Here is a 72,089-nt window from a genome sequence, read left to right as displayed (position 1 = left end):
ATTAAATGGCAATAGCAAGTTTGTCTGTTGGGATATTTCTTGACGGACTCACATTATGTTTCTAAACCTAAGTCCCCCCTCTCTATAAGTTACGAAGATTAAGAAAAACAGTCAGCATGACAACCAGTATCGACACACAAAATAATACGCCGAAGTTGTGCAATTCTATACAGAACGTAAAACCGTTTTGAAGACAATGGATTCTCTGTCAATTTTTTCCTGCACAAAGAACTTTTTAGCAACGGTATAGTGCAGTGATGTGACACAAAACTTTGGTGCGTGAGGCACGGCTGTGGGCTTACCTCTCCTGCTGTTGCCGCAGGAGCCCCTGGCAGTTTTCTGAGGACTCTGCCGCAGCACAGCCGGCTGTGGCCCCGAGCTGGGCTTTTAAAGAGCTGCAGTGCGCGTGCCTTTCACTTTCCTTCGCTAACATAAATATTTCAGTCATCTACATCCTCTAGTGGAACACCAATGCTATTTTACGAGACGGAAGAATCCAGCAGTCTCCGAAAAAAAGAGAGCACTTGGTCGCTTCCTTCTCATAAGTAATGAGCCACACAGTCGAATTTGGTTGACAATTATCGATGCCCTAGACGCTCCAAAATTCCTGCCGTTGTTCATCTGAGACTTAATTACTCCCCTCGACGCGTTGTAAATATTTCATTTCCATTATCATGCGCCAGGCAATCAACTTATTTCAGTAAAAGCTCCGTTACCCGATGAAAATTACTTAACTAAGCTTGAAAAACATTGGCGTAGGAAATCAATTTCCCTTCATGATCTTCTTCTCTACTTCCGACTTCCCGCCGAGAAAATAACAGTTACCAAATGGCATGATCAAACTGTCAGTCACGCATTTGCTTTCCTAAATATCTGTGACAGACCTCCAGTTTAACTGTCGTGAGTTCAGAATTCGAGACACAGGCCATTCCGAGGCACGTCAACATCCATGACGAATGTTCAGAAATAAAATGAATGTGAAATATTATGGGACTTAACTGCTAAGGTCATCAGTCCCTAAGCTTACACACCACTTAACCTAAATTATCCTAAGTACAAACACACACATCCATGCCCGAAGGAGAACTCGAACCTCCGCCGGTACCTGCAGCACAGTCCATGACTGCTGCGCCTAAGACCGCTCGGCTAATGCCGCGAGGCACAGCATGACGAATGATGCGAAATGAAACCCTAACTGCAACAACTGTGTGACTGAGCTTCACACTCTATGATCTGTCAGTCCTTTACGTGCAGAGAAAGAACAACCACACTGCACCGGAATCAGCAGAAACGTCACTAAACGAGGTGAACGGAAACGTTTTTCAACTTGTAAAAACGGTTTTTAGCAACTTATTCTTCTCACTGTGTGGCAGATACAGACTACAAGCGGGACACCAATGTTTATAGGTTTGAAATTGATGCGTCAAAGCTGTCACTCCACGAATTACTCATTTTTCTTGGGAACAAATAACTATCATTGACACAGATGAAGCGGCAAAAACGATAATATGTCTCTTACGGTATTGATTAAACTCGTAATTCACGCACAGAATGAGATGATGTTGTGGTTAACATAACTGACTCGCTTTGCTGAGAATCGGAGTCCCTTCCCATTCATTCAGTTCATTTCCATTCATTCAGTTCCAAATTTAGCGACGTTTTTCTGAATCACATAAGGCTAATGCGGACAGTATTCCTTTGAGGACATCGGCGAGTTCTTCATATCCTTCTCCTTTTTGGACTCGTACACACTCTCTATTGACATAGACGTCGATGGAACGGTGAACTATTTTGGTGAGAAAAATATTAGAAGGGCTAAGTGACTGGATGTTGTGAGGTCGCAAATACTTTTCAGCTTCAGTTATCAATTATATTTTTTACTTGACTTACCCCACGTATTCTACCACAGATTCGTTGAATACATATATTGAACATACCTCCTCCTCCTCTTCTCTGTGTCCACCCCTTCCTCTATATGTCTGTCTACCTCATCCTCCCAATTAAATCTATGACCTCCTACCCACTCTTTCTACTTGCCTTATGGATCTCCCCTTACCCCCCCCCCCCCCACCCTCTCTCGCTCATCCCACATCCTGCGTCCATCCCTTCCTATATCCAATTCAACCTCTCCACCTACATTGGCACTTGCAGCTCCTGTAGTACATTTCAACAAAGCTCCCACAACACATTTTTCATGCAGGGCAGCCTACATATTAGGGCTCTCGAAAAGTTTTTCTTGCTTTGATTTGTAGGTTTCACTGCATAGCAGGTTCATCTGGCAGGTAAATGCTGTTCCTGCATAACACACTTGTTATGAAGGTCAGCCTATACAATAGGCGATGAAAAAACAAGGTTTTACAGGCAACTCCGACATTTGGAGCTGGGTGAGGAAAGCTGGGTGAGACAAGCTTCTTTTGTAGAGATATCAGCAGTGAGAAACACTATCTAACGAAAGATGAGCGGTGTATCTTACATTAAATGTCGATGGACTAATGCTGATACTTGAAATACACGCAACTTTAACAATGAAGACAATGTACAATGGAAATCAGCAAACCTACAACTAGTTCAATACTAATTATAACAATAAATAACATGGCTGGGTAAATACTCAAGACTCTATTTTCTAAGTAATGTATCGATGAAGGATGAGAGAAGGCATTCAAAAGCTACGACTAATTTTTCAGATAAGAACTAAGAGTAGCAAGAAATAATAAATTAGAATACCACAGGAAATATCTATACAATGCTGGAATCTAATGAAGGAGAGACTTGTTAACCAAATTCAAGTACACTAGGTCAGCAGAGAAAAAATATAAGAAAAGTTATTCAGGTTAATAAAACTGAATAGTACAAGAGCATGTACTTGGGGGGGGGGGGGGGGTGGGAATTTTTATCATAGATAGTTCCACATTTACAGTGTCACAATGTGACTTTGCAGTGACTCTGTAACATAGAACCTTCCACAACTGGAACATTACCATGTGATCTTCCAATGTCACTTCCATTAGAACAGTATTAAATTGGAACAGTCAAGCCTTCAATAATTAGAGCACCTACAACACGAACTGCAGCTAGACCATATGTGACACCACAAAAAATAGTTTCATCGAGCATCACTGATGTCAAATTGTTGGATGGTGTTCATGTCAGGCAGTCTCGGTGGCCAAGTCATTCGCTCGAATTGTCCAGCTCTTCGAATCAATAGCGAAGAATTGTGCTCCAGTGACGTGGCACTTTGTCATCCATAGAAATTCATTCGCTGTTTGGGAACATAAAGTCTTTCAAAGGCTGCAAATGGTCTCCACATAGCCGAACATAACTGGGACTCACTCCATCCGAGTAAGAACAGCCCACAACGTTAAGCAGCCACCACCAGCTTGAAGAATATGTTGTTAACTATTGGCGTCCATGGCTTTGTGAGGTCTGTGATACTCTTTTACCAACTGAAATCTGGCTTCATCTGACCAGGCCACGGTTTTATAGTCACCTGAGGACCAGCCGATATGTTCATGAACCCAGGACAGGAGCTTCAGGCGATGACATGCTGCACTCGCCTTGGTCACTGCTGCCGTCGCCCAGCACGCCAGATTTCACCGCACTGTCTTAACGGCTACGTTCGTCCCACATCCCACATTTACTTCTGTGGTTATTTCAAGACCATGTTACTTATCTTTTAGAAATAACGACTTTATGCAAATGACGCTGCTCTCGGCCAGTAATTGACGACCGTCGCCCACTAGGTTGTCTGTGGTAAGAGGTAATACCTGAAATTTTGTATTGTCGCCATTTTCTTGAAACTGCGAATATGAAATTCCCTAACCATATCCGAAATGTAATGTTCCATAGGTCTAGCTCCAAGTAGAATTCTGCGTACTAAGTCAGCTAATTCCCATCGTGTGGTCACAAACACGTCGGAAACCGTTTGACATGAATTACCTGAGTACAAATGACAACTCTGCTAATGACTGCACTCTTATACCTTGTGTACGCGTTACTACAGCCATCTGTATATGTGTATCCAAAGACTTCTGTCACCGAAGAGTACATGAAGTGTGGTGTATTGTAAGTGAAAGTGCGAAGATTGTAGACTGCTTACCAGAATTATAATACTCATCGCAATTACCTGAAGGGGAGGCTATTTCATGGCGTCGTTGAAGTTGTTCAGTTATTAATACACGACGTCGGCATACTGTACAAGCTTCTTGAACTTAATCTCACTATTTTTCCCCACGCTGATGATCAGGTGCCTGCCGATGAATCATTCTCTATTATCGTAATACAAAACGGATTCTTCAGAGAGTAGTGCAGTCGCACTAGCATGTTTCATAGACCTCGGCTGCTGACTCAGATGCCCAAAAGAATTTGCTTCGACTCTGTTGGAGTATGCACATAACAGTGTTGAGTACGTTTTGTTGATTTTGGGTTTGTGCTGGGGGATTTGTAGACTTGGGCTTAATATAACATTTAATTTATTGAACATGAAATTCATATTGATAAAGTGACAATGAAGCTGAACTTAAATTCCACCCTGAAAACTTTTTGGAAACAGGACTGAAATGAGAGAATACAATTAAAATGCCTTCAGTGTAATAAACAGAACCAAAGTCAAAAATTTTACCCAGAAAACAGAATCATGCAACAACACTAACAATTACAGACAGGAAACGCTATACACACATGTAACATGCGCAATTAACCGTAAATACTAAAACAACTATCAGACGTAATTTACATAGCACATAACTAAATATTGGTCTACTACTACTACTACTACCACTCTGTTCTGCCATCACCAACTAGCTACTACGAAAGCTACGACAAATCCACTACTAAGCTTATTGCGCATATATCTCAATAAACTGATATACAATAAAACATACTAACTTGTCATTCGCTCAGAGCAAATAATAAACTAACTTTCTTTGCACAAACAGCATCACCAAATCAGTCATGCTCACAGATTAATAAAAAATTCATCGCATTCTGTATAACTCAATTTTATCACGCTCACGGTATTCAATTCAGCAAAATCAATGGCTCTCCTTTTAGAGAACATATCTGCCCACACTACGCGTCAACGAACAAAAACCACAACTTGTCAGACAATAACCACTGCCTGCGCATCCTAATATCGCTTGTTAATCAGCACAATCAAAGAACTGCTTGTATTCGGACCTGAACTCTACGGTGAATTGTTTAACAACCAGAATGCAACCGTCTGCTACATATGCATGCAGCTAATGCTCGTGCTGTCATGCAGGAGCACATTTCTCCTCTTCCACTAGACTCACCATCCTCTCGTCTCGGAAAAGACACTAGCTGCTCCATTAGGTAGGGAACATCACTCTCTGACCATTAGTGACATCCCAGTGACAGTTCTGCCGCATACCAACTTGTAGAGGCTTATGTGGCATTGCTTCGTTCCTCGCCATCCAAAACTATTCCATCCGCCTGCCACTGCTCCTTCTGGCTCATGGCTCCAGCTGAAGGCTGCACGGCAAACTCCTATGAAACTTCGCGCTCTCCGCACCCTACTCTTATTGTTGATGATGCGCCATAGGCTATCTGACAGTGAAGTCGCAGCACTGGGTTCCGAGAGATGTACGACGTTTGAAGCGGAGCACGAGACAGCTCTCTCCCTCCTTGTGCTGTTCCATGAAAGCTCGTAGAGGCACCAGGAGCGCCACAAATGCCGCCCACCTCACCTTTGCCCAAGTGCTAGCACGACAGCAGTGCCAAGGCGGCAGTCTGGGTGAATCAGGAAAGTATATGCGCCTCGAATAATAAATTCATGGCAAGTCAGTTTAGTGTCCATACCAGCTACAAAATTATTGACATCCCTACAAACATAGTACCAAGCAAGATATCCTTCTGATACAAGTCACTTCTACCCTGTTTCCTGAAATAGTATTATGACAGTTGTGTGTTATATCCCCTTGTTCAGAGACATAAGAGGTACAGTAGTTTCATTTTCCAGTATATTGCCTTCTTTTACATAAGTTTCGGGAATATGTAAGTATACACCTTTCAGTATGGCTGTGGTCGGACAATGTGTTGTCCTCAACAGAAGGACTCTCAAAACAGTTTTGTTCACCAATTTTTCGAAATAAAATATATCGTCTCAATATATATTGGAGATTCTTTCCTTGCAAGCAAGTTTTACCACATGAAGTCGGGTTTCATTTATTAATTCTGAAGCTGTTTTTCAATAAATTAGCAATGCCAAGCTGGCGGTGAAGTAACGAAGGAAATTCTCGAAAGAGTTATATCTGTAATTCCATTCATGTCCTAATATTAGCCTCTAATAATACAGGTTTTCTGCTGTGTACATTTTAAATTTCAAGAATTCGCATGGAGTCTCTTTCGGATCTATGGTGTCTGCTACTTTGGCCAAGTTCACATTGATGTAAATCAGTGGCCAATTGCAGCTAAATGTCATTAATTCCTTTGTATCTTGAAACGTGTTAGCTGCACTATCAAATGGTGTCTTTCTTTAGGATATGTCCGCAAGGACAGTCGCCACATATATAATTAAGACGATGCTAACCAATAATACCCTGAGTGCAGATGCACACCACAATCGACCTCTTGGGAATGGGTGATAATGGGCAAGGAGCATTACACTAATAGCGTTTGGGTAAGTTGAGAATTTGGGGCTAACAGGAAGCATGTTTGGGTAGGGAGTCTGTGCAATTGTGATGACCACTGTCCTGATGGCTTTGTGATCAGAGGATCTGCATAGACAGCACAATACCCAGGTTTGAATACCAGTCCGGCACAAATTTTCAACCCCCATTGATATACATGAAAGCCCACTAGCAGCTAAATGTCACTAATTGCTTTATGTGTTGAATCCTAATGGCTGCTGGATTAAAATGGTGTCTGTTCTTCCGGACACGTCCAAACGAACCGACATGACACATATAATTAAGACAAGACTGGCCAGCGATCCCTTCACTGCAGATGCACACAACATTCGAACTCTAGAGAAAATCGGCGAGAATGCGTGACTAAAGAGGATAATGGGCACAGGCAAAACGTTAAGAGTGTGTGGATAAGTTGAGAATTTGGGTGTCATGGGAAGCGTGGTATGGTAGTCTGTACAGCTGCGACGACCACCGTGTCCAGATGGTTTAGTGGTCAGAGCATCCGCCGAGACAGCCAGATACCTGGGTCGAATCCCGTCCCAGCACAAATTTTCAACTTTCCTCATTGATATAAATGAATGTCGACCAGCAGCTAAATATCATTAATTTCTATTTGTCTTATATTTATTAATGATTTATAGCGATTTGGGAATCGAAAGATGGCACGAACTTCAGGATACGAAGTTAGAGCAGTTTCGCCCATTTCTATCAAAGAGGTAAGAAGTAAACCTAATTGTGATTGAAAAATTCTGTTCAACGACATTCCAACAAAATGGACGACACTTTCCGTCACAGAAAACTGGATTTACACGGTTAAATAATAATTATGTTCTAAACTACATAGAATCGGAAGCGTGATGGAAGTAAGATTTGTCTGTTTCGGAAAAGTCTTATTTGGCAGCAAATGAACAATAAGCACGCTGTGTGAGGAGACTACGAACCATGACAAGCAAACTATTAGATCATAAATATCAAACCATTCACCAAAACAATGGTAGTAACAACATACGTTAACACCATTGCACAACTTACTATCACTTTTCTCTTTATTTTGTGTCGTATACATCGTCTGTAATTGTGAACTAGAAGTTCACAGTCGATTAACTGAATGCTTTGGTTTTTAAGTGAAAATGTGAATATCATATGGGTTGCACTGTCTGTCACTCTCACTCCAGAAGTAGGAACTTTTGGGTAACTGCTATCAGTGTACTTCAAACTTTGTTGACATCCATACATGTGATATGTGACAGAGACAGAGGAATTTAGATAACTTACGCAGATCATGGATACTACAACAAACAGCAATACATTCAGTTTAACTACAGCCTTAAAGCTTATGGAAACAACAGTGGAACTTGCCTCACCCTTGTTTGCGCAAGGCAACATTTGCTTTTCACACTACATCAGTTTGCTCAAACAGAATTTCATTTATTTTGTTTTCTTTCTCTCTCTCTCTCTGTCTCTCTCCCTCTCCCTCCCTCTCTCTCTCTCTCTCTCTCTCTCTCTCTCCCTCTCTCTCTCTCTCTCTCTCTCTCTCTCTCTCTCTCTCTCTCTCTCTTTCTCCCTCCTTATTTTAACTCACAGGCATTTCAGTGTCACCTCAGATTTAAAAAATAATTAATCCCATTTTTGTTTTGACTGTGTATTTGCTATCACATCGTTCGGTGGCGAAATGTCTGGAATACTTGTCAATTTGACACAATTGTCTACACCATTCTAAAGTTATATCCATGATAACCAATACCTAAAACTAGAAACAAGTACCTGACCATTTAAGAGAGATTGATATCTGGTTTCTGATCTGCCACTTATCGAAGTAAGTCTGAAAAACTGGAAGTATGTTGGGCCAAGCACTGTGTTCATGCAACATTTCATCAATCTAAATTGACACACAACAACCAACAGCAGAACTGTTCCCACTGAAACGAAAGGAATTAACTGTGGCTACTGTAGTATTTTCGTCCAAAGTTTCTCTGTAATTAAACAGATGAAAAGAATAGCATGAAATGTGTTGACAAGGGCTCACGACATGTCTTCAGTGACCATACTGAGACAAGTGGCTAGTTAATAAAAACGGTGCAAGGATTAAGGTATTAAAGTTAGCTGTAATCAATGTGTACACACACACACACACACACACACACACACACACATACACACACACACACACACATACACAAATACAACTCAAGTATTCGCACAATGAAATACTAAAGTCATGCTTGCAGTCAAGTGTAAAACATTTGATACAATTTGAAGTTCAAGGAAACAAAATACTACAAAATATTTATATGACTGGCCAATCAATGAGCTTATAAAGGATGATTCAATGGACAGTCAGAAAAAAGGTTAAATGTCAATTATTGACTTCAGTTTTCACTGGCGATTATCATGTCTATAAGAGACAGAAGTTAAAAAATTGTGATGTTTATGATTAAAAAACGTAACATGTAGACAGTTAAACGTGGAAGATTGTTCGTAATAATGTACTATGGTATGCTCCTTTTGTTCTCCATGTTTGGCTACTCTTATCACTTTGCTATTAGAATGCTTAAACTGATTACAAATTAAGTACCTGTTTCATGGGTTTCCAGAAGATAAAAACAATCTCCTGAAATTGATTTACTGCTAAATAACAGAGAATAACCACTGCTCTGATTCTAGTATGCAGCATAGAGACCCAGCAAAGTCTGTAGGTTGTAGATACCACAAATGGCACAACACAAATATCACAAAGATAATGAGGCAAATAATAGGGAATTTACAAATTCCAGCTAATAACTACTAAGCTGAATTCCAATTACTCACAAACAGTTCTTGGGTAATTTCACTTGTATGTTGTTACAGGTTGTTATTTGTAACCAATGTATTCTTTTACTATATCAAAATTCTATCATTTGTAAATGCTACAGCATACTTTGATGCACATAGTTCCAAGAGCATTCCAGTCAGCTACTCAGGATGCAGTATTGTTTTTTAAGGTTGGCCCATGTCATATAGGAGACACACAGTCTCCTCCATAAACAAATTAAATGTCAGTATCACACATCAGTGGAATGTCTTCTTGATAATTGTTTAGTATTGAATATATTATTGGTATATACTCCCAGACTCCCACCTCCAACTACAGCATACTTTAAAGTATAAAAGTGAAGATTTAAGTTACTCAATGTATTGGTTTAATTTTAAAGCTTTTATTAATCTCAGAAAGCACAATAGACTATTTATAATAAGTGAAGCCTTTGTATGATGAATAAGCAGTACCGTAATGCTATTAATAAAAATGGTTCATTATTGAATTAGTGACTTGATAAGTACTTCACTTATCTGTCTAACTGTGAAAGTTTATACTACTCCCTACGCACATATGTAATTCCTTACTTCAGTACTATTAAATGATATTTCTCAATAACAACACCAACCATTTTACTACTTCTGTATGTAATTTTAGTTTCGTTCTGTAATAATCAACGTAGATTACTCCAGTTTCCATCTCTAGTTCTTCTAATTCTCCCCAACAAACAGTCAATTTTTATAATGCAGTAAAACTTTGATGTCTGGTATGATTTTTCAAAGAGCAATAGTCTTACGCCATGCTATAAATATCTCTGGTCAAGTTATGTTCTGTCAACATACAGCGCTGTGTGGTATTCTATTACTACCATCCATTACTACCATCTACAGCAACTATCTCATTCTGTTTAGTCTTCTAGCCAAATACAATCAGCCAAGTCAGTTAGATAGAGTGGCATGGAGACCTGCATCAAACCAGTCTTTGGACTGAAGACCACAACAACTACATCAACAAAGCACTTCCCACCTGACTATCCTTTTGAGACATGTTCCTGGGTGTAGAAGTAAAATGTATGACCAAATTTTAGCATATTTTCCTATACTGATAAACACTCTACAGTACAAAGGTACTTCCTGCTTCAGTACATAAGTTAATGAGTAGCATTATTAAATTTAGAAACATAGTTAAAACGTACCTATATTCAACTAAAGCAAACTGCTAGTTGACATAAGAGTTTACATTTTCATAGGAAACAGTTATTCAAAATTCACTTATATATATCTGCAGGAAACTGTTCCCTTGTTGTAAACTGTCTACAACCAATAAACGAAGACTTCAGTTTTAATAATCTATACATAAATTTGATGGTCGTTGGTTCAAACATCAAATTATATTACACATTACCTGACAAATTTTCTAAGTCCAAAAGTAATATCATTTCCCCAATTTTGTAAATCTTCTGAACATGTGAACAAGAGGCGATGTTCCTCCCAAGAATCAGAGTGAAACCAAGACCAAACTTACTGCGTCTACCTAAAACATCTACTTCCTATAGTATCCACAACATGAGTTCACTTACTTCATCCTCCACAGCTATCTCAGTAGTCATTGGCTGATTGTGTCACTCCCTTACTTCCAGCCACGCTATGATCAGTGAAAATACCTACAGTGTGCAGAAATTGCAATTATTCTCAAGCCAATTGAAAAGTGCAATTTGGTATGCACTAAGACACTGATGAAGCTCTGTTTTTTTTAGTCCTAACACACATAAATTTGTTTTTAAAGTTTGTTCCGGTTCACAAGTGAATTTTTGTTTTCACTATTGTCTTTATAAAACAATTAATGATTTAAATCAAACTCAAGCTGCATTGTGTTTTGAACTCTTGCAGTGAAACTATGTTGGTATGCACGATTTACGATGTATTTCCTGGAGTGTTACAAGTAAAATGTATTTAGGCACTAGAAAAACAAGCACTGCTTCCCAATCATTAAATATTTAGGCAAAATTAATTCCGATCTGTGTAATCCTTGGAAATTGTGCCAGGATAGAAATTTCGGCTCCTCATTGCCTCTTCACACAGTCTGGCATTATACTCAAAAGTATTATAAATCATACAGAATATGAATGGAAGACAACTCAACATGTTCTTGACCGATTAACTTCAAATTTTTACATAGTATTTTGACAGAGTATTTTAACTCCAGAGAGTGATAGGCTAAATATTTTCAAAATAACAATGCATAAGTTCTCCTTTAACAGAGAGTGTGAGAAGGAAAAGTTGTGCTCTGAAAGTAATCTGACCTACTTCGTTCTTCACAGATGATTCTAATAAATACTTCTATATGAGGAAGACTGAAATTATGACTCATTTCCTTGTGGCACGAATACCACTATGCAATCTAAATCGTTTCTAACCTTTCAATTCAATCTTTTTCTAAATCAAAAGTCTGCCAAATAAAGTCACTGAAACCCCTATCTCCCAAAAGCAGCAGCTCTATAGGACTCTCATATTCTATATAATACTGATCGCATCTGATTTACCCATTTAGTTTCAGCTATTATAATTAAAATCAGCTGTGAGAAAGAAAACAAAGCAACACACTTTCGTAGCACAATACATCATTCTCTTTATTGAGGTAGATAGCCTATGCTTTAGCTTATGTCCATCTGTATGTTTTTAGTGTTGTGTAAAAATTCGAAGTATATATATATATATATATATATATATATATATATATATATATATATATATATATATATATATATGTGTGTGTGTGTGTGTGTGTGTGTGTGTGTGTGTGCGTGTGTGGGTGGATGGGTGGGGGGTCGGGTGGTTGGGTATACGTATGTATTAAAAAATGTAGCTCATATTTGCCTGAATGTTTATTAAAATGGTATGTGGAAATTTGAAGTAAATTGGTCAAGTCGAGAATTTAGGAAACAATATTCAACAACTATGTCATTTCTATGTTAGTTTTTTTATTTGTCATCAGTCTACTGACTGGTTTGATGCGGCCCGCCACGAATTCCTTTCCTGTGCTAACCTCGTCATCTCACAGTAGCACTTGCAACCTACATACTCAATTATTTGCTTGACGTATTCCAATCTCTGTCTTCCTCTACTTTTTTTGCCCTCTACAGCTCCCTCTAGTACCATGGAAGTCATTCCCTCATGTCTTAGCAGATGTCCTATCATCCTGTCCCTTCCCCTTATAAGTGTTTTCCACATATTCCTTTCCTCTCCGATTCTGCGTAGAACCTCCTCATTCCTTACCTTATCAGTCCACCTAATTTTCAACATTCGTCTATAGCACCACATCTCAAATGCTTCGATTCTCTTCTGTTCCCACAGTCCATGCTTCACTACCATACAATGCTGTACTCCAGACGTACATCCTCAGAAATTTCTTTCTCAAATTAAGGCCGGTATTTGATATTAGTAGACTTCTCTTGGCCAGAAATGCCTTTTTTGCCATAGCGAGTCTGCTTTTGATGTCCTCCTTGCTCCGTCCGTCATTACTTATTTTACTGCCTAGGTAGCAGAATTCCTTAACTTCATTGATTTCGTTACCATCAATCCTGATGTTAAGTTTTTCGCTGTTCTCATTTCTACTACTTCTCATTACCTTCGTCTTTCTCCGATTTACTCTCAAACCATACTGTGTACTCATTAGACTGTTCGTTCCGTTCAGCAGATCATTTAATTCTTCTTCACTTTCACTCAGGATAGAAATGTCATCAGCAAATCGTATCATTGATATCCTTTCACCTTGTATGTTAATTTCACTCCTGAACCTTTCTTTTATTTCCATCATTGCTTCCTCGATGTACAGATTGAAGAGTAGGGGCGAAAGGCTACAGCCTTGTCGTACTCCCTTCTTAATACGAGCACTTCATTCCTGATCGCCCACTCTTATTATTCCCTCTTGTTTGTTGTACATACTGTATATGACCCGTCTCTCCCTATAGCTTACCCTACTTTTTTCGGAATCTTGAACAGCTTGCAAGTCAGATGGTACGTCGCCAGACTCATATATTCTACACACCAACGTGAATAGTCGTTTTGTTGCCACTTCCCCTAATGATTTTAGAAATTCTGATGGAATGTTATCTATCCCTTCTGCCTTATTTGACCGTAAGTCCTCCAAAGCTCTTTTAAATTCCGATTCTAATACTGGTTCCCCTACCTCTTCTAAATCGACTCCTGTTTCTTCTTCTATCACATCAGACGAATCTTCACCCTCGTAGAGGCTTTCAATGTATTCTTTCCACCTATCTGCTCTCTCCTCTGCATTTAACAGTGGAATTCCCGTTGCACTCTTAATGTTACCACCGTTGCTTTTAATGTCACCAAAGGTTGTTTTGAACTTCCTGTATGCTGAGTCTGTCCTTCCGACAATCATACCTTTTTCGACGTCTTCACATTTTTCCTGCAGCCATTTCGTCTTATCTTCCCTGCACTTTCTATTTACTTCATTCCTCAGCGACTATATTTCTTCTGTTACCCATGGTTTCTTCGCAGCTACCTTCTTTGTACCTATGTTTCCCTTCCCAACTTCTGTGATGGCCCTTTTTAGAGACGTCCATTCCTCTTCAACTGTGTTGCCTTCTGCGCTATTCCTTATTGCTGTATCTCTAGCGTTAGAGAACTTCAAACGTATCTCGTCATTCCTTAGAACTTCAGTATCCCACTTCTTAGCGTATTGATTCTTCCTGACTAATGCCTTGAACTTGAGCCTACGCTTCATCACTACTATATTGTGATCTGAGTCAATATCTGCTCCTGGGTACGCCTTACAATCCAGCATCTGATTTCGGAATCTCTGTCTGACCATGATACTTTTCCAAGTATACCTCCTCCTCTTGTGATTCTTGAACAGGGTATTCACTATTACTAGCTGAATCTTGTTACAGAACTCAATTAGTCTTTCTCCTCTTTCATTACTTGTCCCAAGCCCATATTCTCCTGTAACCTTTTCTTCTACTCCTTCCCCTACAACTGCATTCCAGTCGCCCATGACTATTAGATTTTCGTCCCCCTTTACATACTGCATTGCCCTTTCAATATCCTCATACACTTTCTCTATCTGTTCATCTTCAGCTTGCGACGTCGGCACGTATACCTGAACTATCGTTGTCGGTGTTGGTCTGCTGTCGATTCTGATTAGAACAACCTGGTCACTGTACTGTTCACAGTAACATACCCTCTGCCCTACCTTCCTATTCATAACGAATCCTACACCTGTTATACCATTTTATGCTGCTGTTGATATTACCCGATACTCATCTGACCAGAAATCCTTGTCTTCCTTCCACTTCACTTCACTGACCCCTACTATATCTAGATTGAGCCTTTGCATATCACTTTTCAGATTTTCTAGTTTCCCTACCACGTTCAAACTTCTGACATTCCACGCCCCGACTCTTAGAACATTATCCTTTCGTTGATTATTTTAGAGTAGACAAATAATTTGAACATAGAAATCACTGTCCAACCAAATATGATGATCATCTATTAGGAATGCAGTTGTCCTGCCTGCAAGCTATGGTAAGTAAGTGCTATTTTCTCATTAATTAATCATATACATTGTCTCTCAGAGACAGTGTGTTAGTATCCAAAGTTAACTATGAGTGTTTGATATATAATACCACTCCATCATGTGGCACTGCTTCGAAAGAACTCTCTTTGATGCCTGAGCTTGAAATACTTATGTTTCGAGTTGGAGTCCAGAAGAAAACGTCCTGGCATATTGATGTGTGCATGTGGCCTCATCAGCTTTAGTGTCATAGTCAGCATCATGATGTTGGCCCTAGTTGCCCTGTACCTCAATTCACACACCACAGCTATCTTCCATCTTCTCATAAACATGACATATGCAGCATCAGTTCTTTCAGTCTGCGACCACTTAGAAACACCCCGACTGGTGGCTTTTTCGCATTGTTCGGTAATCCCTTGCGTGGTTCATGTTCTTCTAGGAATTTAGTATGGTACCTCTTTAGACAATTTTTAATTACCAACAGTGCATCGCATTCTGAAATCGCCTTTTGACCTTTCCGTAAATAGCATATTTCATCTTGGATGGAGTGAAGCATTCCCTACTGTTTACGTGTGTGTGGTGTAAATCAGTCGAACATGTCTATTGTTGTATCCCATAATTGTATTGTGTAACATAAATTACGTAAAATCTGTGAAAAAATTTAAAATCTTTTCATTGTAGAGATGTTACCTCCTCCCCCCCGCCCCCCCCCCCCACCTCACCACCACATTATTAATCACACAATAACAACAAGGCATGTATTACGACAACGAACGAACATCTTCTAAATATATTATTTACCACTGCAGAACCACTTTTACTTCTCATCCCTCATTTATCTTTGTGCGTAGCATTCTTAATTTCGAATCAATATTTTTTTTTGACAGGAAGGAAAAATATTAAAATTACAATGTCCCAACAAATATTAAAATTCAAGCAAGCTCTATTATGTCTCTTCATAAAATTTCAAAACGATGAAACCAAATGCGATTTTCTCAAAAACTCAGATGTTAAAAATTTATTTCTCTTATTTTAGATCGTTCCTCGCTATTGGTCCTGTGGTAGCGTTCTCGTTTCCTGCGCACGGGGTCTCAGGTTCGATTCTCGGGTCAGGGATTTACCCTTCCTCGATATGACTGGATGTTGTGTCGTCTTCATCATCATTCATCCCCATTACGGTCGGAGGAAGGCAAACCACCTCCGCTAGGATCTGGCCTAGTCAGTGGTGCGGGTCTCCCGCAAATTCTCCTACGCTTCTCGGAGTATGGGACCTCATCATCTTCATCATCATCAGTTTTGAGTGAGTTAAGGATTTATAAACAATGTATTCCTCTTAATGTGAAGTGATGCAATTTGGCGTGTGTTAAGAAATGAAAAATATACACCACTTCAATTTGGAATGATTGAAGCCAAAATTCCATGTCGTAATTGGAACTCTTCGGATTCAGTAGATTTTTCGACATTACTACTTATGTAACTAAAAACGTTTGTCTTTGTACTTCAGAATTTTAATCATACTTATTTTTTATGACAGTGGGAAAAACCATTCATATTTATCTCACCAGGAAGTCATTTTCTTTTACTATCTTGCCGTAGTATTACACTTGCAAACTATGGTTCAGTAACTGTCTTTACGTAGACAATTTTTACTAACATAGTGGAGAAATTCCTGTATAGTCACTGCTGTTTCTTAATCATCTTCTCTTTAGCCTGTCCAACTGTCCTATGTAGCTGTTATGTTCTTCTTCATGCAATCTTACTCTTCATTGATGCTTAGCAGCTGGAACGAATGCGTTAATCTCTGTGTTTATCTTTAAGAAGTGAATAATACTCCCTGTGATTCAAGTGACTGTGAAACAGATCAAAGGCGGAAAATTGTTATTTTTAATGTTTGGAATAATATATCAAGTCCTAAAGGGAATTTTCTCACCGTCCCGTAATTTTACGATCAGTGTTTCTGTAACATCGCTCAACGATAATCGGTTGTAGGAATACCAAAAAAGCTCTGTTGCATATCATCAAACCATTTCTCTCCGTCGGTGTTTAATTACACACCCAGTGCTTCAATTGGTTTGAGTAGCTCTTGTTTTTATCTCACCTGTATTTGATTAAATCCTGATATGACTCACTCACTATAACCAGTATCCAAATAACGGTCATTTTACCTTGAGGATATTCTACTCTGTACGAATGTGAAGTCTATTTCATAAACTGTGCAATATAACATACTGCTTGATCAATTCTTCCAATGTTCGTATGTTTTCCGTGGTAGTCCTTTGCTTCCCTCTTTCCACCTATTTACTTCATTAACAGTCTGAAATGACTCCACCACTTACTTTACTTGTATCTTACAAGGAATCTCCATCTACTTTATCTTTTTATTTTCTGCTAGTTGATTTGCTTCCTTAAATTCCATAGTGACATCTATCCATTGCAATTCGTTATATTCTCTTATTCCTTCAAGACGATATCATTTTTCTCCGTGTCTCTATTTCCTTTTATCTCTTTCGCCATATTTTCCTCTTTCCCTCTTCCCTTTCTCCTCTTTCAATTATTTCAGTCGTTCTGTTTTTCCTCAGTATATATCTTCTCATTTTCTCATTCTAACCTACAATATAGTTATTTAAATACTTACATGAGACGATATTTGATTAACATCTTTCTCATTTTATAAACATCATTTCCTAAAATATGTACGTATGGCTTCGCGGAAATATATACTGATAAGATTCTCTCGAGCTTGTAGCCGCGTCAAGCTGTTTTCATCACTTGATGCAACTGAAAGCTCAAAAAAATTTTGTCAGTCATTTTCTTTTCTTTTTCCGACTTTCTCTACGTTCCCTGCAAGATCATTGTTTGAAACCATAGTTGTTATTTAATTACTTCCCAGTTAATTAACAATTCTCATCATGTTATGTTACGTTATGTTAACCGGTTACCTAGAAACGACGGAGAGGCTCCGTCCCCTCCGCAGCCGCATTGGTCCGTAACCCCACGACGAGGACCGCAGTCCACTTCACCCCTCCGCTGCCCCACACCGAACCCAGGGTTATTGTGCGGTTCGTAGCCCGGTGGACCCCCCCAGGGAACTTCACACACCAGACTAGTGTAACCCCTATGTTTGTGTAGTAGAGTAATGGTGGTGTACGAGTACGTGGAGAACTTGTTTGCAGAGCAATCGCCGACATAGTGTAGCTGAGGTGGAATAAAGGGAACCAGCCCGCATTCGCTGAGGCAAATAGAAAACCGACTAAGAACCATCCACAGACTGGCCGGTTCACCGGGCCTCGACACAAATCCGCAAGTGCTGATTCGTTCCGGGGACCGGCGCTCCTTCCCGCCCGGAAAGCAGTGCTTTAGATCGCACGGCCAACCGGGCGGCCATTCTCATCATATTTAATTTTTTTTCGGTTTAAATGTCTGTTGACTCTATACCCTCTTCATCTAATAACTACGTACAGACTTCTGCAGACGATGAGCCAAAGTAGAAGAGTCAGGAGGACATGCAGTATGGTTACTTACAATGCAGTTTTGTGTAGCATAGTGGTGTTGTGATGCCGCCATGTCTTGGCCTCACATAGTTTAATCATAACGGTGCTGTTCCTCTGCGCATCCACTAACCAGCTCCATGACTTTAATATTACGCAGCGGTGTACTAAACTCCGAAGGAAACCGCCATATTAAACTGTAGGCTATCTTCCATCTATGAACCTAACAGCATGTATCAGCAAGGTTCATCATTTTATCTATTGTAGAAGTGATGAAAAAAGCAGTATGAATCTAGAACCTGGCAATGAAACTAGAACCTGGCAATGAAACTAGAAGCTGGCATGAAGAACTCAGAAAGATGACATCGTAACTCCAAGTCATACCAGACAGATGTGAACCATCACAGTTCGATACCAGGCAATCGCAAGTCAGTTCTCTTACCAGTAAGTTAATCATTTTTGGAGGTATCGCACAGTCATATAGGTGAAAACTGGGCCTCTGTTACACTTACATCAATAATCAAAATGTAGCTTTCAAAGCTTATTTGCTCAACTCTTCTTGTGCCTGCAACACATTACAAATATAAGCACCAACATAAACTATCGTATCCATTAAGGTGATAGAATGAATATTTTTATTCGCAAAGAAGATGTAGTGGATGCAATCAAATTGTAATACAAAAGCTGTTTCTTGTTCATTCAGTTTTGTTGAATAGTAGTCTAGAGCAGTTTCTTAGGGGAAGTTTTTATAGATAACTCACAGGATTTTGTCTGGTGTTCTAATATTCTGTTTCTTTATTTCACGTTTTTATTATTTAACGTTAATCTCGCACTGTTAGTTCACTTTGGCTGCAAAGTTATGTATACCAGTGCATAACACTGCTAAGGCCAGTCTCTATGTAACGACTGTTTTAGCACAGATCTTCTCTATGCTAACTGAGCCGTTATTCAGAATTTTGTATAAAATTATAGACAATCGTACACTGATCTGAAACCATCACTCTGCAATGAATGAAGTGCTGACTCTTATCTCAGATACAGTACCAAACACATGACATCTGTGAGGACATAATTGTTACCGAAGTTGTGTGTCTGCCCTGTTCAGTTTTTGATAAATTACTAATAATTTCTCTGTCTGTGTTTTAGTAACTGCTCAATCTACTTCTGTAGTACACAAGACCAGCTACATTACACCACAAAACCTATTTGCCAGCAGTAACTGCTACTTAAGCTTGTGATCTATCAGCATTTATCTGTACGTGAGAGGCTGTGTAGCTGAGTCCTGTTACTTTTTCTGTAACTGTCATCTTCTGGTGCTGATGCAGTACATTTTGTAAAGGTTCATCGCATGCATCACAGTGAAACAAAATGTTTCCTCACTTACTGTTGCACTCATATATATGATTAGTAGAAATGAATGCTATAATAATAATGAGAACTATGAAATGCTAGAAAACTAGTATACACACAGCACAATTAATTTTTCTCATGGATTTGTAAAAAGACAGTCTCAATGAGATAAGAGGGAACTGAACTTATGATGATGCCATATGTTCCAATAGTAATAACTTTGCAAGTGTGCACTTGGCAAATTGACCTAATAAGCACACAAAAAATCCTTGTTTCGTTGTTATTGCTGTTGCAGCATATCTATGGATCTTAATCAAATTAAGGTATAAAACTTCCGCACAAACTGATACATAGTCTGAGATACACAGCTGTCGATATATTTTTCGTGCTCACTTACAATTCTCAGTTTTCTTTGGTGTTAATGGTATGTCACTAATGTTTGTGATGGAACTTCAAAAAGATTGTGATCCTTATTACTATGAAGATATGACATGCATAAACCACACATTTTTTAAGGGTGTGAGATTGTTTGCACTTTGTATCTGCAACGCGAGTAGACTAATGTGTGCAAACTTAGCTTACCACTTAGCTTACCACTTAGCGTGCAAATGGACAAATCATCCGAACTGTCTTCTTATGCCCAGGGTGTTAAACAGACATTCTACATAAGTATGAACCTGTAAGGCAGGTAATATGGTATATAAATCATAACAAAAATCATTAGAAATGCTGCTGTCACTTAATTAGAGTGCATGAATTAATAAAAGTGAAAGTTTGGGCTCTATTCTAGAAATACAAAATAGCTATCCCCGTTTTTTCTACATATAAAATGTCAACTGTGCTTTCAGGGGTCAAGTGAGACACAAAATCATGCGCAATTACTTTCGACACTCAGGTTAGTATCCTAGTTTTAGATATTCAATAGTCAAAGTATACACAAGTTGGATTGAGCTAAACGTTGACTCAACATTTACTGTGGCCTGATGTGTGATGGTACTTTACCAAGCAGCATATGCAATGTCGTTGTCTCCATGCTGCATCTCAAACGCTAATTTCCTACTCTGGCTTTCACTGAATTCACTCAATCTCAACTTTCCTGCATTCTGTAGAACGTTAATTTTTCCCTATTTGCAATAATGGAGTGAGGTGGACAATTTCATTGCCCACAAAAATTCCCACAGAAATAATTAACTACCTCTTTGCTATCAGTCAGTATGATACATGGAGCCCATCATCCTCATTTCACAGCAAGCAAAGCTCTCATCGCCCTCCCTATTTTCCACATACTTGTGTGGTCGACAGTGAGACGAGACAGAGATCTAGCAATTTTACTTCTCAAAATTGGTTTTATATTATGGGGACCTCCCCACTGTGCTGCATCTGAATCGCCTGTCTCGTTAGAGGTGAATTTTATTTTTCTTGGCAGGTCACAACCTAGCCCTGTTAAAGCCATTCAGCTACTTATCCCAGGTCTTGGCCATATTTACGATAAAAGGAAAAATCTATTGTTCTGTCTTTATCCCTTTCTGCGCTCAAGCTCGCCATTCTCTTCTTAAGTGGGGTTTTCCGATGACATCAACCACCTGCTCGGTTCGCCTCCAAAATGTGTTTCATTTTAACTTGTTTATGCATGCCCCTGTCCCTATATTAGTAGATATTGTTTTGTTAGTTTTCTGTACATGAGATTACTGCAACTGCTGTTGATGTAATATAATTATTATTTTCCAAGGATCTCATTCTGTATCATGCTGTCTTTATGGATCAAGCTCACGTAAGATCCATAAAATCCAGACGCCTTACAAGGACTGCATTGAACTGCTTCAGAACCGTGGAGTACCATGCACCCTCCATCCATGTATGTGCCTGAGCCCTGCTAGTGCAACATATCTTAACACATATAGCATCTGCGTACCTTTAAATTAACTTATAAATGCGAGAAACACTGTGTACCAGCATCAAGAGCAGAAAATCACATGTGGCGCAGCAAACACTCCACCACAACTTACAATCACTATACTGAGTCCATTCCCACGATAGTATGAACTCGATGACATTTTGCATACAGACACCCACCCACCCACCCACACACACACACACACACACACACACACACACACACACACACAAGCGCGCGCGCCCGCAAAGTGCCTGGGGTGGGGAAAATATCAGACATGACTAACAAGTGACCTTTACGAGCCAGCTCCACAATGTATATGAGAAGAAATTCCTTACAGCCTCGTTCTTGGTTAGTAATATATTAATCACGTAAGTTATATATACTCAAATTATCTGTACATTAATATGAGAATCAATACACTGTGTCTTGAAATATAGCTTCTTATGTTCGAATTAACTCCAATAAAATGTACTTACAAATACTGGCAACATATTAACGACACTGAGCAGCTGCTGTTCATTGTCAAATACAACAACGTAACCAGCTGGCTTGGTCTGGATGGCAATTCTAGCAGTGCCCTACAAATGATTACTGGTACATTAAACTCCCAGAGAGTTCATAGCTATGAGAACCCTCTGTATGTTTAATTAGCATGATAATTTTTTTTACATGTCTTCAGTTACTCAGGAAACTATAGATGCCTTTCTAACCTCACTTCTATAAAAACAGTCAACAATATTTCATATTTGTCAGTGAGCATGTTACTGTTTGACCATAGTCTTTGGAGTGTGCACGTAGAGCACCACATTTGGGGCAATCTATGCGTTGTTGTCTTATTTCCACTGACAACAAACTTGACTTGCTATTGTTGTTTGTCTTTTCGTTAGCAACGCAATGAACATGGCTCGAACATGCTATTTTGCATTATTCCTTTATTGTAAGCAGAATCCACAGTCTATGCAAGTGTTATCATACCTTATCAAATGATTGGGTTTGGTGGTTAAAGTGCTTCAGGCTAAAGACTTGTCTATGATCAGGAATTCTCGCAGAAAGTCTGGTAGAAGGTTGCAGTTCCAGGGAGGAGTGGGGGGGGGGGGGTGAGGGGGGGGTGAGGGGGGGGACTTCTGCACCAGAGACTAAAGAAAACTGTATTAATTGAATTCGAAAGTGAGTTGGCAATTATTCTAGGTTTAGGAGACCGATTATGCAGCCTGTAACGAGGTGCTGATATTTGTTACACATTTCTGAACTGGAGAATCAGTGTCTGATAGTGATTATCAAAGTTACTCCCCTAGTATGGAGAGCTCGGAGGAATTCCGTCATTTTATCGTTATTTTAGGTAAGTGTTACGTGCTCTTGATCGGTAAGTAGAAACGCTGTACCAGAAACTGGCACCATAAACTTGCCACAAGTGACATTTAACGAATGTGATTAAATTGGCACTCCTTTCGAAGTAAAATAAAGAAAACACAAGAATAATGCATTTGTTATCTGTGTGCTGTGCTGTGTTGTTGAAAGTGCTCGAGTCAGGAGAACACTTAGTGGTGACTCTCAAAACGACGTTGTTTCAGGAAATGGGCACAGATCGCAATTCTATTCTGTCCAGGCTACAAGAACGTACTGAACTGGTGTTAACGTCTGACTCACTACAGACATAATTCCACATGTTTACCTTTCAAAAAAATTATCTTGTTACTTTTGTAAAGGAGGAATTCTGCTTTGATGTATAAACTACTATATATTCGCTCACTTGATTGTTTAACTGTACTTGTTATTGAGTATTCTCACATTCACCCTTCCACTTTAGTAGTATATGTGGTAACAGTAATGTTTAACTCTATATGAAATGCACAGCGCCACTTGACTACCAATAGATGTATGTCTGTTCTGAGTACTTTCTGTAAATAGAACTATCAGTGTAAGAAATGTGTGCAAGTGCATTTCAATTTATACAGACTGCCCTATTTCACTGAATTTACTTATTTTGAGAAGAGCGACGGGACGATATGTTTTTCTTGCTAAAATTATTCGAAAGCCTAGATCCAATAAATATTTTTTATTTGAAATAACCAGTTTTGACAGACTTTTTTGCAATTTTCAGACCTTGAAAATCGTTTTATTTGTATAACATGTTCATTTTCATTGGACCTCACGCCAAGTTGTCATATGAATAACAATCAACATATTATAAAAGGTCTGTGATAACTAAGACATTTAAAAACATAAAACACCTTAGGCAATTGGCCATATATATATGGCTCGCAGATATTTGTTATATAACAAAGACATAGTACACAGTAGCATATTGTTTACATAAGCTGGAGGTTTACTAAATATTGAAAATCAACGTTCAACAGAGTATAGGGTTGTTTTCAGTAAAAAAATATTTTTACGATCTTGGCTGTTAAATATTTGCAGCATGACACAATATTTCAGGTATCTTCAATTTTAGAGTATTGTTATACACTCACCAATCTCGTCACATATTGAGAAATAAATAAATAAAATGTTTATCAATAAATAAATATATATTTGACATTTTCGGAATACAGATAAACTTTGTTATAGTCAGTTATAAACACAACTATGTCCATCCCATGAGCTTTCCACGTAAAAAACATTTTCTTATAACCAGTGGTTAGGAACTATAAGCTCTCTGCAGTCATATTCGAAAATTATGATGGCCGAAACGCCGTTTCGACCTCTAGTTCTGTCAGCAGCGCCTCGCCGTACGTCGTAAATACTTTCCCAACATGTTTTATCGGAAATTTGTCGCTTATTAGCAGCATCGACAACCTTGCGAGAGGCCTCAAGTGGCTGGGTCCACTATTGGTACAGCTGAGTTGTTATATTTTCTGACTGTAATGTTGGTATATAACTGTACCTTAAAACAACTGTTTAAACTGATATTTCGTTGTGCTGTGGGTAGTAGGAGGGGTGCATCACCAGGCACACTATCATGTTGGTGGTGGATGAAAATAACTTATAAAGAAGGTCTTAAGGCGCCTCCAACTATATGTAGTAAGGATTTTTAGAATAATGATGACACCGCTGCTGCTAACACATCATTACCAGAGTGTGACCATATGTGGATTTTGGAAAGGGGGTCACTTTGTTACACAGTGAGACATTTTCATTAGCAACAGCTGTGTATCGACTGGAGTTTGTTGATTGTGACACCGATCTGCGCTGTTGACATAATTTTTAAACTATTGCTGTCAGCTCACATTGCATCGTTTAAAACACGTTCCACCACAAGGCTCACTCGGACCGTAGCAGCAGTCGTGGCATGAACTGCATGTGGTCTGAATACACACCGTGTGAGAGCTTAATAAATAAATACACACTTTTTTAAGAAATAGAGTAACTAAGGTATAGGATAAATTCAGTTCTTCAGACACTATTATTTTCCCTCCAATTATTACGCAGATCTTTTAGCTTCGTACGTGTTTGTGTGTGTTTGTGTGTGTGTGTGTGTGTGTGTGTGTGTGTGTGTGTGTGTGTGTGTGTGTGTGTGTTTATGTACACAAGATGAATCACCTACAACATGCACCGCAAATATTGGGATTGAAGTGTGGTTTTCACAAAACGGACTGGCAGTTAGCGGCTCTTACCGTTAGCCAATAAACAGACTCCAATAATTCTACAAAGTGTATCAGTTTTGCAAACATGCACTTTTTTAAATGGAAGAATGTCTACTGACATCAATGTCTGTAGTATTTGTCGTAGGATTCTGGTGTGAGATGTTTACGAGATATCGTATTTTAAAAAGGTTACACATTAGCACTTGGTTGTCTATTCAACCTGTGCAGTTGCTAGGTGCGATGCTGTTATGTTTGCTTTGCGGGTTCTTGTGTGTTCCTTGAGTGCAGTGTGACTTGCTACTTAGTTCGTGTGTGAGAGTCAGTCCTAGTAGTAGATCGTTAGTGGATGATGGGATTTACCAATGAAGAAAAAGACAACTTGCTCAAGGTTTACGGTGAATGGAAGAAAGTAGTTCGTTTTTGCACAGTGTAGATGTCAACCATCTTTGCAGTTGTTAATTGTTCCACAAGTTTGGTGAAAGTGGTAGTGTAACACCTAGGCAATGTATCAGATGGAAACAAGTAATGACAAAAAAGGGGGAAATTAATGTTATTGCCGCTTCTGTAGTTGATACGAACATAAGCTCCCACTCAACCACAAGAGGTAGTAGGGTGAGTCAGCCAAGTGCCCTGTGTATTCTTGGTCGACACTGATTCCATCACTATCACTTCTCTCTCCATAAAGAGCTGCACGTAAACAATTACAAAAATCACGTTAACTTTTGTACATGAGCATTGAGACAGAATGCTCCGAATGCATCATGTATCGTTTTAGCATGAAGGCACATTTACCAATCATGGCCGGGCAAACTGCTGAAACAGGCACTATTGATCTGTTGACAATACCTGTTGGCTTCGTCAGGCGGAATGTTGGAGTCTAAGCAGTGTAAAGTGTGGGGAAGGACAATGAACCTTTACCTCATAGGCTCGTTTTTCATAGAGGTAACACTGAACGCGTACATATAGTGCAGTCTCCTAACAGACCTTCTTCCACATACGCTAGTACGCGTTCCTGTGCAGACTAGGAGGAACCTATGTTCCCATCATAGAAGTTCTGCAGCTCACAGTTCAGAAGTACTACAGCATGTCTTCACAAATTATTACCAAATCGTTGGACGTATACCTTGGCCTGCCCATTCGATGGATATGATGCACGTCGAATTTTTCGTGTGGCAAAATTGAAAGGCCAGGTCTGAAAAGAGTTACCAACTACACTTAGTGATGCGTAATGACTTATTATTGCCTTAAATATTAGCATGTGTGCAGAGTCCTTCCATACCAGACTGGAAGCATGTAATACCACTGATGGTGATCATTTTAAACATTGCCTCTGAAGGTCAGTTGTCTCGTTCTTAGTCATTACTAATATAACTGATGTATGCACTTGCGTTATTCTGTAATGCATGCGACCCCAGATATTGTACAAGTATCGGTGTGGAAACTTTTCAAAGTGCAATGTTTCATGAGCGACTCGCACTAGAATCCAAAAGCGAACACCACTGACATTGTAATGGATTCTGCTTCTACTTTGTTAACATCAATAGGAATGTTTGCTCAAAAAATATACTTCCTAAACATTTTGTCAGTATCATGACTGGCTAACAGTATGAGGCCCTGACTACCGATCCATTCTGTGAAAACTGCACATCAACAGCACTTTTCATTTATTTGTATAAATAAAGTTTTGATAAAAATATTTGAGTCGTGTGTTTGAATTTGATGGTATGGAAATAGACAGAACGGGAACTATCAAAAAACCTAATCGGTTTTGGGTTGAGAGCCATTATGTTTTAACCATCAGGTCACCACACTAAATGTTGGTTTTACTGCAATACCATCTATCATCGACTGAAACCCTGCTGCACTTTTAGTTACTCTGATGTTCGAAAGATACATACCCCTCCATGTCATACTACCATGTCTGATATAAGCTGAGCCGTTTCAGTTTTATTGCTGTAGCGATTCTGAATCACTGACTTGATGTACTCCATTGTCGTCATATTCAAGCAGAGAGATAAAATTTATACTGCGAGGGAAAAATGTCTCTTACCTATATTGTGTATATGTATAAGTCTCGACATACCTATGTACTACTATAAAACTGATTTAACTCCAAAATACGTAATCATATTCACATAATGATTTCTGATATGCGCACAGTGCAGCTATCAACATACTCTGAGTTTTGGAGCTATCATTGTGTAACTGCACGCACGTAAATGTCTATATTGCTAGCGTCTTGTGGCCTTTCTGGATACAAAATTTTAGCACACATTCCATCAATCTCCCTATATAAACCAGATAGGGAAAAGGAGATGAAACACAAACGTAAATACTAAAGCAGAGAAATCTTTTTAATGTTAAAAGCAATGTTATGAATGTGTACGTGTCTCCATCTCAGAATCTGTGAACACGTAAGACTGAATTGGAGCATCGCAGTATGCGGACGTATGCCTGCAATGTATGTATTATAAGATGGTCACATGATCAACAACTTGAAATATCTTAGACAGGTCTGCCCACCAACGGTGACGAGAACGAAATGAGACACACAAACAGCAACAAACATAGTTGTGAAACCTAAGAGAGTAGTGGTCTGTTGTCTACGACAAAGCACTGATTTCTGACTGGAGATAAACTTCGTGTCGGTAACAGTGGAAATCCAACGACATTCAGCAGAAAATCCATCTGTGCCTGAAAAACATTGTGCAGGGAATTTAAGAACTGTAGATCGATTGGGTGGCTGAAATGTTAATGGGTATTAAGCAAAACAAGTGGCTTACACCCTTAGTGAAATGCAGAATATGTGACGACATAATCATGTGACCAGAAGTGTCATAATCGAAGATAGTTTATATATTATGTGGTGTGTTGAAAGCACCTCTCTCTCTCTAACGTAGTAGATGCCTGTGAAATGTGTTTTTGAGCTGTACAGAATAGGAATACGTCTACACTCATCTCCTGAAGCAGTGTCGTTGAGTAATTCAGTGTGTCATGTTCGGGAAATTCGGTTAGCTCATTCTAAATATTGAACATCTGATGCGAGGTTGGTTTCATTTGTGACGCTAGATTGTATTACACTGATAATGAAAATAAAAGTAACGTTTCCATTGCGGCAAATGTTGAGATGTTAAGAAATGCACTTCCATGTGTTGTACATGCTGTATGATTTATTAACAGCTTGTTCGGAATTCTTGTAAAGGTTAGAAAGATTGTGGGTAATGTTTGTTGGAAGAGAAATGCAAAAATTAAGCCTAGGAAGAGGCTAACATTAAACATCTGTCAAATCTTTTGAAAGCAGCGTCATTGCCCCATGTGACAATGGGAGCTTCTGACTAGGCTTGCCTGTAAAATCTGATTATGGGAAGAAGTGGAAGTGCTATTCTTTCCATGCAGATATATCGCTGCTTGAATTAAATGTGGTCCTCACCTTTACTTCTTTAGTGCATGCCGGAGACCTACTTTAGAAAGAGTAACAACATTTTTTATGAAGAAAGTGACTCTTTAGAAGAATTTCAGTTATTTTCTTATATATTTTTCACACGTTGTGAAAAATTAAGAACTATAGTTAGACTTTTTTTGTTAATGCTCCCTTCACCAACCACACTTAGATATGCTCTTGATACGATAGCTATGATCTAGTAATAATGCAGAAAGCATTTGTCCATTCAACATTGCAGAAATTTTTCTATTTCTTATTGCTTGGGCTTTTTTCGTGTTCCTTCTCTGACTTAGACGCTTTCGCTCGTCAATGCATTTTTCTGGGTTATCTTCTCTGACAAAAGCCGAATGAGATAGTTGCTATGCAGTGTATTTCACTAAGGTAAAGCAATACTATTGCCCTTCAGTACAATAAAGAACGATCGTAACCTCTTACAGCCTTAATGTCGGGCGCTAAAATTTAAGCTTATGTTATTCTGTTACCTAAATGTGTAACGAACATGTTGTACTTCTTTCACTGTTGACACTCCTGGTTCTTGGCTCTGAGAGGCAGGAATATCGATACATGTTCAGTATCACCTACCGGAGTAGTGGAATTGACTAATGGTGAACTATATGCGGCGAAAGTGATTTAAACGGTTTAAAGAAGGGATACTATCAGTTTCAAATGAAAGTGGATCAGGCGCTCCTGCTATTGCTTTTACGGAAGCAAACATCACCACCGCTGCAGTCAGTGTGAGAAAGGATCGACGAATAACCACACAAACACCTTCTGATATACTGAAATTTTCATTGAATGCCACCCATACGTGATAGAAAATTTAAACACGAGACTTGTTCACACGTGGTGCGTTTCAAGATAGCTGACTCACAAAAGGACATTTGTGGCATGTCTGCATGTAGTTGATGTTCTTAGAAGAATATCTGGAGTTTCTTTCAAAGGTAATGTTGTCTGATGAAACTTGGCTCTCTCATTTTGGTCCTTAGAGCAAGAAGTAAAACTTAGCCTGGAAATTTCCTTCATTAACAACCCCCAAAAACGTACGAGTGGTTGTTACTTCTGAGAAAGTTGTGCTCATCACACTTTTTGACATTCATGGAGTGGTTAATCAGCATGTTGTATGTGAACACAAACCAATAACTACCCTACTACAGGGATGCCATGAAAACATTGCAAATTAGTTTCAAGCGCTAAAGACTACACATCCGTGAAACGGTAATGCACGGCCGCATACTGCAAATGTTATTACCGAATATTTTGCAAACTTCAGCGTGAAGTGCTTTCTTATAGTTCAGATTTAGCCCCGTGCTACTTCTTTCTATCCCCATCCTGAACCGATATACTTATTTTGGTGGAAGGTCTATCCCATTACCTGGAGCGAAGGTTGCAGAGGTGGTTCTGAACGATCCGTCAAAAATGATTTCCACCCTGTCTTCACAGACTTGGCAGAAGCGCTGGACAAGTGCATCACATCCAAAAGAGACTGTTTCAAGATGAACGATCAAAAGTATGAGGATGAGTAAAGGCATGTGGTCAAAAAAGCTACGATCATTCTTAACAGCTAGAAATGTTCGGTTACATAAGTATTTTCTTTTTCTTTCCTAGGGAAACTGTGTCCATATGGTTCAGTGATGTATCATTAGCCTTAGGTCTGATATCGTCAGTAATAATTGAAAAAGAATTTAGTTGAAGGGGTATGTGCCAAGCTATATCGGTGTGTTTCATATCATTACACCGATGAATTGTTGGTTTTGTACCTACCTAAGGAGGTCACGATGCCAGAGGCCACTGAAATCAAGAGGTATGGATTTTGTTGGTAGCATACTTCTTGTATAGGAGGAAATGGAGCAGGACGCAAAACACTGAAAAATAAATTTCAACTGATGGATTTTCTGTATATGAATAGTGCCGGTTCAGCAATTCAAACCGGGCTTTATTGATAAAAATGTATTAACCTAGTCTCACAGCTGGTAGTGCTTCCTCGAAGACGTCAATACCCCTGTTGTAAAAATTTGTAACAGCCTGTCAAATGAAAACCTGAGTTGTGGGATGAAGCAGCTGAAAATGCCTTCAGTGAACTCAGTATGACATGATGTACCATACTTCTGCCAGCTGTCACCTCGTCGTTGAGCGGGAAACACGTGCACGTATGGCATGAGTCATGGCTCGGCATGAGGGTAAATAAGCTGCGTTAACTGAAGCTAACAGACTGTGGAGTACTTCATGCTAGTCAAAACGACATAATGAAGTCATCTTGACATACCATCGCACATAAGAGTGTCCATTATTGCGTGGCTTTCTACTCTAGAAGATCTGCCAGTCCGTCGTTCTGTGTCGTACGTCTCACCATAAACAACACTTTATGAGAGCGTATTATGTTTTCGGACCAGAGAGCAGCCTCTGATATAAGTGGCTATCTGCCCTCTGTTTCAGCTAGCGCAGAGATGATAAATTTGGAATTTTTTTGCATAGCGTGGACTCCAACTAAGGAAGTTGAGTGGCTTTTCTTCTATTTTCCTAATGATCAGCCAGTCACGTACATCTACCACACAGTTCTAATCATTTTTATTGTGTCTGTGCTAATTTTCTGCTAATATTGATAAACTAGTCTATCAATTTTTTTCTGGTTATATTTACTCATCCAGACACATAATCATCTTTTTTTATTGTATCCATTTAGACATATTTTCCTACAGGGCATAAAGAGCTTGACGTTGTGAGCCCGTTCAGTCGTGTTATCATCATCACCACCATCTTCACAATCATCATGATCAGCACCATCATTATCAAGTAACTACCACTACTATGTGTGTGAATTCCTAAGGGACCAAACTCATCAGGTCATCTGCCCATAGACTTACACACTGTTTAAACTAACTTATGTTAAGAACGACACACACACCTATTCCTGAGGGAGGTCTCGAACTTCCAGGAGGAGGGGGAGAGCAACTAACGTTTAAATTACAACAAAATGTGTAATCATGTAGTCAGAAAAAGTATTCCACATCTCGATAGGTGATAGTGTGGCCTAAGACAGCGTTAATTGAGAGTGATTAAAATTCTTTTTGATATATAATCGCATTGTGCATGTGTAATATTCTCTGATGTTTCAGCCACAGTTAACGTAAATACCCTGAGGAAGGGCACTTTCAACAGCGCTCGAAACGTCGGAGAATTTTACACATTGACAATGCTATCACAAATCCATAATCAATTTATTGACTGTTACAACGGCCCTAGAAGCGTAAATACACAAATTTTAATTGAGTTTTATATTTAATAGGTCAGTTCTGTTAATGGGTTTTCCAAACAACGTGTTATACTGGATCTATTTCTCGGCAAATTATACTGAATAATACAGTCATTCATCTAATCATATTGAAAATTTCCTACTGAAAAATATTACTAATATTAAAATACATACATTCCTGAAAACTTCCTAATACCAAATTGTAGTGGGCTTTGGTTACATTTGTTAGTTTCCCTTGTACTCAGAATGTTTCTTCTACCGTCTCAGTCACCTAATTGTGGCATACATTTTGCTTATATTTTAGGCACTATGTGCTGTTACATCTGGAATTCCTTAATATCTGCTATATCTCTTGAATTTTTGTTTTTTACAATATAGCTTCATCAGCACATCCTCCCTACTCTTTCATCCTGTTACAAAACCTGTTTTGTGCTTTAATCTCTTTATTTTTCCTCAGGTCTTCTCATACTTGCAAGACACTCCATTTTACGTGATTATTGTTCCAGTGAAGCTAACTTGTGAAACCTCTTGACCCATGAAAACTACGTGTCAAACGGGAACTCGCACATGGCATCTGTGCCTTTTGCTGTCAGTACTCAGCCGACTGATTCATCCACCCAAAATACTCCTCCTGGCCTCATAGCTTCACTACAACTTGTCACTAGTTCCCTTGCGTTGCTTATGGGAAGAGAATTCCCTGAACAAAGTATTCTGTGGGGAAATGGCTTACTCACATCATAGACGAACTGTTTCCAGAAAGCGGCTTAAAACACATTCTCAAACCAATCCCGTAGTGTGTGACTAAACCTAATCTTGACAATATCGCTTCTTTCGGGAGTGCTTGTTATGCAAGACTGCCTCTGTAAAGATTGGGGGGGTTGGAGAAGAGGTACCGGGGGGAAGTAGAACTATGTAGGTGGGTCGTGGCTCATGCGTCGATATCTTAGTCGGTACAGGACAGCCCCAGGAAACACGAAATTCCCAGTTTCATGTCGCACTCCTGGAGACAGTTTTCATCTACCAGAAAGTTTCAGCTCAGCAAATACTGCGCTGCACAGCGAAAATTCCTCTCGGATACGTAACGTGTATTTGTGTGATAAAATTGCGCACATTGTGATCCGTAAATAATATGTTGAAGAAATTGTAGGACTTCTGAGGTTCGTGTTCTTGTCCGTTTGCCAAAGAGTGTCTGTCGCGTGATTGCTAGAGTGGCTATGGCACAAGCCATTATGTAAGTTCCTTGGTGCACAACGATCTCTAAGTGCTATCCCAGCCTAGACTAACGAAGTAACAGGAAATCACATCTGTATGTGGGGTCTACTACCGAGCTACAAATAACACACGAGACTGCCAGGGCCAGGAATTTTTGGCTGGACTCGTGAGCAGTGAGCGAGCTCGTCTGATCTACGCTCATCATAGTCTCAGTGATTTCGAATTTCAGATCATGGATTAACACTGGCAGATTGACTACTCACCTCGTACCAGCATAACTCTCACATCAATACTGTCATTTTGCAGCCAGTCAATGAGTCTCCTTAAGCACTCGAGAACATACGTTGCCAGTTATTGAGTCATAATGCTGTCAGGAAATCACATCTGTATGTGGGGTCTACTACCAAGCTACAAATAACACACGAGACCGCCAGGGCCAGGAATTTTTGGCTGGACTCGTGAGCAGTGAGCGAGCTCGTCTGATCTACGCTCATCATAGTCTCAGTGATTTCGAATTTCAGATCATGGATTAACACTGGCAGATTGAATACTCACCTCGTACCAGCATAACTCTCACATCAATACTGTCATTTTGCAGCCAGTCAATGAGTCTCCTTAAGCACTCGAGAACATACGTTGCCAGTTATTGAATCATAATGCTGTTTGCACTGCAGGTCGGTGAGTACCTACAAGGTTGTTGATCGAGGTTGTTGCGTTATGGGTACAAATAGTTTAATAATGTGAAAATTTACTTTGGAAATTGGAATCAACACTGGTTGTTTCCAATAATTCTCGTAAATCCACCAAGTACCACTGGGTTTAATATGACCTCATGAGCACATTGGGAAAAAATGTACCACTTTCTCTCTCTAAGTCAGTTGCACCAAATAATGATTTATTTAGTTTTATAGTCACAGTACATTAAAAATTATTCATGGTTTTTGCATTGAGTACCACTAGTGTTAGTATCACCCCAAGTTTGATTTCTTTTCGGTTTTTTACCGTGTCTATGAATGCAAACAGTATCATTACTGCTACATTGACCAACGATACTGTCCGTTGTTCAGTTAGTTAACTGAAATAGTCCCAATATATCCTGTAAAATTACTTGAGGTCTATATGACCCCAGTGGTATCCAGTGACACTAAAAACTCGTTGTAGGGAGAGGATTAAAGTGGAACTAAAGGTTCACTTCACCAGTTCTTAGTAAAGCAACTTTCTTGCACAGGTTCTGCAATGAGCATATACTTCAGATCTGTAGAAGGGATTCAATAATAGGTTGAAAATGATGTTGGTAACAGACACTCTGCCGTCAGCTAATCTTTATTTGTGACAGAAAATTGGGCATGTACACATGATCAGTTGAAACGTCACTATAGTTAAGGTTGCAAGGAAAAAATACCAGATTCAGGGTGAAAATTGTGGAATTAAATATCGGTTAACTTACTTAATACTGATTTACATATTCATTATATTTTACAATTTACTGAAAAAATCTTGGCAGGTGTGTGAGATCTTACATCAGTAGTCCATTAATAAAGTTATTGCTTACAAAGTCTGCGTACCAGTACGTACATTGGTTGGAGTACGGTGCTAATGACATTCCTAAATTGTTGTTTGTAGGTTATGTGTTGTCACGTGATGTGGAGCCCAGTGTAATTTACAGAAGGTCTTGAAATAAATTATCACAGTATAACACAGTCGTAATGTGTTTATATATCTGAAAATATCTGAATATTCTTGTGTTATGCCTAAAATAGTACTTTTGGTAGATTATCTGAGAGGCTACATTAAAATAAGATTGTAAAACATTATGTAGTCTTCAAATAAATTATCATGTTGAAACACAGTCATAATGTGTTAATCTATCTGAAAATACTTTTGCTATGACTAAAATAGTACTTTCGTTAGATTACCTGGCAGGCTACATAAAATCGGAATTTAAAACATTATGCATTGAAGTGATTTTCTCAGAGTAATAAAATACCCCTGCTCCAAGCTATGCACAAATATATTCTTCTAGACATCGATGTTAAACCACAACAAAACAGCAGCGAGTGTAGCAGTAGTGCCGATCCTTCTTCATTCACCCTTGAAATTTCGAAGAATGGTGAAGAATGAGTAAGAGATATTTAAGATCTGAAAAAGAAAATGTAGATTGTAAACAACTTAATGAATAAATAAATCACATTTCACCGGACTACTTTTTTGTATTTTATTGCTTCACGTAATACAAGTGCAAATAAACATTAAATTACTAGCATGTAGCCTCATCTTTCATTTTATGTCAGTGCTGATTGAGTGAGGCACAAATTTTAGAAACTATACAAATTTATATAAGAGAGCCGATATGTCAACGTAATTGTTTAGCAGCTCTGACAATAGTAGCCGACTCTAGCCCACATTGTTTAGAGTGTGCATTGTGGACCTCTCTGTTTATATTACTGACGTCCGATTTCTGCCCCCTTTTCATCATCATGACATCCCGAGCCACGATATTTCTCCACTGGCGTTACGTTAGCGGGAAATAGAATAAACAGAAGAAGGTAGCGGTGGGAAACTTTTTCAGCCAATCACAATTCTCCAATACCAAGATGTCCGAGTGAGAAAAATATTTCATTAAAATAAAACAGTCAATGACATTGCAGTATACATAGTTATTATTTTTGCCAAAGTGCACCATATTCAAAATTATCCACATTACTCCCCCAAGTTTCTTCAGCCACCATGTCCAAAAGTATAGAAATTCATCCAATCCGTATGTGACATACAGCAAACCAGTGCTTAACTGTATTGGTTAAAAACAGTCTTGGATGTAATTTCAGTTTTTTTTTTATTATTCTACGAGGCGCTTCGCCTTGTTTGGGTATCTTCAGCTTGTCTACATAGAAAACCGAGAACAAATACATCTATTTAAGAATCACGATCGCGTTGTGCAGACTTGAATTACCTAAAAGCATGTATAAACAGATCAAATATTGAAAGAGCAAATAACATGATTTGGTATTTCTTAGAAGAATCATTTAGTCGGTGTAGCCAAAGGGATTCGTCGAATATATCAGGCCAACATCGCCTTTGTTAAACTCAGTAAAAACTAGAAATATAAAATAGTGAAATCATTACCTTTTGAATATGGACGCGTTCACAGGTGTGAGTAACATGCGTGATGATTAAAGCTTCATTCGATGACAGTAGTGTGTACGTTGTTGTGTGAAAGAACTATATTTGATATGTTGAAGAGATCATAAATTTGATGGTGCAGTGATTTTCCTAACGTAGATATTATTCACAGTTGTATAGGTAGGATAGACTTGTACAATTTGTTTGTACTGATTTGAAACTAAAAGTCTATTATGACGATTCAGTGATACTCTGTGTTTATATTTGGTCATTACATTCAATGTAACACTGAATTTTTCTGTGTTTGTGAAGGTATATCTGTAAAATGTATAGTAATTAACTCTTCTACAAGTGATCGTGGTGGACACGAACTTTAAAATATCACTTAATGGTATACTGAAATTAACTGTTTGGCTGGTTATAGCTCGTTGCACTCTGCGACAACGCTGTAATAGATTGTGGCTGCTCGACATGACAACGCAATCAGTTGTGCCACTAATACACAACAATCCAGTCGGAAATCTTAATACCTGTTTTCGCAGAAAGGAAGAGACGTTGTTCTAGCAGTTCAATGGCGGGAAGGCGATACAAATGTGTGTCGAGGCAATTGAAACCTTCAGAAGTTAATGAAATGCAATCTTAAGTGTGGTGGCATCATCTACAGTGAAACCATGATACCGTGCTATGTCATCACGCTACTATCTCAGAGTAGAGAGGTAGTATCACGGCAACGTGGCTTCTAATGTGACAGAACGCGGCTATTACTGCTGCCTGAGACAGTTTGCAGGACGTGGATTGTGGGCTCAAATTACTAGTTAATGAAAATCGTCTGGAAAGGATGAAACTGCAGGAACTGGAAGTGGGAAGGTAAACTGGAATAAAAAAGACGCAAGTAAGATGAATAAGATCAGGTTCACTACTATGACATAAGAAAACGAGGCCATTTGGAGGAAAGGGGATTTCTTTAGAGAGGCGGTGATACCCATAAAACTGGGCGAGCTTCCTAGATTTCCAGAGGCCATCAATTCGTAGAACCAGTGCGGTCACAGTTCGCGGTGCTGAACCAAACTACAGTCAGTACACCAAAACAGAACAGCTGTTTCCCATCGTCTGCCTGTCCTGTTACTGTCAGCCACATTCGCAGCTGTTACGAAATCTTCAGCCTTTTGGTTGAGAGGGGATCAACAGCATCAGGACCAACATGAGCAGCTTCTCTACTGTACGTGGTTTGTACGTATCGTTGAGTGTTGTCCAAACTTCCTTCTCATTGTTAAGATACCTCTCTAAATCTTACTAGTTTATCCTTTAGTGCAGTTTGCCACAGTTTAAGTCATTAGCGTCACGATATTCACTTGCTTCTATGACCTTTACGAATAGTAAATACGCATTCAGTGGCATCTTATTTACACGAATCTAACGCGCCATCTAATGTAATATGTACCCTAATTTTAAAATGAAATGATTAAAAAAGAGTTTATTGGCGCGTCACTGGAAGGCCAAATTTATTCTAGACTACATGAACTACCAAAACAACAAATATTTTTCAGTGACGCATTGGTATGTGACAGTCATTACTAAAAAACAACGTCTAATTTGACTAACACGTAAAGTACAGACGAACGTACTATAAATTACGGCCGTTACTCATCATTATTCACCAGCATTAGGTAAAACTGGTGGATCGTTAATGATGGATTGGCATGGGAGAGATCGCAATTTAAGGCACTAATAGAGCTGTGCCTAATGTTGGATACAAATAATATCGCTCGGTTTTGTCTGAGAAGAGCATTTGGATCATAAATCATGAATTTCAGCTCCCCATCAGACTTGCTTCCAAGAAATTGGTTCAACAATCGGAACTATTCCTGAAGAACAAGAAGACAGACCAAGACAACATAGAGAAAGAATTTAATGTCAATTAAAACAATGTATTTATGAAAGTGAAAGTTCAGAAGTTGGAGGGGGAAAAAGAAGAGGGTGATTGTTATGAGGAAGATGATGAGGAAGTAGAAGAGATTGTGATGAAGAAGAAAAAGCTGGTGATTAGAGTAAAGAAAATGAATGCATGATTGGAAAGTGCCGATCAACAAACCACCAGCAGATGTCAGCTCTACTCACCTGAATGACCCAAATGAACTACTAGAGCGATTATTTTTCTTGCTAACTTTAAGAATGATAGCTAACAATTCACATGATGATGATATGGGATCTAATGAAAATTAACTTCAAGAATCATTAGCCGGGCAGTAGGGTACTCGCGTGTTGTCAATCTTTGACTTACTGCAGTGACAGCTGGTGTTATGAATATGGATTCAGTTGAGAAGAGAGAAAGTTTTAGTAGAAACTGCGTACAGAACGAATATCAGTGGGAATTTCCATGCACAAAATTTCACGGCATACTAAATAACGTGCTTCATAAGAGGGTTGCTCGGAAAGTAAGGAACGATCGGTCTCTAAATGGAAACCACAGTGAAAATCCGATGACGTTCAGCACATGTGTCTCGGGCAGTGTCTCTCGTTTGCCTGTCGATCGCGTTACGTCGTTATTTTTAGTTCTGAGCACATAAAGATAATATGTAGAATAATAGTGTCTCCCACCAAGTACGAGGGCGGGTGAGAAATTTCGCCTGAAGCTATGCAGCCAACATTACACAATTGTCTTGCGTTTTCAGCCTCATTCTGCAGGGGCAATGAAGATGCCCTTGCATCGTTTTCAATTGGAAATGTTTGATTACCCACAATACAATCCGTAATTGTCTCCCTCTGATTTTCATCTCTGCTCACATGAACTGCTGGCAATGAAGACAAAATTTTGGGAGAGACAACGAGCTGTAGGCCAGCGTAGAGAATTGGAAGTTGTAGCTAACGTTTGCAAATAACAGTTTTGATTTTTACTGTGGATTCCATTTCACGACCTATCGTTCCTTACCTTCTGAATATCCCTCATATTTAGTTTGTCGACATTCTGTCATGCGAAAAAATATAACGTTGAGCGACACTGAAATTCGAAACATTGTAAGGTGTATAATGGTGTTCAGGGTGACGAGCGTCTGCAGTTAATTGCAAAGTTAAAAGAATCCTTCGGCAGTGAGGTAATTCCGGTTGTCTGAATTAATCTTACGTCAACTATTAATATCAATCAAATTATATTACAATTGGATCTACCTGACGCTTTTATTTCTGGGAATATGAAGCTACAGAAAGGTGCAATGAGGGCAGGCTTTAGAACTGCCCATTTAATTGCTTTGGATCTTCGACCATTCTCCACTGGGCCGTTTGTGAAAGACTGCCTCTACATTTGCTACTGAATCCATACGTCCTCTGAGTTCAGTACAATTTCATGCACTACGTCTCTCTAGACATACGATTGCACTCAGTATAGAAGACATAAGTGTAGATGTTCAACGACAGTTACCGGTGAGAGGGCAGCAGTGCTTTACATATTCTCTGTGCCTTGATGAAAGTACCGACTTTACTGATACAGCGCAATTGGCTACATTCGTCGGAGAGGTAGATACAGATTTAAATATCACAGAAAAGCTTCTACATTTAGTCCCCATGAGAGACTCATTTACCGGCGAAGATATATTTAGTGCTGTTCAATATTCTGCTACGAAATTGAATTTTCCGTGGAATAATCTCGTGTCCGTCGCCACTGATGGAACCCAAATATTGCTGGCTATAACGCTGGATTCGTGGGACGTCTAAAAACAGATTACAGAACAGCAGTTTCACCCAGTTCGTTGCGTAATCAAGATGCATTTTTGCGGAATTTTGTGTAATTTTAAACGGTTACGAATGTCGTTGCTAGGACCGTAAATTTCTGCAGGACTAATAACAGAGACCTTCGCGATATAATGGATTCATTGGACTCTGACTTCAATGACATAACCTACTTTTGTTAGGTAAGATGTCTGAGTAGTGGTAAAATCGTTGAAGGTTTTCTCCTTTTCCTTCAACAGGTAGATCTGTTTATGGATATGAAGGCTGGTTCCTGAGCTTTCTTATCGTCAATGGGTTGTTAACGTAGCATTTGTTACCGACAGAACGAGTGTCTTGAATAGTCTCAATGCTTCGTTGCGGGAAAAATGTAAGCTAATTATATCTCTGTTTTCGAAAATTCGCCCAACGCAAATGAAACTGCAGATGTAGAGAGGCAGTTCTAGGATCGTAATTTCACACATTTTTCCGACTGTACCGCGTTCGCAGTTAATGTTAATAATGACCTTATTGCATCATTTATTCAGTCTCTCAGTAATTTGGGTGTGGCATTCGCAAAACGATTCGAGGATCTTCGGTCACTTGAGCCAGAATTTGATATCTTCACGTTACTATGCTCGGTGGATTTCAGAACTGTGTCGGCACTGGTGTAATTAAATCAGATAGATCTGAAACGTGACCGCTTCACAAACGAGAAGTTTAGGTGAATGACATCATTCAGTTACATTCTTGGCTTCAACGGGATAGACTTTCGCAAATACGTAAGAAAGTGGCAACTGCAATGTTCCTGTTTGGTCCTACTTCTTTATGTGAAACCTTTCTCAACCCTAAAGCCCAGCAAATGGATACATAGACCACGAATGACAGGCATCCGAGGGCCGTTCTTCGATTGCACATCACAAGTTTTATTTGTCCCGACATTTTCTCGCTTGTTGCAAAATATGGGAATATTTTTTTCGACTCATCAGTCTTCTGGCTGGTTTGATGTGGCCCCCACGAGTTCCTCTCCTGTGCCAACCAATTCATCTCAGAGTAGGAAATACAGCCAGCGTCCTAAATTATTTTCTGCATGTATTCCAATCTCTGGCTTCCTCTACAGCTTTTGCCCTCTACAGCTCCCCTAGTAGCATGGAAGTCGTTCCCTGACGTCTTCACAGATGTAGTATCATCACCCTACCCTTCTCATTGTCAGTGTTACCCAAATACTCCTTTCCTCTTTGAGTCTGCGTAGAACCTCCTAATTTCTTACCTTATCAGTCCACCTAATTTTCAACCACATTTCATATGCTTCGATTTTCTCCTGTTCCAGTTTTCCCACAGTCCATGATTCACTACCATACAATTCTGTGCTCCAAACGTATATTCTCAAAAATGTCTTCCTGTAATTAAGGCCTCTGCTTGATAATAATAGACTTCTATTGGCCATGAATACTCTTTTTATCAGTGCTAGTCCGTTTTTGATGTCCTCCTTCCCCCGTCCGTCATTATTTAGGTGCCTAAATAGTAGAATTCCTTAACTTCATCTACTTCGTGGTCATCAATACTGCTGTAAAGTTACTCGCTCTTCTCAATTCTGCTACTTCTCATTAGTTTCGTCTTCCTTCGATTTCTTCTCAATCCATATTCCGCACTCATTAGAATGTTCATGCTATTCAGCAGGTCACGTAATTCTTCGTCACTTTCACTCAAGAAAGCAATGGCAGCAGCGAATCGTATCATTGATGTCCTTTTATATTGAATTTTAATCCCACTCCAAAATCTTCCTTTCATTTTCGTCACAGTCTTTTCGATGTACGGATTGAACAGCAGGGATGAAAGACAGCATCCCCGGTTTACACCCTTTTTTAGTCCTAGCCCTTCGTTCTTGGTCGTCCTCTCTTATTATTCCCTCTTGGGTCTTGTGCATGTTGTATATTATCCGCCTCTTCCCTTGATCTTCAGTCTTCAAAAGCTTTGTTAACTTCTGATTCTGATACTGTGTCTCCTATCTCTACTAAATCGCCTCCTGCTTCTTCTTCTATCACATCAGACAAATTCTTCCCCTCCAAGAGGCCTTCAAGTGTATTCTTTCCATCTATCCACTGTCTCCTCTGCATTTAACAGTGGAATTCCTGTTTCAGTCTTAATGGTATCACCCTTGCTTTTAATTTCACCGAAGGATATTTTGACAATCCTGTATGCTGAGTCATTCATTCCGACAATCATATCTTTTTCTATTTCTTCACATTTTTCATGCAACCATTGTGTATTAGCTTTCCTGCACTTCTATTTATCTCATTCCTCAGTAACATGCATTTCTGTATTCCTGAATATCCCTGAACATTTTTGTGCCTCCTTCTTTCTTTCACCAGCTGAAGCATTTCTTCTTCTACCCATTGTTACTTCGCAGTTATTTTCTTTGTACCTATGTTTTTGTTTCCAAATTCTGTGATTGCCCTTTTTAAGGATGTACATTCCTCTTCAACTCAATTGTCTACTGAGCTACTCCTTACTGCTGTATCTATAGCCATTAAGAAGTTCAACCTTATGTAATTATCTCTTAATACTTCCGTATCCCCATTTAATTTGTATTGATTCTTTCTGACTTATCTCTTAAACTTGGACTTGGGAAATACAGACCATAAGATACATAAATGGATACAGATGATCAGACAGGATGCTCACGCACGTGTCACCAGTCAGACTATTATCTAGACGTATCAGGGGTCCCATATCACTCCAACTGCTCACGCCCCACACCATTACGGATCTTCCAACAGCTTGAAAAGTCCGCTGCTGACATGCAGAATCCATGGTTTCATAAAATTGTCTTCTTACCCATACACGTCCATCTGCTCGACACAATTTGAAACTAGACTCCTCTGACCTGGCTACATGTTTCCAGTCATCAACAGTACAATGTCGATGTTGACAGGCCCAGACGAGGCGTAAAGCTTTGTGTCATGCAGTCATAAAGGGTACACGAGTGGACCTTCCGAAAACCCATATCGATGCTGTTTCGTTGAATGATACTTGTTGATGGCCCATTATTGAAACCTACAGCATTTTCGGAAAAGTTGCACATCTGTCACGCTGAACGTTTCTCTTCAGCTGTCGTTGGTCCCATTCTTGCAGGATCTTTTTCCGTCAGCAGCGAAGTCGGAGATTTGATATTTTACCGGATTCGTGATATTCACGCTACACTCGTGAAATGGTCGTTCGGGAAATTCCGCACTTCTCCGCTACCTCGCAGACGCTGTCTCCCATCGCTTGTGCACCGACTATAACGCCACGTTCTCAATTACTTAAATCTTGATAACCTGTCGTTGTAGTAGCAGTAATCGATCTAACGACTGCGCCAGACAAGTGTCTTATGTAGGCATTGCCGACAACATCGCCGCATTCTGCCTCTTTACATATCTCTAAACTTGAATACTTAAGCACTTATGGCTATACTAGTTTTTTTGTCGCTAAGTAATAAAACAGTATTGCGGTACATTTAACCTGCTGCCAATGATTTCTTATCACCGCAGGGCTGTGTTTTATATCCAGAATGTGCTGAACCTTATTTAATCGAAAACTGTGCAGACACACACACACACACACACACACACACACACACACACACACACACATACACACAAACATGTAACTGCGGGCAGCACCGTCACGTCTGCCCAGCTCGGGGCCAGAAAGATATGCGGACCCTGCAACGAACTTATTACGTCACACAAGTCGGGTTGTCCACCACATTTTGCGAACGCTCAGCTCCGTGCAGAGCATACAGGGAATCAATAGTTAACTGAAAAATGCCCACAAAAGGTTTTAATTTTCTCGGGCGCTATCGAAAACTTGCATACATTTGCACAATCAAGGATTATTAAATTTGTCTGAAACAGTTACTCAGTCCCCGCCCGAGACTGCTGCTGGAACTCGTAAGGCCTGCAATGTCACGTGCTGTGACGTACGCACCACGGCCTGTCTTTTTTGTGGGTCATGTGCCCGGCTTCACAGGCCAGTTTAAACTGGCGGCTCGTTGATCACCTCTGCGCTAACTGTGTGAATGTACTAGAATCATAGTCACTGCACGGAATTTCTGCCTGTTGCCACACTACAACCACCCCAACGCATTTCGCAGCGTATGATTTTATTTTCTCCCCTTTCTAACGCTCACTTCGTTCTATAACAATAACAAGTGTAGTGCGATATTGGTCGTTGTACATACGAGAGAACTCACTCACCGACACGAAGGACTCCCTGGAAAGAGGGAAGAATCCGGCGGCAGTGATGCACAGCGGCCGCTGAGACCTCAGCATAAGCAGCAGCAGCGATCGTTTGATGGACGTGGAGCATTCGTGTAGTGACGTCACCGCATCATATATCGCCAGCGTCAAATTCTCGCCCTGAAACACCACGCGAGACACGCTGTAATCTTACCGTATAAATAAAAAAATATAAAATAATGATGTGTAACCTTCCCGAACAGAAAATAAAAAATAAAAATAATTAAATTTGGATACCTAAATTGTGACTTAAGAAAACTGATAAATCTTAACTCATGAAAAACTGATAAATTTTGACGTAAACAGCGCTACGCCATGGCCCTGTGAAATCAGTCTGAATCTGTCCGTGAGAAGTAAACTGTCGCTAGAAAACGCCGTCTATATATCTGCTCGTAAATGGCACAGCTTAGTGCAATTCTGGCCTGTCCACTGATACTCGATAACGTTGGTCTAAGATCTGAATTACGAGATCAGCTGCACAGCTGGTCGTCTGATTACTACAGAACACGTGACTATGATCTGACAAAAATTCTGGAATATTTTAATTTAGATAAATGACAGGATCGGGACTGGCAATGACTTAAGGGGAAATTATACTTTTATAGTGGACTGGTAAAAACAATTATATTCTGAAATTTTTTTGCGTTATTGATAAAGATCTACAGTCCTTTATACGGGAAAATAGAATGTATTACAAATCTGGATCAAAAGAAAAGATTGAATAAATTCATATTAACATCTCACAAAAGTGACTTAACTACGCGCATGCCAATAAAGTAATAAAATTTACCTCACAATAGATGGTGGACTTAATTAGACTGTTGATTTTTCATTATATTAAGAACTATTCATTTGTTCATCATCATCATCTCATTCCATGGTATCATTTAACCCTACGGCAGATCACAATTATTATTCAGTTCGACATAATGAAATTTTACAACTTGTTCTGCACTGTGACTTTAACAACTACTGACTACAATGACTATAAACTGCGCTGGACCGGCGACAGACTACAACTACACTGTAGCAGCGAGCGACTGCAACTGCGGCAGAGACTGCTCTGACCTTCGACTTTATTGCACCTGTCTTTTGACAGGGGCCAAGACATTTTATGTCTCAGGCAGCGCCTGTGAATTGTCGTTTTAGCAAGTGAACTATACATTGAGATTACATTTGCTCCAGCAGCGTGGTGAAACCCTTAAGACGATAATATACCTCCTGCAGAGAAGTAAGGATCAGACACGACAGTAACTCAATATTACAAATCTACAGAAACATTTTAAGTGTACTAGTCTTCATTTATGATCCGAAAGACGACATATGTTGTGTGGTGAATGGTTCTTCGTGTAACTTTGTCACTTTATATTGTTCCTATTCTACATGTGAATGGTCCGCGACAGGAACGAATGTTAGATAGCCACCAATTGAGTTCGAATATCCCTACTTTGATATTTGTGGTCTATTTCCAAGCTAGGTAAGAACACTCTCGTAATTTTAACAGAAGATCACTTTGTGATACAAGAAGTCTGTCTTGTTTCCCATCTCTTATGGAGTTGTCTGAACATCTCCGTGACACTTTCGCGGCTACTAAGAGAACCAGAAATGCACTTTTATTCTTTGATTTTTCTTATTTACTCTAACGATATTGTCTGTTATGAATCAGAGACTAGGTACGAGTATTTAAGTGTCTGTAGAATGACGGTACTGTAACATGTCTCCTTTGTGAGTGGGTTGTTCCTTGATGGTTATTTCATTTGTAACATCACGTGTGATACGTTCGTAGTACAAAGTACTAGAAAAGGACTGGTTTGATTTGGCAACGTGTAGCTCTCAAGTTTCCGTAAGGAGTCTGTGTCCGGTGGGTGAGCGGGCTCTTGAAGGTGCACGAGTGGCTGCTGTGAGCCACGAGAAGAATAGGGTAACGCTGTCCAGCGAGCCGCTGAAGCTTGGAACTCCAGTGGCGGTTAGATACAATTGTATTGTTAAACGCTTGCTGACGCCGAGCAATACGACCACAGTCTGACTATGTTAAAACTAAATAAACAGTTACATCACAATAAAGAGACGAAATCAGTAAAAATATTACCACATATAAATACCAAATTCAGAGAGTTACTACCATTTGCGTGTAAAATTGTTGTACGACAAACCAGTGGATAGATACTGAAGTCAGATGTAAAATCACATTACTTGTCTTAGTACTGAACACGACCTGTTGTAAACGATTTATTTAATATTTACTACTGTAGTCCCAAGAAAAATAGTTCTCCACACATACAAGATAGGTCAGTATCAGCATGAATTATTTGTCCAATTATTCCAATTTTTTTCCATCGTTTAACAAGAATTCTAATAATTCAACGTCTATAAAACAGGCTTTTCGGTAGGAAAGTATGGCAGTGGCAAACTGAATAAAGTCGTGAGTGAGACTAGCTCTTGTCGTTCTATTCGCGATGATTAACGTATACCACCATTGATTTTTCCACAGTGTTTAACGTTTAAGAAAGCAGTATCCTCTTGCAAATTGTCTAAACAAGATATTTATACATACTTGAAGCATAGAACAATTGGAAAGGGTGGACTAATCACAATGGTGGTCGAACCCCTAGTTGCTCACTTGACTGTATTACTTGTCACGTGACAGGCGACTAGAGCAAGGTTTGTTGTCCTTTGGTGTTCATGTCTGGTTTATTAAGATGGTTGCTAAGGTGTAAGTGACCTGTGAGACGTACAGGTAAAAGTTATTGTTAAGAGGTATTTGAAGAGAGAGCGCTATAGTAACTGTCAGGTCACTAAGTTTGCCTAGGTGAATTGTTTATTGTAAATTTATAGTCCTGAATGCACTTATATAACTGTAATAATTTAATTCAGTTTGACTAATCTGGGTACAGTGCACAACGCCATGGCCTTACTTTCATTGGTGTCTGTGAATATTTTGCTTAATTTACTAGAAGACTTAACTGATGTCCTGTATCTTTAGGTACACGAAATCATTTGCAGAAAAGACTTGGTTAGAAAATGAAATAAAATCGCTTTACAATAAGAAACTCATGCTTAATAGGATGTTATATGATTTACATCTTGAGTTATCAGCTTTTATTAACAACCCAACAGTGATGATCAACATAATACAAAAAATTGAACACATCACAGCAAGAACACTGCAATGCACACACAACAAACATGAACGAAAAATCAAAACACTCACTAATAAAAATAACCATAGAGGAAAGTATGACAAAGTGCAACACACCCATCAGCACAAATTTCACCCAAAATTAATAAATCTCACAGACACAGAATTAACTGAGAAAGAAACACAGCTATTAGACAAAGGACTCAAACACAACATCAGCACTAAAATAGATAACCACTACATAGAAAATTTGATTGTAGAAACAGAAAGCATCCTGGCAGAGGAAGAGAAAAATGAAAATAACACTATAAATATTGGACTAACACGAGAACTAGTGAAGAAATAAATAAATAACATAATCACCATGTCAAAGAAAGAGCAAAACAGTAAACTTCAAACAGAAAAAAACACCACTAACAAATTAAAAGAAAAACTGCAAGCTAACAACATCATAGTCACAAGAGCTGACAAAGGGAACAGCACAGTACTGATCAATAATGAACACTATATAGAATAAACTATGGATTTCATCTCTTCTAACAATATCACAAAACTAAAATCTGATCCAACAGCACGTTTCCAGACATACATAAAAAACAACCTCAGAGAGATCAGACACATACTTACAGATAAACAAAAACAACATATCACACAGAAGAACCCAAAAGCACCAACACTCAGAAGCCAACCCAAGGTCCACAAACCCCACATTCCATTGAGGCCTGTTATTAATTTCATGAATGCACCATCATACCATGTGGCAAAACACATGAACAAAATCATAATGCAACACTATGAAATCAAAAACAGCAGAACAGTGAAAAACACAAATGAACTCATAACACATATAAAAGACTTACACATCCCACAAACAGCATCACTCATCTCTTTTGACATAGAGAACATGTACACCTCAATACCCACTGCAGACCCAATAAAACTAATTGAAGAAAACTTCCTAACACACAACAAACTGCCTGTAGACAATATTAATGAAATAACAAAAACCCTCAAAGTAATCACATCCCAAAATTACTTCCAATTTGAAAAGGAATTTTACTTACAAGAAGATGGGCTCCCAATGGGATCCCCAATTTCAGGAACACTAGCAAACATATTCGTCAACTACATAGGAAACACAATCTTCGATACAGTCATCACAAAGAAAGGATACAAAATTGTTTACTGGTACAGATACGTAGATGACATAATCTGTATGATAGATGAACCAACAGAGAAAATTGATAAACTTCATACAGATATAAACAACATACATAAAAATATTCAATTTACCATAGAAAAAGAAACACAAGAGCAAATACATTTCTTGGATATAACAATAAAGAGAGAGAACAATAAACACACATTTGACATTTTCAGAAAGCCTACAGCAACAGACATAATCATACATGCTTCATCCAACCACCCACAAAATCAAAAATTTGCGGCCCTATGACACATGTTACACAGGCTAAATAACATCCCACTCAGCAAAGAAAATTATGAAAAAGAGTTACAAACAATACAACTTGTAGCCACTAACAATGGTTACAGCACCCATATAGTACAAAACCTCAATTAAAAAATTAAAACACAACTAAAGAAAAATCAAGTCAAGCAGAGATTACAGAACCCCACAAACACTACAGCACACACAGAAACACAAAACAATAACACTCATGACATGAATAACAGAAAAAATGGTATACTCTCACATAGAAACATAAAACAACACACAAGATAGCAAATATATTAAAGAAACAGGGATTACAAATAGCCTACAGAACAAGAAACACACTCCAATCACATTTAGAAACAACAGAAAAACCAGACAAATACCAAGGAGCAGGTATATACCAGCTAGAGTGCCAAGAATGTAAAGCAGTATATCTGGGGATGACAAGCAGGAACTTTAAAACTAGGTATAAAGAACATATAAGAAGTTGGAAATATGAGAACAGTCATTCTACCTTTGCCGAACACCTGATAAAACATGGACATGAACCATCCAACATGGAATGTGACATGACAGTTATCAGAGTGAATAATCACAACAAAAACCTCCTGACATTGCAAGAAAACTTCCACATACAAAGAGCCATTTGCAATGGAAAAGAAGGCACTCAATGACCAAATCCATACAAACAATAACTCGCTGATCATGCTAGCCACCAAAACAATAACAAACTGAAGTGCAACCAGGATAAATAATTATTGAATATCCTTCCCCTCTTCTTTCTCTCTCTCCCTCATACCCCCCCCCCCCCCCCATACACACACACATACTCACAGACAAACACATGAACCCACAGATTAAAGGAAAAGTAATGGACTCAGTAAATTACACACACACACAAAAACTCATACCCAAAAAAAAGTGAGAATTGCACACACACACACACAGACACACAACAAATGAAAACCACAAAACACAACAGAAGCAAAAGACAAACACATAACTACCGTTGGCAACACTAAACACTGCAAATACACATATGTTGATCGACAAATGGCAGTGAAAGTGAAATGTGATGTGACAAATGGCTAAACAACACTTGATTCGGCTAACTGGAGCATGAAGACCAGCAAATACATCACCAGAAACACATATATGTGTTAGCAGCTCTGGAAATCCTAAGTAAAACGAAATATACATCATTTTATGGAACTTGTGCTACAAAAGTTGCTTCTAACCTAAAAATCCCGACAAAATGTAATATATCAACAGATTATATCTAGCAGATAATACGCTTAATGTATATATAAAAAGAAACATGTATTTCAGGCCACTGATGATGCTTCCCAAATAAATGAAGCGAAACGCGTATGGCAACAAACAAACTGCCTTCATTTAGTTGCATAGACGGCACATACCTCCACGAACTTAATTAATAGTCTACATTAGTGCAAAATTTGAAGAAATTTGTGCTTGATCTGAATAAATTGATATTCAGTCTTAGCCCTGTTGTTAGATATACCATTATCCTGATGACTCATTCCTTTCTTACCTATTTTATTACTTTATTTAATAATACTTATGTGGTTTTGTAAAATATTCACGGATTTTCCGTTGGTCAGGCCATACGAATAATCGATGTTTCAACCAACAGTGCACAACCGAACCCCAAGTCGTACACTAATTTAAGGCTGTGTAATTGGTGCTCAGATAGCAACAAATTGATCTTAACTATCAATTTTGCAAGATTTATCAGTTGCCAATAGACCAGGTAAGTTGAAGTTGTTCGCTCTCGTTCAGGATTGAGAAAATGTAAATAGTCCTATTCCACAGTCAATTCAGTCTGGCATATGCCTAACCTGAGATTAATTTTACTTCTTTGTTCCACTTTAAATCGCTCCGTACGCATACTCGTATATGGTTTATGGATGTGATGGTTGTATGTGTTACGGTATTCAGCCTGGCAGCATCTGCCTTGTGGCCGCTAATGCCTGTATTTGTCATGATACTCACTACTTGTCCAGCATTATTTCTTGGTAAGAGGTCAAGTATGCTTTCGCAACCATTTGCGTCTCGAGTTGGCTCATGAACTAATTCTTCAAAATAATTTTCTGAGAGAGCATTCAGTACAATTTCGGATGACGTTTTATGCCTTCCGCGGTATTTTGCCAGCATATCGAGGGGAGATTGAAGTCGCCACCGACTATAATTGTATGAGTGGGGTACCTATTTGAAAGGAGCGTCAAGTTTTCTTTGAAGTGTTCACCAATTATATCTCCTGAGTCGGTGGGGGGTAGGGGGGCGGTCGGTAAAAAGATCGAATTAATAGTTTAGTCCGTTTGTCAGGTATAGCCTCTATCCATATTATTTCGCAGGAACTATCTACTTCAATTTCACTACAAGACAAACTACTTCTGACAGTAATAAATACTCCACCACCAACTGTATTTAATCTATCATTTCTAAACACTGTTAGACTGAAAAAATTTCCGCCGAAATTATTGCCAACATTAGTCAGCTTTCTGAGCCTACAACTATTTGAACTTCAGTGCTTTCTATTAGGGCTTGGAGCCCTTGTTCTTTCCCAACACAGCTATGACAATTTCCAACTACAATAAAGCTTGGTGCAGAGGTTGGGAAAATAACTAATCCATTGCTGATGACATTCTGTGTACTGACAGAAGAAATCCTCGTACAATATCAGGAGACAGCAGTCTGTCTTGAGAAATTAAATTACCAAGGTCGATCGGCCACAAGCAAATGACGTTGTAATGGGTGACGGAACGTGCATACATGATTTTTGTGCATGGACAAGTAGATGGAGGCAGCAGAAAAGCGGAAAGTTTGTACAGGACGAAAGACCAGGCTCATACCATGATTCGAAGACCGTTCCAACGATTAAATGAAAGAGGGCAATTGGTACCAACATGAACCACATGGACTCGCGACGAAGACGATACAATACTTGCTCGATTGAGTGAGGCACCTTCGATCAGTACTCGATCAGTTGCCCGGGCAATGAATATTTTGCAGAGTACTGGTTACTTTTCCACTGTTACTGTTCCATCAAAGACAGTCACAGCGGTCATGACTGGACGTATGAGAATCCCCACGTTACCGCACTGAAGGGCCATCTGCACAATCAGTCAACGGGAGGGCAGCCATAGTCTGTGACTCTATACTGGGCCCGGCTCTTCTTCCTCCCCACTTAAATACACCAGTGTCCGCAGTGTTTACGAGAGACATGTCCAGAGCACAGAGTTTTTTGTTACATTTATTGTGACTTACAAGCTCATCTCATCTAAATAACCCTTCTGAGCTTTGTTTATACGTCACCTGCAGTGACACCCATGTCTTTGATTAAAGACAGAGCTGACACATTCGCAGATACCCTGTTGTCCTCTGGTTTATAACAACCTGAATTGTCACATAATCACTGGATTTCCATCTGATAAGCTGGCAGAGCATGCCTACTATGTACCTGATCAGAAGAGCATATTCACAAGCGGTAATTACTTTCAGTTATTCATTTTAGTGTCAGTTCTAGACACCACATATTGGAAACGAGACATTTCTTCGAGCATCCTAAAGGCTACGACCAGTTTAAGATTAGAAAAATGATAGAAATGAAAAATTTATTCAGGCCCATTAAATAATTCCTCATGAAACGCATCAAATTCATATCATTTATCAAAGTACAAACAGTTCCACACGATCAGGAAAACGATGATTACTTCCACGTTACTGAAGGTGTTTCATTTAAATCACAAATATGACTCAAAGATGAGCACACCAGCTTTGAAGTAGCTGCGTGTTTGGAACCCGAAAGAACAACGCAATCACCCAATAACAGTCATCGCTGTAACAGGAACAAATGGAGTGCTCTCTACCTGAACCATGCCCTAAAAACTTGTATTTCTTTCCGTATCAGTCTTTAATTTGTTCCTTTTGCTTCACTGCCTTATTTACACGAGTTCATTTTTAACACATGGTTCAAATGGCTGTGAGCACTGTGGGACTTAACATCTGAGGTCATCAGTCCCCTAGAACGTCGAACTACTTAAACCTAACTAACCTAAGGACATCACACACATTCATGCCCGAGGCAGGATTTGAACCTGTGACCGTAGCGGTCTCGCGGTTCCAGACTGTGGTACCCAGAATCGCTTGGCCCCTCAGGCCGGCCTTTTTTAACATCTGGCTTTATTATTTTTTATTCCAGTTTATTCATGTTCTACTTTGGTTGTAATTTTTCTGCTGGTCTTTTTGTTGAAGTAACTGACTACAGAAAAAGATTTTATCTTCCTCATTAGGTGTGGCTTTTACTGTAGAAACTACTGCCATAACATACCACTCTTTCAATTATCTTTGTGTTTTAGGTCTAATACTTCCAAATAATATATTTTAATATCCTAATATTACGTAATATTATGCTTAAAGAGCTCATCTGCTTTTTAAACAGCCGCAAAACCAAACCCCCATGGGTCACTGAAACAGTAAAAAGTATAAAAAAGGACTGGAGTTAGTACGGGTATAACAGAACAGAAAACACTTTTTATATAAGCAGCAAAAAAGATGAGATTTCAGAAAATAAAAACATCAGGGAATGGGACCCTGGAACAAAAGGAATGATACCCTTCAAGAATGAAGTAAGTCCTGGAGCACAGAAAATTAAACAGAAAGACACATGGCCATATTGACTTACAGCACCTTCCTAAAGGTTTACTGGAACAAATGAATGTTATATGTAATATGAATACCCTTATTACTGTTATATTACTTGAGGAACAATTTAGAACTTTATTATTTGCCTCGAACATTTTAAAAATGAGTTCTCCGCTAGCGGAAACATGTGCGAAAAGTGTGTTGCACATAACTATAAAAAACCCACACCGTACGAGGTGAACTACATATTTATGCAAATCAGATTGCACAAATAAATCTTCTACTAAAATCTAATGAAAGACACCAGATCCCAATGTATCATGGTGCTGTTGTAAAGTAGCTGACACACAGAATGCAACTCACCTCTGACATCAGTTTGTCTCCGAACCAGCAGTAGAGCCAGAGCTCACCAAATATTGCTAACATGTAGCCGCAGATCTTCCAAGTTTCTCGTGCTCCTTGAACGCTCTGCAAAATACGTAAACACAAAAACTGAAGAATTACAGGAAATATGTGGACCCGTGCGGGCAACAGTTGAATTTTCCTCCTCCGGTGATCCGTCTCCAGTAATGAACAGAGGAAACCGGAAATATGTATATACATCTCCAACCATGTCATCACATGACGAAATTGTATCTATATTCTATTTTCGAGGAAGTTTTATTCCCGACTGCACCACGTCCTCATGTGGAAGTGAATACAGCACACAACCATTCTACTAGCGAACTGGATGGTTACAGTTATAGTGGTTTTGTTTCTCGTTACCATCAAAAGTATTGTCTTATCCGGAGTTCAGAAGCTGACACTGATAAATGTTAATTTGTAGGTGCAACACGATACTGACATTTTATAGGTGTAGTCAGAATAGTTAATTTACTGTTGTGGTAGGTAATTGGTTTTCTACTACAAATAATACTACATAACGCACGACTTTCTGTTGAGTAAGGAAAACGTTAGGATTTATGATCACTCTCCTTAAAGCAGGTGTTCACGAGGCAGGCTTCACACTACAATGTAGCGCCTATGAAAGGCAGAAGTTCTCTGTTTATTCTTGGTTACTCAGCGTTACTTAACATATTGTGTACAGTTTCACAATAATCTATCGTATATATGAAATGCTCTTAGTTTTTGGTTCAGAAATTTTATATTGCTAATCTTTCACACTTAAATTAATTAAGTAAAATTATTTTGTGTGTTTATCATTTGAAGTAGAGGAGAAAAGCTCATACGTACATGTGTCTGGAAGTTGTGTGGGTGCGACGACAACAAATAGTCCCGAAACGCAGTACAGAGGTGCATGTCATCTATGCCACAGCAGATGTTCACAATGGCCTCTATGAGATGCAGGTCGTAAGGATAGTAACGATTGTTATTCAGGGTACACATAACCGTACTTTGGCTTACACTATGCTGGCGGTCCACTTGCCTGGGGCTTGCACTAGGGCTCGTCACAATATCCCGTAGACTGAGTCCTTCAAGTGTGATGCGCCAACAGTACGCCAATTCCCTGAACGTTCGTTTGTCTGAAAGGACCCATCATCACAGAAACGCTTAAAAAGGGGTTGAAATGATGTGTGATGTGATTAGTGTCTGTGAGGATATTTCTTTGGTACAGCACTGCTGCCTCTCGAGCATTTCCATCTGCTCGGGCATACACAAATATCATCTCAGATTGCTCCCGACATGAATACCGGACACAGTACGCTGCATCAATCACACAGCCTACAACACGTTATGAGCACACAAATGTGGTCAGAAAAACATTCATTCGTCAGCGCCACATATCAGGTCTATAACGCATTTCCGGACTTTTTCTTCCTCCATTTCTGGTCACGAATCCGTAGCAGCAGTTTGTTGGTTTTTAAATGTTCACCCTATATGATTCCCTGAATGAGATCAGTTTATTTCAGTCAAAATTCTTTGTTGTCCATTGTACAACTATACATTCACGTTACGTAACTGACCCCTTTTCCGATTAGATGTTTCTTCTGGATTCACACATGAACTTCGAGTAAATATAGATCAGAGGCAGAAATCAAATTTTAAACATTCTTCACGAAAGTAAATCTGATTCTCAGCGATGTGTTATGCCACAGAAAAGAAAAGGAGCTGTGTGATAGAGAGAAACAATCAACACTGTAAGTCGGCTGCATAAACGAACGCGAGTTACTGCATCAGTATCAAACGCCAGGCACAAGTTTCACATTCAGCAGAACTTCTGCTGTGAGAATTGAGACAGAGATATGTTTGTTAGCTCTGGTTACGTTAAGCAAAAAGAAATATGCAGGACACCACAACACTTAACAGAGACTAGACAGTGCAGTTAAGAGCTTGTAAAAGTTGTTACGGAAACACAACAGATCGAGGACCACTGGCAGCTAGTAAAGAAGCGGGCCGCTGTGGCCGAGGAGTGATTCTAGGTGCTTCAGTCCGGAAACACGCGGCTGCTACGGTCGCAGGTTCGAAACTTGCCTTGGGCATCGATGTGTGTTATGTCCTTAGATTAGTTAGGTTTAACTATTTCTAAGTCTAGGGAACTGATGACCTCAGATTTTAAGTCCCATAGTGCTTAGAGCCATTTGAACCACATTCGGTCATAATGAACACAGCCTCACGTCATAGCTTCCCGCTATTCAGTACCCCAGTTCTCGCGTTATTGCAACTGATGGGGTTCATACCGAAGCGCTCGATTCAGTGATTATTACGGTGCAGTGGCATCCATGTAGTGTATGTTCCAGCAGTTCCCGTGTACACTCTGTTTGCCGTTCACAGCATCCAAGCGACATGGCAGTGGTCGCCTGCCACATCGCTGATAGGGAGACAGGGGCTTGGTCTATTAGCACATCTCGCGATGTTTGTTGTATTAACATCATCGTCATTGCTGGATGAGAGGTCTATTGCTGCCTCTATCCCTTGCGGACACTGCAGGCACTTCTAGGTGCCAAGACCCTACCTGTCTGGTGAGACGAGGTTCATGTGATTACACGACTTCAAACAGTGCGGTGCATCCTAATGCGACAATGTGGGTCATCGTCATCTTTTGCAGAGGATGCTCTAACCCACTGTGAAGCCACACACTTACACGACGGCTTCATGCTGCAGATGGCAGCCCGCAAGATTTGGCAGTGACTTTGCTGACCAGAACTCCGATGTGACAAGAGGAGTCACCTTAATTCCTCTGCGTCACTGTCACTTTCCCGAAGCGTCATCTGAGGCTTACGAGGAGACACAAAGCTGTAAATTCGTAAGAAAAAGTAATAGCTTGCTAAACATGTTTTATTACTGCCGAGAGGAACTACAACGCTTCCACTACACGTTCTTACAATACAGAGTGTCTCCGCTACGCACGCCTGCTGATGGAGAATAATGTTTCTCAATTGAGTCCAGCTAGTTTGACTGCATTTTCAAATGAGCACTTACCAGAGCTATCTGGACTAACAGAATGCAGATAACGGAACCGAGGGAGGCGCTTTGAACCAGTAGCATGTTACTTAGGCAGTCCTGCAGTGACTCAGCGTTCCTGTTAACAAGAAACACAGGGAAAACACCTCAGTATCTCATAAGGCACGTATCTGGTTAAATTCGAACTGAGGACAGGATGAATATAGGATTATTTAATCATAAAGTTGATATCGGAACTATGTAATATACATTACCTTCAGACACAAAGGAGAGTCATTTGGAACGACATATTTTAAACAGTGCGCTATTCCTTAAGGCTGATGTAGGCAAGAAATGTTTGCAGAGGAATGTATCGTAATTGCTGAAAAACAGCATAGGACCTGATAAGTAGCAATAACTACATGCAATATGTGAAATCTAGTTTCGCAAGATAGAGCGGATCACGTTGTGGAAAGGGGCCAAGATCGGTTAATGTTAATTACACAAGAACACAGAACTTTATTCCTCGAAAACCAATGCACAGTTTTCTCTTTAAAACAACAAGGATTAATTCACGGCTGAGAGCTTAAGTAACTTCTCAATAATAAAGTTTAAATAATTCCTTTTAAAAGACGACGATTTAGAGAAACAGCTCTAGGCCTTACTTAAGTATAATTAAAATATCCTTAAATAATTCCTTTTAAGGCACAATAATTTAGACACACTGCGGAAGGCCTTACTTAAGTAAAATTAAAATATCTTCTCAGCTAAAGGCCAAATAATAATCAAAATCATCAAAGGAATTTCTTTAAAAGGCAAGCATTTACAAATCTCGGCTAAAAGCCATATTAACGAAAATTTAAATTAATTCTTCGGCTGAAAGCCCAAAATGTTTTCAACATAATGAAAGGCAACTTTTAATGATAAGCATTTACACAGTATAACAGGAAACCATCTTAAGAAAACTTGAAATATCTTGATGGCTGAAGGCCCATACAATTATTCAAAATAATTAAAGACAAACCTTAGGATAAGCATTTACACAGTATTGCTGAAGGCCATTTTAAGAATTCAAGATAATTAAAGAGAAACCTTACAGACAGGAATTTACACATTATGGCTGAAAGCGACAGATTTTAAAACAACATGGCTGAAGGCCTAAATACAGAAGAAACCAAATTTAAAAATAAAACACGACTGAAGGCCTGATCTTAAATTACTCCACATTTGGCTGAAAGCCTTATACTGAACATAGAACAGGCCAAATTAATACATGGCTAAAGTCTGGCACAGTACTTGTCACAAAGAAAATCACAATCACAAAGAACAGAACAGTGGGGTTCAGATGTGTTTCAAGCGTTGGCCTGGGGAGGAAACTCTAACAACAGTTCAGCTGTTTAGTGTTACGCTTGCTGCCTGACACTAAATAATCGGGGGCAGCACAGCCTAGGGATGGCTGAAGAACCAATCAATATCCTAATCAATTTCCTTCCACCAGGCCAACAGGACGACAAATATATCAGCGAGGCTGAGGCTCACAGCAGTACTATGCCCTAATAATTGGCATCCAAACACACTGAAGGTACAATAAACACTCAAAGGAAAAGGGAGAACAACATCAAGCTGTTGAACTACACGCCGCTCTGGACAGCATCAACACGGTGAGGAAAACACACTGCCAGAAAACTATGCTAACGACCAGGGCAGGTAATCGGAACGTTAACGGCCACAAGGCAGACCACTGGTGCACTCTACTAATGAATTATAATCATTTCGAAAGTTAAACACCAAGCAGGAAGACCGCTGCCAAATTTTGCCAACTCCAGCACACCATCACATCGCTGCCTGCAGGAACAGCCCAGGAAGCAACAACCAGCAATCAACGAAGAGATGTCAGAGCAGTTGAAGTTTCATAACAGACTCATTGATTTCTCAACTCCAGCATGAAGGTTCGGTGGGTGACGAACTTTGCAGTTCTTGCAGCTAGTGCCACACAACTCGGACCGCACATGCACGCCGCCAGCGGCTCTGGCCAGACCTCACGCCACGGAGACTTCTTTGCTGCTTCGTCGCAACCAACCAATTGCCTCACACCCACTACAACACGGAAATACAGCGGCCACACCAAAGAAGGTACAGCAGTACTAATATCGATAAACGCTGCTGCTGCCACTGATGGAGGCAAGTGAGCAACTCGTTCAGGTAGTAACAGAGGAGCAATAAGACCCCACTCGATGGTGACAAAAAGCGAAAAAAGAAAAACGACATCAGCGCAAGCCGACCACGGCTCAATATGTACGACTGGATAAAGATAAGCGTACGAAATAGCAATTGTGCAGGGTGGAAAGGCACTTGCACCAGTAGCTGCAGTTCCCAAAACGACATTGCTGTAATGTAATGTCTAGGACTGACAGTGGAGCACGAAAAATATGGAAGGTATTTAATTCACTGATATTTGGCCGTATATAAAAGCTAGGTTCACTAACAATGCTATCATGTTCTCTACACCTGATCCGAAAACTAGAGATTAGGGTATTGGTGATGCCGTGTTATGGGTGCACTCGTGGCCTAGGGGTAGCATCTTCGATTAATAATCAAAAACGTCCTCGGTCCCAGGTTATAAACTCGCACCCACATAAATTCTAATTAATAATCAGCATCGTCGGCCACAGACTGCCGGCATAAGAAGTACACGACAATTTTTCAACGGCCTTCTCAAAGAGAGGGGAGCACCGGACAGAGATTCAGGACACTCACAGGTTGGTAAACTGCCCCTAAAGGCGGAAAATCAGCAATAATCAAAAGCCTGAGGATGCAGAAGGCAATGGAAACCACTGCAATAAAGACGCATGATGTGTATCCACATGACATGTGGCCTTTAATTGAAACGGTGTCATGATGATCTCTCCATTGGCAGAAGATTCCGGAATAGACATCCATTCGAAATACTGGAGGGGACTACCAGGGAGCAGGTAACCATGAGGAAAAGAATGGGTAATCAACGAAAAGATACCGTTCTGAGAGTCGGTGCATGGAACGTCATAAGCTTGCATGTGGTAGGGAATCTAGAAAATCTAAAGAGGGAAATGCAAATGTTCAATTTAGGTATAATAGCAGTCAGTGAAGTGAAATGGGGTCAGATGACTATAGGGCAATGTCAACAGCTTCAGAAAATGGTATAACGGGAGTACCATACGTTATAAATACACTCCTGGAAATGGAAAAAAGAACACATTGACACCGGTGTGTCAGACCCACCATACTTGCTCCGGACACTGCGAGAGGGCTGTACAAGCAATGATCACACGCACGGCACAGCGGACACACCAGGAACCGCGGTGTTGGCCGTCGAATGGCGCTAGCTGCGCAGCATTTGTGCACCGCCGCCGTCAGTGTCAGCCAGTTTGCCGTGGCATACGGAGCTCCATCGCAGTCTTTAACACTGGTAGCATGCCGCGACAACGTGGACGTGAACCGTATGTGCAGTTGACGGACTTTGAGCGAGGGCGTATAGTGGACATGCGTGAGGCCGGGTGGACGTACCGCCGAATTGCTCAACACGTGGGGCGTGAGGTCTCCACAGTACATCGATGTTGTCGCCAGTGGTCGGCGGAAGGTGCACCTGCCCGTCGACCTGGGACCGGACCGCAGCAACGCACGGATGCACGCCAAGACCGTAGGATCCTACGCAGTGCCGTAGGGGACCGCACCGCCACTTCCCAGCAAATTAGGGACACTGTTGCCCCTGGGGTATCGGCGAGGACCATTCGCAACCGTCTCCATGAAGCTGGGCTACGGTCCCGCACACCGTTAGGCCGTCTTCCGCTCACGCCCCAACATCGTGCAGCCCGCCTCCAGTGGTGTCGCGACAGGCGTGAATGGAGGGACGAATGGAGACGTGTCGTCTTCAGCGATGAGAGTCGCTTCTGCCTTGGTGCCAATGATGGTCGTATGCGTGTTTGGCGCCGTGCAGGTGAGCGCCACAATCAGGACTGCATACGACCGAGGCACACAGGACCAACACCCGACATCATGGTGTGGGGAGCGATCTCCTACACTGGCCGTACACCTCTGGTGATCGTCGAGGGGACACTGAATAGTACACGGTACATCCAAACCGTCATCGAACCCATCGTTCTACCATTCCTAGACCGGCAAGGAAACTTGCTGTTCCAACAGGACAATGCACGTCCGCATGTGTCCCGTGCCACCCAACGTGCTCTAGAATGTGTAAGTCAACTACCCTGGCCAGCAAGATCTCCAGATCTGTCCCCCATTGAGCATGTTTGGGACTGGATGAAGCGTCGTCTCACGCGGTCTGCACGTCCAGCACGAACGCTGGTCCAACTGAGGCGCCAGGTGGAAATGGCATGGCAAGCCGTTCCACAGGACTACATCCAGCATCTCTACGATCGTCTCCATGGGAGAATAGCAGCCTGCATTGCTGCGAAAGGTGGATATACACTGTACTAGTGCCGACATTGTGCATGCTCTGTTGCCTGTGTCTACGTGCCTGTGGTTCTGTCAGTGTGATCATGTGATGTATCTGACCCCTGGAATGTGTCAATAAAGTTTCCCCTTCCTGGGACAATGAATTCACGGAGTTCTTATTTCAATTTGCAGGAGTGTAGAAAGGTGGGGCAAATAGTGTGTTAGAGTGAACAGTTCAGTGATAGAGTTGTTCTCGTTAGAATCGACAGTAAACCAACACCGACACCGATACTTCAGGTATACATGCCGACGTCACATGCTGATGATGAAGAACTACAGAAAGTATATGGACATATTGAAAGAGTAATACAGTATGGAAAGGGAGATGAACATGTAATAGCCATGGGAGACTGGAATGCAGTGCAGTTGTAGAGGAAGGAGTCGGAGTAAAGGTTACAGGAACGAGAGAGGAAAAAAAATTTAATTCAATAATAAATTTCAGCTGTTGTTGTTGTTGTGGTGGTGTTCTTCGGTCCTGAGACTGGTTTGATGCAGCTCTCCATGCTACCCTATCCTACGCAAGCTTCTTCATCTCCCAGTACTTACTGCAACCTACATCCTTCTGAATCTGCTTAGTGTATTAATCTCATGGTCTCCCTCTACGATTTTTACCCTCCATGCTGCCCTCCAATGCTAAATTTGAGATCCCTTGATGCCTCAGAACATGTCCTACTAACCAGTCCCTTCTTCTTGCCGTTGTGCCACAAACTCCTCTAATCCCCAATTCTATTCCATACTTCATCATTAGTTATGTGATCTACCCATCTAATCTTCAGCATTCTTCTGTAGGACCACATTTCGAAAGCTTCTATTCTCTTCTTGTCCAAACTATTTACCGACCATGTTTCACTTCCATCCATGGCTACACTCCATACAAATACTTTCAGAAACGACTTCCTGTCACTTAAATCTATACTCGATGTTAACAAATTTCTCTCCTTCAGAAATGCTTTCCTTGCCCTTGCCAGTTTACATTTTATATCCTCTCCGTCCATCATCAGTTATTTTGCTCCCCAAATAGTGAAACTCCTTTGCTACTTTAAGTGTCTCATTTCCTAATCTAATTCCCTCAGCATAACCCGACTTAATTTGACTACATTCCATTATCCTCGTTTTGCTTTTGTTGATGTTCATCTTATATCCTCCTTTCAAGACACTGTCCATTCCGTTCAATTTCTCTTCCAAGTCCTTTGCCGTCTCTGACAGAATTACAATGTCATCGGCGAACCTCAAAGTTTTTATTACTTCTCAAGAATTTTAATACCTACTCCAGAATTTTCTTTTGTGTCCTTTACTGCTTGCTCAATATACAGATTGAATAACATCGGGGAGAGACTACAACCCTGTCTCACTCCCTTCCCAACCACTGCTTCCCTTTCATGCCCCTCGACTTTTATAACAGCCATCTGGTTTCTGTACAAATTGTAAATAGCCTTTCGCTCCCTATATTTTACCCCTGCCATCTTTAGAATTTGAAAGAGAGAATTCCAGTCACCATTGTCAAAAACTTTCTTTAATAGTAACAGCGAATACTTTGTTCACGAATGACAGGCGGAGGTGGTATACATTGAGAAGACTGGGTGATATGGGAAAATTTCAGTTATATTACATCATGGTCAGACAGATATTCCGAAATCGGTCACTGAATTGTAAGAGCGTACCCAGGAGCAGATATGGGATCAAATGACAATTCAGTAGTAATGACGAGTAGGCTGAAATTCAAGAGATTAGTCAGGAGATTAGCAAGGAAGTGTGATACGAAAGTGCAAAGGAATGACGAGATAGGCTTGAAGTTCTCTGAGGCTATAGACACAGCAATCTGGAATAGCTCAATAGGCAGTACAGTTGAAGAGGAATGGATATCTTTTAAAAGAGCAGTCACAGAAGATGGAATGAAATACTTAGGTACAAAGAAGGTAACTGCGAAAAAACCATGGGTAGCAGAAGAAATACTTCAGTGGATCGACGAAAGCAGGAAGTACAAAATGGTTCAGGGAAATGCAGGAACGCAGAAATACAAATCACTGAGGAATGAAATAAATAGGAAGTACGGGGAAGATAAGACGAAATGGCTGCATGAAAAATGTGAAGAAATCGAAACAGAAGTTATTGTTGGAAGGACTGACTCAGCATACAGGAAAGCCAAAACAGCCTTCGGTGACATTAAAAGCAAGGGTGATAGCATTAAGAGCACAACGGGAATTCAACTGTTAAATGCAGAGGAGAGTGCGCATAGGTGAAAAGAGTATATTGAAGGCGTCTATGAGGGGGAAGATTTGTCTGATGTTGCAGAAGAAGAAGTAGGATTCGATTTAGAATAGATTGGGAATCCAGTATTAGAATCATAATTTAAGAGGGCCTTGGAGGACTTGGGCTCAAACCCGCCATAAGGGGTAGCCAACATTCCATCGGAATCTGTAAAATCAGTGGTGAAAGTGATGTATAGAAGGATGTACCACCAGACTTCTGAAAGAACATCATCCGCTCATTTCGAAAGGTTACAATAGCTGCCAGATGCGACAATTATAGTACAGTCAGATTAATAGCTGATACATCCAAGTTCCTGGCAAGGATAATAAACAGAAGAATGGAAAAGAAAATTAAGAATGTGCCTAATGACGATCAGTTTGGCTTTAGAAAAGATACTGGCAACAGAGAAGCAATTCTGACATTTTGGTCTATAATGAAAGGCAGAGTAAAGAAAAATCAACGCCCGTCCATAGGATTTGCCGACCTGGGAAAAGCGTTCGGCAATGTAAATGGGTGTAAGATGTTCTAAATTCTGAAAAAAATAGGGGTAAGCTGCAGGGAGAGGCGGATAATATACAGTAAGTACAAAGAGGCAAGAGCGAATAATAAAAGTGGATGAACAACAACGAAATACGCAGATTAAAAAGGGTGTAAGACAGGGATGTAGTCTGTCTCTCCTACTGTTCAATCACTACATCGAAGAAGGAATGATGGAAATAAAAGATGGGTTCAGAAGTGGAATAAAAGCTCAAGGTGAAAGGATGTTAATGATACGATTCCCAGTTGACGTTGCTATTCTGACTGAAAGTGAATAAGAATTACAATATCTGCCGAATGGAAAGAATAATCTAATGAGAACAGAGCATGGATTGAGAGTAAATCGAAGAAAGACGAAAGTGTTGAGAAGTATCAGAAATGAGGACAGCGAGATACTTAACATCAGGATTGATGGTCACGAAGTAAACGAAGTTAAGGAATTCTCCTATCTAGGCAGCAAAATAACCAGTGACGAGCGTAGCGAGGAGGACACCAAAAGCAGATTAGCAATGGCAAAAAGGACATTCCTGGCCAAGAGAAGTCTACCAGTATCAAACAGAGACCTTAATTTGAGAAAGAAATTATTGAGAATCTACGTCTGGAGTACAGCATTTTACGGTAGTGAAACATGAATTGTGGGAAAACCGGAACAGATGAGAATCGAAGCATTTGAAATGTGGCACTACAGACGAAGGTTGAAAATTAGGTAGACTAATAAGGTAACGAGTGAGGACGTTCTGCGCAGAATCGGAGAGGGAGGAAATATGTGGGAAACTCTGATAAGTAGAGGGGACAGAGGATGATAGAACCTTTGTTAAGACATCAGGGAATGATTTCCACGGTGCCAGACGGAGCTGTAGAGGGCAAAGACTTTAGAGGAAGACAGAGACTGGTGTATATCCGTCAAATAATTGAGGACGTAGGTTACAAGTGCTGCTCTGAGATGAAGAGGTTGGCACAGAGGAAGAACTCGTGGCAGGCCGCGTCAGACCAGTCAGAAAATTGATGACCCAAAAAATGAAATTTCGTCTTGGATAAGTATCGACGCATTGAAAAACGACTGACCCCTTCTACTGTCACTTAATGTTTCCGAAACCTGCTTGTGCATTTCTATTGTCAGCCAGGATGTTCACTTTCTCATTTAATAAGGTCTGAATTGGCTCTGCAGTGATTATTCTCTCAACCCCTGCTTCGCTCAGTGCAAGTTCTGTGTTCCCACAAAAAGGAAAAATTCAATTGGAAAGGAACCAACAGTAACACTATAGTCCTTTCATGCCACCGAACAAACGTAATTTATACATTTGAGCACCATAAATAGGCGTTCCTTTTGTTATTTGGCGTAATATATAGGCGTTCTATTTGGGCGATTACACCCTGCATGCTGTAATAATGAAAATCAAAAATTCTCTCCAAAATTCCCAAAAGATTTCCCCAAAACAAGTTCCAAATTCTCTGAAAAATGAACAAGCAAACAAATTTCCAGTTAACACTATTATTTGCCGCCCGCGGTGGTCTCGCGGTTCCAGGCACGCAGTCCGGAACCGTGCGACTGCTACGGTCGCAGGTTCGAATCCTGCCTCGGGCATGGATGTGTGTGCTGTCCCTAGGTTAGTTTGGTTTAAGTAGTTCTAAGTTCTAATGACCACAGCAGTTGAGTTCCATAGTGCTCAGAGCCATTTGAATCATTTTGAACACTATTATATGGGTATTAACCAGTAATTGAATCAGGAATCTAATACTTAGTGATTTATTAACATACGAAAGAAAGGTAGGATTCCAGTAAAATCAGACTGAAAATTCAAAATCATAGTAAATCGTAAAATAATTAGAATTAAAATTCGCAAAGTAGAACCAACGTTCCCAGAGAATACTAGGTGTGAGTACTCTTTGAGATTCGTGAGTAATGGCTAAAGATAACTCAATCCATTGTCACTACGTTACGAGAGTTTCCCGAGGAAGGTTATACTTTTGATTGCTCGTATATGTAGGCGCAATTAGATTGTTTTTTTTTAGAACTGGTTATTGCGATCTACTACGACCCAGTGAAACGATAATTTGACTTCAAATTTTACGTTATTTAGAATTCAGATAGAGGACCTGCATATATTAGACAGAAGTGACTTTTAATCAGATAACCTGAAGTTAACACTATTTAGGAAGTGAACACATGTAGACAATTTCATTCGTAATATCTAATGGACTATGGAACTTGGCGATTGTTACGAAGCATATAATTTATAAGTCCCCCCAACATCTGGCAAAGCTTCTTCGTCATCGCTCGGTTTGGAAGTGACTAATATTGTGTAATAAACCAACATATCGTGTCAATTCAGGCATTTATCATTCAAGTTTTACAATATTATTTATAGAGATAACATGCTGCGATATTATTTGACTGAAGCGCTCGGCGCTTATATAGAAACTCCTTGACGTTAGGAATTGATAACACTGTTACGACTGATTATATATTTGAGATTACAACCAGTCTATAGGGAATTTGGTGTCGCTGGAACTAATTTGAACTTATCATTAATATTTAAATAGCATCTGATAAACTCCCCAGTATAAACGATTTATTTACGACATTTGGTGAAGTAAATATCTCGCACAAGTCGCGAGTTCAGCTCATCAACATCAATGTTCTGTTTGTAACGTCGACACTGACGCATAGGAAATAACAATTTCATTGATCTACCGCTGAGTATTAGCCAAGACCGAAGATCCTAAGGACGTTGCAAAAAATGCCGCCCATAACGTGAGGCTCGATCACGAAGAAACCGTTACATTTGACGCACTAAACGTGAGGCTATATCAAGAAGACACCTACAAGCGTCCGGTTATAAAAAACCTGACGGCTGAAGCAGATTAATCTACAACGCAAGACAGGCGTAGGCGCTTATTTTGAGCCGCATTCTCCAGCGACGCAGAACTTCGAGTCGGCGCCGCAGAACGCAGTCCGCACCAACCTACAGCGACGCGCCGCCTATGAGAGCGACGACGTGCGACGCCGTGAAGATCGGCGGGCGCTGAGGCTGCCTAAAGCTGACTGCGCGTCCGTCGTCTAGACTCAACCCAGCAACAAACAGTAAAGTACTGTACAACTCAAGTTAGTTGGTAGTAGATGTGTGGTGTTGCATTGGAATCTTTGTACCATTGAGTATTAGTAGGGTATTGTGTGCACCTACATAGACAACTGCATAAGTATTACTAGATAAATAGGTTTTGTAAACTGGTATTTGTCAATTATTATCCAAGATGTCTAAGAGAACCAAGAAAAGTAGATTAGAACCTGACAAAGAGGAATTCGATATTAGAGAAAACCCAGTGGAAGAGCTAAATCAAACGTACAAAACATTACTTCTGTTGACCCTGAAATTGAGTCAATAGAACGAATGAATGAACTGAACATGCCCAAAACTTCAGATGATGAAATTGAGAAAATTCCGGACGTTGTTGAAGCGCAGGTAACAGTAATAAACGAACCAAGAGAAGCTTCTGGGGTGGCCGATGCTCCTCCCACGCAGCACTTCTATATGAAAAAATTATTTAGTTTCATGTCGAAGATGAAGGAAGATATAAAACGGAGAGAATTAGAAAGCGATGAAAACAGAAAGCTAACGCAAGAAATGTTATAATTACAAAGGAATTGGGATCTTAAGTACAACCAAAAGATAGAAAAGGTACAGAATGAGGTTAATAAATAGCTAGTTCTGTTCAACCGCTAGAAGAGAATTTAACAGTAGTAAAATCTACACAAGATTCAGTAGTCTAGAAGTTGCGGACCTATCAGAAAATATGAACTGATTAGAACTAGCTACTAAGCAGGATATTATTTCGTTCTTAGTTAAAAGATCTAGGCTGTAGGAGAAGGAGATGTCCGACTGGATAGACGAGCAATCTGAAGAGATTAAAAAACGTGTAGATGGTACGGTAGAACGTAGATTGCCTCCTATCAGTAATACTAAATTAAATGTCTCTAATGTTGAAGACTTAGAACAGCTCAAAGAACACAGTAGTCAAAGAAATTCCAATAGAAATGGAGAGTACCGGTCGTTTTGCTGCCGTTCTGAACGAAAGTGTAAAGGAGCGTAGCCGAAGCGGGCGGGAAATAGCCAGTAAAAGTCAAAACTGTAACGTTTGCCCTGAAAACGAATCTAAAGCAGCGGGAATCGGTAGTGAGGAACGGTTTTTGCGCGATACAGAATCGTTTACTCAACGAACTGCATTGTCTTCGATTAAAATTGGAAATAGTGTCTTTAAAAGTAGACAATTTACAATATTCTAATGTGAAAAGAATACTATTCATCCTAAGATTTTTATCAATAGTTTTAAAAGAATATTCGCCAAGCTGTGGACGGAATATGATAAGATCCAGTTCATAGTCTCTAAAATGGTCGGAGAGGCTTCACTCAGGACCAGCGAGATTAGTGGAACGTGTCAAACCTGTCATGAACTTGAAAAACTGTTTTTAGCTATTTATTGGTCCACTAGTAAACAGGAACGTTTGCGTAAAGAAGTATATAATCCAGAGTTTTACAATCCAAAAGGGGAACATTACCTTCATATTTTGAGAAATATATAAATAAAACTCGGTATTGCACGGAGCCGATATCACATCGCGAGGTTATTCGTATTCTGAAGACGAGACTTTCAATTAATATCCGTGAGATGTTAGTTCATGCTCCGGATGATGATTTTGAACAAGTTCTAACTACAATAGACTCTATTGAGATTATACAGGAGGATTTCCGTCAGTTAAATAACAGAGAAAGGTACTATAAGAATGGTAACAGTAATAATTACGATAATGGTAATCATTCTCAGAATAATACCAACAATCGATGGAAAATTGATAACAGAGATTTACAGCGTAGATCTAACTTTAACAACCAAATTTTCCATGATCAAAATTATAATAACCAAAACAATAGAAAAAAGTATAATCAAGGACCGGCTTCACCGGCGGTGAATGTTACACGTTAGAATGAATCTAATATGTTGTTGTTGTTCTTGTTGTGGTCTCAGTCCTGAGACTGGTTTGATGCAGCTCTCCATGCTACTCTATCCTGTACAAGCTTCTTCATCTCCCAGTACTTTACTGCAACCTATATCCTGAATCTGCTTAGTGTATTCATCTCTTGGTCCGCCTCAACGATTTTAACCCTCCACGCTGCCCTCCAATACTGAATTTTTGATTCTTTGATGCCTCAGAACATGTTCTACCAACCGGTCCCTTTTTCTTGTCAAGTTGTGCCACAAACTCCTCTTCTCCCCAGTCTAATATACAGAGTCGTTAAAGAAAATATAATGGCAGTAGACAGTATATAAGTCAAGAAGCGAATAATACTGGAAATCAGAGTCAGTCATTCCAATGGGGTTCCGACTCATTATCGTTTGATTAACCAAATGAACTAAGGTAATATACCAAATTCTTCATGTCAGAATGCTTCTGCGGACATTCTCTTACGAAATGGTGCAGCATAGGTCCGAAATCCTGTGTATAGTTCTCAAAACCATAATGTGCATGTTGTAGAGATTGTTGAGGAACCGTGTAGTGAATCTGTATCAAAATGTGATATTTACATAGGCGGGCAGGTCTCACTGGTTCTGTCACCATGCCCGCATCGTGTTCGAGCTTATCGTTGTGATCACAGCCTAGCAGCTGTTTTTGTAGGGTACCATTGCAGACAGATGGGAAAAATTAAATCTTAATCTTTTATTTCTTTCTGGAGCTGGATAGATACAATATAGATATGCAATACCTGTCAGTATTTCTCTATATTTTATGATCAGCAAAAATGAAAATGAAGCACTGCTGTCCGTAGATGCATCACAGAGTGACATGTAGGAGTTCATGTTTATCCTACGCAGTTTTTCGTGATAGAAGAAGCATGTGAGTAATTTTTAAATTAAGAAGAAAAACTTTCGCCCCAAAACAAGTGCGGTACACGCTAGCATTAGCTGGAGATTTCAGTGCCCAAAAATCAAAGGATACATGAGTTGTTGGTAAGTCTCATGGATACCTCTGCAGATCAGAATACTCTTGAGGTGTTCGTTCAGAGCTGCCACAACACGAAGGTAAAACTCGTCAATAAAACACCAAGCCGTTGGACAGGAATTTGAGTGCTATCATTTTTTGTTTCGAAACCAGCTGTAGTATTTATAGAAAATTGTAAACATAAAGATGAAAAGGGATGAACTTGTAGCAAAACGTTTTGTAATTTAGTAATGTAACAGACACCAATTATGAATTCCTTTACCTAAGAATTAATGAACAAACAGTGAAAAGTGACAGGCACATCTTAATGTATTTCTCCCTGATTCTACTGTGTCGAGACACGTTTTTATGCCAACTGCTAGTGTCCATACAAATGCTTCAAATTATTTTCTGCGTGATAAAACCCTGTGATTCAATGCAAGACTCGGTAGCTCGCTACAGATAAATAAGATTTGACGGTCGCATGAAATTCAGTGATATCGTATTCCAGACGATAATTCTCCCGGTATCTCCAGCGTCTCGGTTTTCTTTTCCAGTAATAGTCAAAATGTAATTTTCAGACTGAGTTCATCTGTCTGAGGGAGCCGAAAACATGAGTGATTCTAACTGTGTACTGAGAGTTAGACATCAACAGTTTCGACCTTTAGACCACGTTAAAGGCTTCATTGTTGACGGATTGTCATTATCATGGACGTGGACAGCATATGGTACCCCTGGAGTCAACTACCGTACCTCCTTACGGCTAACATAAACGGTTTCCCTTACGATAGTGGCTCAAGTACAAACCGAGAATCTGCCGCTCCTCTTCCTCAACCAGTATACATCACCAGAGCAGAGATACACCATGAACTACACGCTACATCTGCATCTACGTTCATACTCTGATAACCACTCCGAAATGCATAGCAGAAGGTACTTAACATTCTAACATAGGCTAAAATTTCTCCTGCTCCATTCACGTGGGCAGAGCTGTTCTACGTGCTACAGTCTGGAACCGCGTGACCGCTACGGTCGTAGGTTCGAATCCTGCCGTGGGCATGGCTGTGTGTGATGTCCTTAGGTTAGTTAGGTTTAAGTAGTTCTAAGTTCTAGGGGACTGATGACCTCAGAAGTTAAGTCCCATAGTGCTCTGATCCATTTCAACCATTTTCAACCATTCACGTGTGATGCAGTTCAGAACGACCTGCCAAATACCCATATACAATTATGATTGTCTCTTCACTTGGCTCAATTTTTTTGAGATACAAATTTCTTTAGGTGTGGAACTAGAAGAAAGTCAATGTGTCTCAAATGAGATGAATGAGATGGTAACTTCAAGTAAAGCTGGTTCAGAGGAATTGGGTGCTATTCCACAGTTGTTGCTGTATATCTCGCGAAAGCTGGTAAATGAGCGATAAGCATCCCAGAAAAGAACAATCATATTTTTTCCTGCAGTCTACATCAGCAGCGCCTTATTATTGATATCAACCGGATTCTTCTCATTGTTCTTATTTTTCTGTTTCATACGCAATGAAAATGTGGCATACTAAATTAGAGGGTCTGCTTTAAAATGGTTGTAACTTTGATGAGCATCTTTGCTTTCGGTTAAAATTTTACAAATTTAGCACACACCTTTCTTGTAGTTTATATTTCAAGAAAAGTGCAACCTTTCCTTCGCAGTGGCATGCCTATAGCATTAATTGTTCCAGACAACTTTAACTGTCAATTGTCTGATTCCAAATGGTACTGTTTCTCATTGATGTTGTCTGCGGTTACCGTTGTGGATTTTTTTTTACAGTCAGTGTATTTAAGATAACGGTACTTATAATTAAACACAGCCAAGAATTTTTAACCATAATAAACGGAGGAACACCTATAAGTGACAC

The 72,089-nt window shown here is 39.8% G+C and overlaps 1 protein-coding gene across 1 annotated transcript; it reads right to left on the bottom strand.

Moving 5' to 3' along the window:
• Positions 1 to 34,510: 34,510 nt before the first annotated feature.
• On the bottom strand, positions 34,511 to 55,388 carry LOC126278223 (odorant receptor Or2-like). The gene is made up of 3 exons (XM_049978203.1): positions 53,931 to 55,388; positions 44,266 to 44,427; positions 34,511 to 35,344 (listed from the first exon to the last, which is right to left on the bottom strand). The coding sequence occupies exons 1-3, from the start codon at positions 54,183 to 54,185 to the stop codon at positions 35,288 to 35,290; spliced, it is 474 nt and encodes a 157-aa protein (XP_049834160.1). The 5' UTR covers positions 54,186 to 55,388; the 3' UTR covers positions 34,511 to 35,287.
• Between the last annotated feature and the right edge of the window lie 16,701 nt (positions 55,389 to 72,089).

This window comes from Schistocerca gregaria, chromosome 6, assembly GCF_023897955.1.
Source record: "Schistocerca gregaria isolate iqSchGreg1 chromosome 6, iqSchGreg1.2, whole genome shotgun sequence".
Taxonomy (NCBI): Eukaryota; Metazoa; Arthropoda; class Insecta; order Orthoptera; family Acrididae; genus Schistocerca; species Schistocerca gregaria.
Note: the sequence above shows the minus strand (reverse complement) of the source record. Positions and strands in the feature narration are given on the sequence as shown.

Bases quoted from the DNA above. Each gene is read 5' to 3' on its own strand.
- LOC126278223 (XM_049978203.1), bottom strand. From the start codon at position 54,185: ATGACATGGTTGGAGATGTATATACATATTTCCGGTTTCCTCTGTTCA. The intron at 44,428-53,930 runs GTGAGTTGCATT...GTGGTGTTTCAG, and splicing joins GAGACAAACTGATGTCAGAG to GGCGAGAATTTGACGCTGGC. The intron at 35,345-44,265 runs GTGAGTGAGTTC...TTTCTTTTTCAG, and splicing joins CCAGGGAGTCCTTCGTGTCG to ATCTTAAATATCTCTTACTC.